Genomic DNA, 72,089 nt, shown 5'->3' on the forward strand with positions numbered 1-72,089 from the left:
TATATCATTTTACCTATCATTTTGTTGTTTCTTTTTGGCTAAAGTTACAAAATTCTAAAATCTGGAAAGTAATCTTTAGTTTCCCCTTGCAATAAACATTTCAACTTCAGCTTACAATGGCTTTTTTGGCACTTTACTAATGTAGAAATGCATAAATGTTTAATTTTGTTTCCACTTGAGTCTGCAATTATTATTTTGATCATACTGCTTAGATAGCAATGATTGCAGTGATATATTACAAACATTTTGCTCTCTGAGCAGATAATAAAATGGGATAGAATATTATGATAATGGCTATCCAAGCATCTACAAAAAAAAATTGAAGATTAAAATCAAAATAGCCAAGTTCTGTATAAGGTATAATTTAACTGAATAACTCACATTTTGGAAAGTAAGTTTTCAATGAATTGATACTTACATGTTTTAAATATAAGTTGAATGATTAGTGACCATTGTAAAGTTTCAGTGTGCTTGCTCATGTGTAGTACAAAATATCTGTTTATTTTTCACAGAAAAGGTATCATTGTTTTATTAGTTGCTTATCAACGTAAATAGGAGATCATAAATTGTAAGAACTGCTAACAGATTCTTTTCCTTTCACTTCTTTTTCCAGCTCACTGTTTTTGTTATGGATTTAATGGAATTATTTTAGCTAATCATCAGTCATGACAAAATATCTCACAAGTTACAAACATTACTGTAGAAAAAAAAATGATTTTGTTGAAGATTTTTGTCTTGCACTCTTCAGGACAATTTACAAGAAATACTAATGTAAAGGTAAAACAAATTTATACTGTATGAGAGGAGAATACTGATTGGTTGGCAAGTTGACTCTGATGAGTAAAAACAAGGACTGGAGGTGCTGGAAACCAGATTCTAGATTAGAGTGGTGCTGGAAAAGCACAGCAGTTCTGGCAGCATCCAAGGAGCAGGAAAATCGACGTTTCAGGCAAAAGCCCTTCATCAGGATTAGAGGCAGAGTGCCTGCAGGGTGGAGAGATGAGTAGAAGCATTACCATGTAGAATGCCCCATTCAGCTAATGACTGACAGGTAATTGCCAAGTTATGTTTATATTTTAAACTAGGCAGCTTTAAGAAAACATGGCCCTGAGAAGTGAAAGACAGAATGACTGTCACCATTCAAATGAGTTGAAATAGATGCAGTATATGCACATGTTCTCCCTTCCTGCAAAGATCTTGCTCTTGTGTGTAGTCATATATGTAACTTCCAAATCATGCAAGAGCACCATGATGTGAGTCCAACTGCAGTATATTAATTACAGTGCCAAATATTTAAGCCGTATGTCCCAATTATGGTAGATTTTATCAAACTGCATAACCCGACAGCTGTTTGCAAGGTAACTGCCCATACATGTAAAAGTGAAAACACAGTGTCCAACATTACATGTGATTTTGCAAGTAGAACAAAATAAATAATCCTGAGTCTGCAAAGAATTGATAGAGGTGTTCACAATGTGTTGCATTTGCATGTATTGGAAGCTACATATATTAATACAGAGGCCCTGTTCTTCGGAAACTGAAATAACATGTACACACAATAATGAAACAACTTAAGAAAATAGATAACAACTATTCTCTGGTTCATTTCTCTGGTGATGCCTTCACCAATAAGAGTTCAATTTTCCTGGTTGAAAATTTAAATAAAGCTTGACAGTTGACTTGAACTCTTGACTTGTTACCCAGCTGGTGCTTTCTGCATGCCTTTCTCCTCTCCTTCTCAGAATCCACTTGCTCATCAGTTACCACTTTCTATCATACAATATTCCTATCATTTTCCCTTTACATTGGTATTTCTTGCAAACTGCTCTTATGAGTGTAAGATGAAATGCGTTGATAAAATGAGTATTTTCTTAACAATATTCAAGTTCTGTTCCACGAAACAACTTTCTGATAGCTTCATTGCTCTTAGAAGAGTGACAATGGCAAAACTTTACATGGACATCCTTCACCATTCCAATGAGAAAAGGCCTAGCACTCTTAACCTATCCTCGTACGACCTATTCTCCATTCCAGGCAACATCCTGGTAAATCTTCTCTGCACCCTCTCCAAAGCTTCCACATCTTTCCTAAAGTGAGGCGACCAGAACTGCACACAGTACTCCAAATGTGGCCTAACCAAGGTCCTGTACAGATGCAACATCACTTCACGATGCTTGAATTCAATCCCTCTGCTAATAAATGCTAAACTTTAGATGGACATAGGTCGTCCGAGGATAGGTTAAGAGTGCTAGGCCTTTTCTCATTGGAATGGCGAAGGATGAGGGGTGACTTGATAGAGGTTTATAAGATGATCAGAGGAATAGATAGAGTCGACAGTCAGACACCTTTTCCCCAGGTACAACAGAGTGTTACAAGGGGACATAAATTTAAGGTGAAGGGTGGAAGATATGGGGGGATGTCAGGGGTAGGTTCTTTACCCAGAGAGTGGTGGGGGCATGGAATGCGCTGCCTGTGGGAGTGGCAGAGTCAGAATCATTGGTGACCTTTAAGCGGCAATTGGATAGGTACATGAATGGGTGCTTAAGCTAGGACAAATGTTCGGCACAACATCGTGGGCTGAAGGGCCTGTTCTGTACTGTATTGTTCTATGTTCTATGTTTGACATCTGAGGTACGTTGTATTTGAAACTAAACTACAGCAAGAACTGACTCACTTCTATTGGACTCTATTGCTCTTCACTTGAAGCTGCTATTCTGTAGCACATGCACTTTAGATGAGAGTAATGCAGTTGATGTGGTGTATATGGAATTCAGTAAAATGTTTGATAAGATTTCCCACAGTAGGCTATTGCACAAAATATGGAGGCATGGGATTGAGTTGCTTTAGTGATTTGGATCAGAAATTGGCTAGCTAAAAGAAGACAGAGAGTGGTGGTTGATGGGAAATGTTCATCCTGGAGTTCAGTTACTAGTGGGGTATCACAAGGATCTGCTTTGGGTCCACTGTTGTTTGTCATTTATATAAATGACCTGGATGAGGGCATAGAAGGATGGGTTAGTAAGTCTGCGGATAACACGAAGGTCGGTAGAATTGTGGATAGTGGCAAAGGATGTTGTAGGTTACAGAGGGACATAGATAAGCTGCAGAGCTGGCTGAGAGGTGGCAAATAGTAATTAATGTGGAAACGTGTGAGGTGATTCACTTTAGAAGGAATAACAAAAATGCAGATTACTAGGCTAATGGTAAGATTCTTGGTAGTGTAGATGAGCAGAGAGATCTCGATGTCCAGGTACATAGATCCTTGAAAGTTGCCACTCAGGTTGATAGGGTTGTTAAGAAGGTATATGGTGTGTTAGCTTTTATTGGTAGAGGGACTGAGTTTTGGAACCATGAGATCATGCTGCAGCTGTACAAAACTCTGGTGTGGCCACATTTCAGTATTGCGTACAGTTCTGGTCACCACATTGTAGGAAGGATGTGGAAAACTTGGAAAGGGTACAGAGGAAATTTACTAGGATGTTGCCTGGTATGGGGGGAAAATCTTACGAGGAAAGGCTGAGGGACTTGAGGCTATTTTCGTTAGAAAGTAGAAGGTTAAGAGGTGATTTAATTGAGACATATAAAATAATCAGAGGGTTAGATCGGGTGGATAGTGAAAGCCTTTTTAATCGGATGGCAATGGCTAGCACGAGGGGACATAGTTTTAAATTGAGGGATGATAGATATCGGACAGATATCAGAGGTAGTTTCTTTACTCAGAGAGTAGTAGAGCAATGGAATGCACTGCCTGCAACAGTAGTAGACTCGCCAACTTTAAAGGCATTTAAATCATCATTGAATAGGCATGTGGATGTGAATGGAATAGTGTATTTTAGATGGGCTTCAGATTGATTCCACAGGTTGGTGCAACATCAAGAGTCGAAGGGCCTGTACTGCGCTGTAATCTTCTATGTTCTATGAATTGAGAAATAGAATTTTTGATATTTTCTCAGCACTAATAGCTCAAGCAATAAATAGGTAGTCAGTAAAAGCAATGTTTGATGTGTAATTTTCTTTAGAATTTTAATTAAATGGCAGAAATAAATCTTGAGAATTGTAAATTAAATGTAGCTCATATATAAGAAAAAAACACACCTTTTGATGAATGCATTGACTGATCAACATCTGTTGCATGATAAAAGTCTTATCAGCTTTCCGGAAGGTAAATAAAATTGCAATCTGTATGGCTAGCTGAGGTTTGTCATATAAAGAGACTATACATTGAAAATTTACTTATCTCTACCAACAATCATTGCAAAGAATTGTTTGGTTTTGCAGATTATAAATTGACAAAGAAACAAGGGTTTACGTTTATATTGCTAAAGAACATATAGCAAATGTATATTCAAATTGTAAAGATGTTACAGACATAAATTCATATAACACAAGAGTCCAACTTTTACTCTGCATCAATTTTGTGTCAATTAGTTTTCCTACTTCATTCAAATACAGCTTTATGGAATTATAATTCCTGGACCTCATTATAATCTTATTGATAGCTTTCACTTCAAATTTGCTGACATGATTAGAAACCTGTACAATTCTGGGAAACTATTTATGATAAATCAGCCAGATGCTACAAGGAAATGCTACACTGAAAGTGAGGCTGTGCTAATTTTAGATTAGATTAGATTACTTACATTAGATTAGATTACTTACAGTGTGGAAACAGGCCCTTCGGCCCAACAAGTCCACACCGACCCGCCGAAGCGTAATCCACCCATACCCCTACATTTACCCCTTACCTAACACTATGGGCAATTTAGCATGGCCAATTCACCTGACCTGCACATCTTTGGACTGTGGGAGGAAACCGGAGCACCCGGAGGAAACCCACGCAGACACGGGGAGAACGTGCAAACTCCACACAGTCAGTCGCCTGAGGCGGGAATTGAACCCGGCTCTCTGACGCTGCGAGGCAGCAGTGCTAACCACTGTACCACCGTGCCACCCACAAATTTGCAGCTTCTAAGCTATGAAAAATGAATTTTCTATGAAATGCAATACAGCCATGCTACCAGGCTTTCAAAGCACACCTAAGTTGGTGAACACTGTACATCTGCTTCAGGGAAATAATTCAGAAATCCTGAGTTTCATTGTTCTGTGTTTGATTATTTGAGTCTGGTAACAGATCCATTCCCACAGTGCTTGATTGGTTGTGTCTGGGTATGAACTCAGAGATAAATAGCCACCACACTAGATGCTGAGTTGTAAGAAAAAATGTGGACGTTTTGTGTTGGCAGAGATATTGCAAAACTCTTGTAGATAAGTTTGTTGTACACTTAGAAATTAGTGTCATTTCTCCATTGCTCTGAGATATATAGAATATACAACAGAGGCAGTGCAGGAAGTGCTTCAAAGAAAACAAAATGAGGAAAGTGAAAAACATATGCAGAGAAAAGTTAGCTTTGCTGACTCGGGTCAATTCTTTTCTTCCATTTCCTCTAAAAGACAAAGGACAACCTGTCCAGCTAATTGTCCAAATTTTAGCTTTTAGTGAAATAATCCAGGCTGTTTAAATTCCCTAAATTGATTTCAGAAGCTTAAGTAGTGATTATCCATGCTGCATAAAGAGCTATGTGTTATTTTTCTGGACAACATGGCACTTAGTTATCAATGGAAACCTGTATTAAAAGAAATAACATTATTTCCGCATGAAATATGGTCAAATGGATAAAAAAAATCTGTTATTTTCATTTGCTTCTAGTTCGAGTTCAACTTATTTCCAACCATTCTACTAATTAATTTCCTCAGGGTGTTCTCCTGTTAAACTCTACTGGCAACTCAGGGTATACTATTTGAAAAGTTTTCTGCAATAAGGCAGTCAATTGGGGTGTTAAGGAATTCCTTCATGATGGTAAGGTATAGAACAGAGAGAAATTTTTAGAGTATATTCAAACAGTTTGATACATATGATGTTTATTGTTCATTTGGCAAAACAGCATTATGTTGCTGATTGGACCAGATAGGTTTGTTGCTGGAAAATTTGGAACCAGGAGAATATGGGACAAACCATTTAGAACTGAGAAGAGGAAGAATTTCTTCACTCAGACTGTGGTGAATCTTTGGAATTGTCCATCTCAGAGGACTGTGAAACCTCAGCCAATGATTATATTCAAGATAGAGATTACTAGATGCTGAGATCTTAATAACATCAAGTGATACATTATAAGTGTGCAAACGTGGCTTTGAGGTAAAGGATCAGGCATGAACTAGGATGATCGAGCGGGCTTGAAGGGCTGAATAGCCAGTTCCTTCTCCTGTGTTCTTACACATTGAGCTTAACAAGAAGGAGATCTCTCTATCCCTAATTACTTGCCAGGGAGAATTATATTCCATGATGCATTGTGAAACTTTGCACTTAAGTTGCTTGTTTTCTTTTTAATATTTATTCTGAGTGCTTGGGGCAGAAACTATCTATTGTTTATGAACTTACATGAACACAAGAAAGAATGTAAAACAAAACTATAACAATAGAAAAAAAGTGAAAGATTCTCTAGAACACCGCTATTGAAAATGGGTTTTACATAAAAATCTCTTGAATTTAAAATTGGAAATCTTTAGGACTTAAGTCCAAAATTAGCTTTCTGCTATCATGTCAATGCACTTCTAAACTGGTTTTGGCTGGTGGTAAAAATGTAAAGAAAATTTACATGTTTTGTGTGTTCTAGCCTGAGTCTCTGAGAAAAGGGAAAACAGTATTGATGGAATCTAACCATGCCACCTGGAATTTTTAATATTATATTTACATCACCAAACTGTAATGTCATACTACATCAGAATTTTTTGATATGGTTGAAGATTTTTGTGATTATCATAACAGGACAAATTAAAATGCCAATTGTGAGGAATTTTCTTTTAGAACAGCCTATTTCCTGCATCAGGCTTTGAAAGATTAAACATGTTTCAGATGCTTGCTAAACTTCACAGCAAACCAACATGACCTGGCCTGCCATCAGGACACTTGCAGCATTTTTGTCATATTTATCTTTCCCAGACCATTCAAATCTGTAAATTTGTTGCCAACTTTCTGTTAATTATGCATGTCATTTATCAGTGTTTCACAGTGATTTCTTTTTCCCAGAAGTATTAGCACATCAGTATTCGAATAAAATTGATAACTTTTACCACCTGAGGCACTTTTAATGATGCTACCTCAAATGCTTTTTTTAAACATTTGTGCAAATTTGTGCAGTTCTGTATGTGTCAATAATAAAATTCTATACACACACAGTGGCATTTGCATTTGCTTAAGTTATTAAAAGATTCATATCTCTAAAAGTCAAAAGTTTGTGCACGTGTGCAGAAAATGTGAAATGTGAGAACCCATGTTAGCTCCATTCAATTATTCAGTAGCAGTCAGGGGATTAGCATCCACATGACTTTTTTTTAATTAATCAGCAAGACAAGAAAGATACTATTACAGATCAACTTCAATTATCCAAAGGACACGGGTAGGGAGTATTTTGTTTGGTTAATGGAACGCTGGAGAATCAAATGCCGGGTATCATAGTTAGCCAAGTGTCGGAACCTTGCGATCTTGTTCGGATAATCCAAAATTCGGTTAATCGAATGCCGGATAATTAAGGTTCCTCTGTATTAGTTCAATCATTCTTATGTTAATATTAGCCATATTCTGCTTCACCATGTATTACCTTCTAATAAGATTCGATCATGATTTGTGACAATTGTGACTTTGAGAAGGAACTATTTTGGCTTCAAATACTAAATTATAGTACAATAGAAGTTCTGGAATATACAAAACAAAATAAAATTGGCATTTCCTGCAAGTGGTGTGTTCTTCGTCTCCTAGGAAATTACCACTGTCTTGAATACTAATGTCCCCTTCATACATATTTTAAATCCACCATCCAGAAGTGATGAAGTATTGGATATTTGTGTATTGTAATTTACAGGACATATGTCCTGTGTATTATGGTTTATATTCAAGACCAGACAGACCTGTCTGTTTCAAACAGTTACAGCACTGTCATGTGATATTCTGGTATAAGGATACCCATCTCACCTTCAGCCCTCTCTTTAAAAAATATGAACACGAGCTGCTCCTGTCCAAATATAGAAAACACAAGTTTTTAAATGGTGCTGAAAGGATAACCCCAACCTCTTAATCTGATTCTTGGCTGAAAAAACTAATACCAAGAAAACATATCTGAAATATCAGAAAGATCGGCTTGTTCACACCTCTCGCTTAGTTCCACCATCTTGCCACTTAAATAAAGTTCATTGACAAAGAAATAAAAGTGGGATATTATCAATGCTTCTTTCTTGTTGATAATGTCATCTACACAAGAGCACATCTGCAATTTTTAAAGATTCCTCGCTTCCTACCCATTCTGCTCCAGGCTCCTTTCATTCAAATCTACTCCACTTTCCTCTACTTTCTCACTTTTTGATCCCTCACCCACCCATGAAAGAGGTGAGTGGGGGGCATGTGGATATCCCTGAGTTTTGGGAAAGGGAGTGAGGGGAAAGGAAGTGAGACTCAAGGTAATGGGAGAAGAGATGAGTGTGAAGTTTTGGCACACAAATCTTTGAAAGAGGAGAAGGAGAATCAGTGGGATTGAAGCTCTGGGCTTGGTGGAGTTGGAGAAAGAGTGTGCCCAGGCCTAGGTTGAGGTGTAAGCTAAGTCAGTCAGATACAATCTGATATGTCTTTAGAAGGCATGTGGAAGGGATAGCCTGGGGTTAGGCCCAGTCAGTGGGTTTAGACCCAGTCAGTGGATCTTGACACAGAAAGTCAAAATCAGCCTCCCATACCAGCCCAGGAGACTGGCTATGGACAGGTGTCAAATATTGATGATTGGAGTCTGTACCTCTGCAGTGTGAAGTCTTGATTTGTTGTGGTCAGTCCTGTGGCTCCACAGCAACCACTCTGGAGGATAGGGCTAACATGGTAGAGGAGATCTCCAGTCACCAGTCAGGGATTTGGGCAATTCTGGTTGGTGCTGTCCAGTTAGTGTGGGCTCAAGAGTGTGGGCCACATCAGTCCATATTGGCCTAACTGCAAAAATCAAGGGTAGAGGGGTCTAGGAAGGAACTAGGGCTGTTTATAGGCTAAGATCAGGAAACACAAAATCCAAACTGTTTAAGTCTGTGATATTATAGTAAATGATTTAAATACACTTTAAGATGTCTGTCTCAACAAGAATCCAACTAACTGTTGTATACGTTAGCTGCATAATCACCTTGTACACAAGATCTTTAGGATTCTTTCTATTGGTAAGAGGACTGTAATTGCAAACTTTTAACATAAAATATGCAAGAACAATTCTGAAATTCTAACCAATAAATTTAAGCACCTGATTAGACAGGATTTTCAATCAATAGAGTTGACTTAGGAATGCTTTAAAAATTGAGGTTGTGTCCTGATTATGGAATTCACAGTTCCTTAATGCTTCTCTGGGCTCTCAACCAAGCCTTTTATATTCTTGGCTGAAGTCCCAGAGAACTATTGCTCTCCTGAAACACCTGAGCCCCAGCTTAGTTGAATGCTCTCACTGGCTGTGGATCTCCATCCATTTTGGAATGTTTGATTTACAGGATTATACTCTTTAAGTGCCTTGCTTTTATAGCCACTGAAACTTTAATGTGATTGACACTTTTATTTGACTGCAGCAAAGACTTAAAGACATAATGTAAAGTTATAGAATTTTTTTAAAGCTTTTCTTTACATTTCGAACTTATACCCTTGGGTTCATTACTTCCAAACTGTGTGTAGTGGGTGAATAAACATGGGCATACCATACCTTGGGGACATGATAGGTAATAGAGGGTGATTTGATTACATCATCAGGTTCAGTAAATGGGCCATGGGAAGGGTATGGGTGTGAGAGGATGTGAGGGGTGAGGGCTGTAGGGCCTTTCATTTCTTTTACAGCTCAGATAAACTCCCACAGCACAGAGACAGGCCTTTAAGCAATCCATCTCGTCAGTCAGTAGCCTCTATGTCTGCATCCAGACTTTCTCCAGGTTCTCTGGCATGACTTCAGCTGGCACCCATCCCTCCCAGCGATGAAAATGCTGCCTCCAGAGGTGATAGTTTCTGAAGCTGGGGTGTAAATCCAATTCTCATAACCCACTTCAAGGATTAAAAGCTGGCTGATTATCTTTTCACGGAGCATTGACTTCATCACAGGCCTACAGTTCAAGAGCTTTTAAAATCTTGTTTCAATTATGATTTTTTTTTAAAATTGTATGGATGTTTTTGAGAGCTTACAATATTACAGAGAATCACAAAGAATGTACATTACAGAAAAAAGATTATTTTCCTGTCAGAAAATACAAGTTTTTACACTCTGAATAAATACTGTCCAGTTTACTTCACCCTACTAACATATTTCATTCACCTTCATGTATTCATCTAGCTTCCTGTTCAATGAAGCTGTGCTCTTTGGCTCAAGAATTTATTTGGTAGCAAGTTCTTTTTTTAAATTCATTTACAGAATGTGAGCTTTGTTGGTTAGGCCAGTATTTTTTGTCCATTCATAATTAAGAATCAACTACATTGCTGAGAGTCTGGAGCTACATGTAGGTCAGACCAGGTAAGGATGGCAGTTCCCTTCTCTAAGGGGTATTAGCAAACCAGTTGGGTTTTTCCTGACAATCAGCAATGGATTCATGGTCATTGATAATACCTTAATTTCAGATTCTTTTATTGAATTCAATTTCCACAATCTGACAGTGGGATTTGAACCTGGGTTCCCAGAACATTAGCTGAGTTTCTAGATTAATAGTGTAGTGATAATACCACTAGGCCACTGCCTGGCTACTTTCGCTAGTCTGACTAATCAATGTCATCCTGAATTCCTTATTAGATTTATTTGTTACTATTCTATATTTATGGTTCCTGGTTTTATACTCACACAGAAGTAGAAACATTTTATGTCTACCTTATCAAATAATTTCATAATTTTAAAGACCAATGTCAGGTCACTTGCCAACAGTATTCCCAGCAGAAAGAGCTGCTCAGACAAAGCGTAGCACCAGCCTGGTTTGCCATTCCTGATGATGGGCATAATAGTCAACATTAAAATATCTGCTTGGGCAATCAGGGAGTCAGCGTATCCAGATTTCCCATGAACTTGTTCCTTTAAAACACCTTCAGCCAAGTAGTCCCGAGCTAGAGCTTTGAGTAATAATGTAAATACTCACATGGTCATGAGTGCTATGACTTTTCATTTGACTTCATCAGGGAGGTCATACAGTTCACATTAGCTCAAAATAGCTACAGATGCAATCATTACAAGAACATAATTGGAACTGAATGATGCAGTTTATTAACATTTTATGATGAATGAAATGACATACATTAAAAAAGAAATTCAATTCTGTTTAATATCTACACTTAAAAAAACTCAATATCCTTTTTTCAACCAGAACCACTTATTTTGAGCAACTGCAACAATCAGAGCAGGCTGGTTATGTTTATAAAAAACCCCTGACATCCACCTATATATTTGCACACAGTGACATAAGTAATCAGGGCTTAAAACATGTACCCAGGATTAAGCACCAAGAAAAGTTGGGCATAATTTTACTGTACATATAAATTCTCATTTTTATGCTCACAGGATTTCTGTCCCTGAATACATCTCAGCTCATTATAGTGGCACCGCCTCAGGGTAAAGAATTTCCTGCAATTACTCTGTTTGAAATGTTACAAAATTAAGCCTAGAATTTTGGGTGCACCTGGAAATGGAAGTTAATTGTCCAGTGTATTTTTTTCCTGCTCTTTCAGTGATTTTTAAAGATGTATCCTCACTCAGACCTATTATTTATTTTCTTCTTCTATCAATACATTTTATGGGTATGCAGATGAGCCACAATAATAATTGAAAAACTTTTACGATTGCATATCCTTTAACATGTTGTTCTGATGTCAATGGATAGAGGCTTGAAACCTAAAGGTAAAACCTTCCCAGACTCTGAAAGATGTAGTCTGTGGTGAGAAATTTGGGAGGGAAAATATACCACTAGACTTGCTTTGTTTCCTTAATGTGCCTGGGGAAGTGTTTAAAGTGGGCAGATAAAGGCTCAGGTAGATGAGTTGCGATCGGACTTGGGGAAGTGCAAACCCTCTGGGATTGATGGGGAGGGCTACCAGGAAGAAGATATTTATAATTAGGTGTTCACTAAGAGAAAGATCCTGAGTATAAGACTCTGTGTTTGAGGAGCTGCTGTTGCCTGCCATTGTGTAGGCAATGAAGAGTGCAATGAAGCTGAAGATGAATGTGACCACACCTAGAGAGGGTTGGTGGGGGAAGAGGGAAAGAGCTTTGATTTCCAGCTATATGAGACCTTTCAAAGGGCAACATCATTACACAGACACCCATATACCAAAGCTGAAAACTGCCAGCAACTCATATGTGCTTTTTGAAGCTTAGGCACTACCCTACCTTGCTCCAAGCATTCCAAATCCTTGCTCCAAGCATTCCTGATCATACCTTGCAAGATAACAAATGGATGTCATTCATACCTGTGATTAATAGTTTGTCTACCTGTAAATATGGAGTGCCAAAGTAGCAATCACTTGCCATTTACCAGTAGGAGCTGCTCACTTCACATTTTAGACATTGCGTAGTGTGAAAATGTTTAGTCTCTGTACCTGAAGTATTGTAGACAGAGATGCACACAGAACTGATGGTGAGAATGGAATATATATTTCCAGAAATGGAACTCATTTACAGTGAAGGACACTTATGTGTCCTCACAATGTCTTGTTCCATCTTTCCCTCCCACTTTGTCTCAGTACAATCCTGGGTACTGCAGCTGAGGCAGATTGAGGCTGCATTACAGTGGAGCCTGTTGGCCATGGAGGTTTGGACAAGTAGCCCCAGGAATGTTTTATCGAGAGGCCCAGACATGCTCAGAAGCAGGAGCATCCTTCTTAGTTTGAACTCCAGAGGTCTGAGGGTGACAGGTTGGGTGGAATTGGACGACACCTCTGGAGTGTCCTGTGAGGAGAATTCTCAGGGGCGTTATATGTGGTTCCTCTTTCTGCTGTGTGCCTACTGGCACCACAATGTCTCCTTGTGAAGAAGTGACACATGGAGTGAGGTCAAGGTCCCTAAGCTTTAAATTACCTTGCAAGGCTCAAGCAATGGAATGCAGGTCTATGAACGCGTGCAGTGGATTCTGAGACTGCTGGACCTGGCTCTCCATGGCAGTCACTAATCTGTCCATTGATGCAGCTGGACACTCCCATGTCTGAGGCAGCAGGGTGCTAGCCAAGTTGCTGCAAAGTCCCCTGCAGCCTTAGTGTCAGGTTTCCCAGTATCTCCTGCCTGCTGCTCATGTGTCTGATTGTGCATTATTCTGAACTCCCTGATTGCTGACACCACAGAATGCTCTCCTTCCTGGGATTTAGCAGGTAGCTAGTTTTACGTAGTCCACTGAGCTAGGGTATTTCTCCTTCAGCCAACTGTGGATTGCTCACCAACAAGTTCTCCCAAATCTAATCCAGATAAAGTACTCACTGAGATGTTAGTATCTGGGTTCGCGGATGGTTTAAGAAGCAACATTGCCAGTGTCTTCCTCTGAGGTCTCGTGCTCTCTTCCTCAGAGCTGGAGGAAGTCATGTCTTGCAGGGTGGCCTTTTTGATCAAGGTCACCATGCACACCCTGGTTGTGCCTGCAGGAGACAAAGGAAGGAAAGTGTCACATCCAGGTGTGTGAAAATGAGGTATTAGGTTAGATTCCCTACAGTGTGGCAACAGGCCCTTCGGCCCAACAGGCCCACACTGACCCTCCGAAGAGTAACCCACCTAAACGCATTTTCCCTCTGACTAATGCACTTAATTAACAATTTAAGCATGGCCAATTCACCTAACCTGCACATCTTTGGACTGTGAGAGGAAACCGTAGCACCCGGAGGAAACCCACACAGTAACGGGGAGAATGTGCAAACTTGTATTTTCTCAATAAATTCAGTTAAAAATTACACAACCCCAGGTTATGTTCCAACAGGTTTATTTGTAAGTAAAAGATTTGTAACTATAAGCCCTTTCATTGTGGGTGGCACAGTGGCTCGCTGGTTAGCATGGCTGCCCCACAGTGCCAGGGATCTGAGTTCAATTTCAGCCTCCGGCGACTGTCTCTGTGGAGTCTGCATGTTCTCCCCGTGTCTGCATGAGATTCCTCTGGGTGCTCCTGTTTCCTCCCACAATCCAAAAATGCGCAAGTTAGGTGAATTGGCCATGCTAAATTGCCTATACTGTTTACGGATGTGTCGGTTAAGTGTATTAGTCAGGAGTAAACGTGGGGAAGGGATATGGGTGGGGTACTCCTAGTAGGATCAGTGTGGACTTATTGGACAAAAGGGCCTGGTTCCACACTGTAGGGATTATAAAGTGTTTTGGAGCACTGCTCTTTTGTCAGGTGACTAGTGGGGCAGGATCATAAGACAAGAATTTATAGTTAAAGATCAAAGTGTCATACAACTAATGTGATGTATTGAATAAAACTAGACTGCTGTTAAGTCTTTAATCACTTAGAATGGGAATGCAAGTTACAACTGATTAATATGTAAATCTTAGAATTTCCTTCAAGTCAAAGTCCCTAGATAACTGATGGTTTTATCAATTTATATTAAAAAGTGACATCTCAGCACAGATGATGCATTAAAGGTGTGAGTTTAGAGTCTGTCTGTATCCCACCCTTGACTCAGACTGGTTCTATTTCCATTGTCGGAATTTATAAAATGTCACATCGACTGACTGTCTACAGATTGCATGCTTTTTGACCGAAATAGAATGTATCTGCAAATACAAATCTGCAAATGCAAAATGCACATTTGACTTGCTGAGAGAAACCAACAAAAGTAATATTGGAGAATCACACAGAAATAAATCACTTTAAATTAACAATGCGATTATATTAGGCCATTTATTTAATAATATATTGTGGTTAAGAATGCGTTTGACCACCCGACCAAGGACATCTGCAAATGGTGTATATTTAAATTAATCTTGTTAAAGTAAACTGGAGAGCATAGACTATAAATGGCAAAGAAAGTGGTCATGGGTTAAATCTGTTTGTAGATGTACGACACAGAATTTAAACAAATAATTCAAAGAAAACAACAAGTACTGACAATTTGGTTGTAGTAGTGGCTAATTGAAAGATGATTGGAAACAGTTTTTGTAACTATTATAACTTATTTTAATGTATCCTTTGGGTACAACAAAAATGGTGAAAACTGCTTTTTGTATTTTCACTACGTATCCATTAGCTTTCACATTGAACTGATGGCCAATGCAAAATGAAATGGGTGCCAGTAATAAAAAGCTGCAGCACAAGACACATTTCAATTCCTTCAACAACCCCAAGCAAAACACATTTTCACAGAATACTGAAAAATGCATCTGAACAGGATTATAAGATTGCTTGAAAATTACAGGGAAGAAAGATATTTCTGTCCCTATTAATCCATCCATCCAAACCATCACTATTCTCCCTGAAATGAGGTAATTAATTAACTGCTTCATCCCTAATTTCAGAGTTTTCTTGCCAAAACTTTGGGCAGATAGATTGTTCAAGATTCCCTTGTCTCCTTCTTCTACACTCACAATTTAAGTTAAAATAACATTTCTGTTTTACATTTTTCACATCATTTAGCATTTTACACCTCTCAGATGTCTCCTTCCCAGTCTGAGTCCTGAGTCTCTTTGGTTTTTTTGCCATAACTCAGTCTCCAATCCCAAGCTTCAGCCTTATGGAACTTGTCTGCACTGCCTTTCGGTCATAAATTTTTCCCTTGTGAATCAACTAAACCAAAACACAGCATTGAACCTACAATCTGATGATAACATGTTATAGTTTAATCATATCTCTGATTTATATTCTATTATTTTGGCTATATAGTTCAATTTTTATTGCCATTTTCACTGCTACGTTGCACTTGTGACATTTATTTCACAACAAGAATGCTAAGAATCCAAGGTCCCGTTTTTCTTCAACCGCTGTTATTTCAACACTATTCATGAAGTATGTGTGTTGACCATTTTTACTTCCAATGTGTAGTTAGTTGCGTTACTTGCATTAAATTTCGTCTGCCTTGATCTGAGCACATACTTAATATAAATCGCTCTGTTATTTCTGATCTGCTTCCTCCAATTTCACCGCCATCCCCAGTTTTATACTGTCAGCAAATCTACCACTTTGCTTCCAGTTTTAAGTTCATTTCAATCTTGATATTTGTTTGATTGGAATTCCACATGGAAAGTAAGGATCATCTATTCGCTGTTTTATTTTGTTTGATTAATCTGTTATTTTATTCAAACACTTGGAACAGTTACCTCACACTACATGCGTTAACTTCGCTGTTTAGAGTCTTGATGCAGCCAGCACATCCCATCAACCTGAGGGAATACTGCTGGCCGCGAACTCCTGATGGTGTCTAGACGCAGAAACTATTCCATTTGGCATAAGATGCTCAAGAAAACAAAAAGTATTTTCAGACATAAATTACATACATTGACAGCATTTGAAACTTGTCCTATGAAAGCCTCAGAGACTGTATGAGTAATTGTTGTGCAAGGGCCAAATCTCATACTGCTTATAATTTTTGTGCACTAATAGCAGTTTTCAAATGCAGAGGAAAAGATAGATATTATGCAAATTTGCTCATTTTTAAGTCATAAAATGAACTCATTAGATGAGTTAGCTTCTGTAATGCCTCATATTAAATATATGAATTAAGAATAAGACACAAGCCATGGAAAGGAATGTTTTCCTGTGGACTTTTTAATTCTACCATCAGGCTCAAACGTGGTCAGAAGCCCACACTGTGTGGAAAACAATCATTCCTAGTGATCTTTCCACATGATGGCCAATTAATGGCCAAGGGGACATCCCAGACTGCTACAATGTGACTCACATTTCAACCAGAACCACGGTGGGAACAGAACATTGGCCTCATTAAGATGAGCATTAGATACTTGACTCTCTGGCAGAGTTTTACAGTATAACCGAGAAATGATATCCTACATCATTGTCACTGTCTTCTTCGTAACTAGACGCAAAAAACTGGGGTATGGATTTGATGTGGATGAAATGGGGAATGACAGCCATCTTCTAAGAATGAAGATAAAAATGTGGATCAGGACATTGATAGTTGGCCATTCAAGCCAACATGACAGAACAATGCAGTGCGGAGCCCTGAAAACCTGAAAGGACCTAAAAAGAACTTGCTTCCAGGATGAATGAACATTGTCTAATTGTTTCAGATCCTATTGGTAATTTGGCATGCAACTCCTGTTTAGTGACAAGGAATTGTGTAGTTAAGTTCCTCACAACAGACTGCTGGTTGAAAGAAATCCTAGGAAATCTTGTTTTAACCCTTCCATCATCAGCCATATTTAAGTGTTTCTATGTGACTGAAGGCTGTTGAATTGCCCTGAAATCCTTGAGCATCCTGTTGGACAGAATTGCAACTATGAGAGAGACAGAGTATGTGTGAGAGATGGAGCTTTGTGCAGCTTCTCTAGGTAGAACAATGCGAGATGAGGTGGTGTGGATGTGTGAACTGTTTGTTTTACATCTCCTAGCATTTACCCTCTCTTGAAACACTGATACATAGAATAAATCTTTCCCTCCAGAGATGTGTGGATTCTGCAAGTTGTCTCACATGGTGAGTGCAAATGTGTGCAGGCTAAGTAATAGCAGAATCCAAATAACATTGCATTTAGCTTCAGTGTTGATCATATTAAGATACAACACTTTGGCTGTTGTCCTCAATGTCACAGTTCAAGGATTCCTGATATTTTAGGATATCTTCAGTCAGAATCAGTTGTTTATGATGGATGAGCAGTGCTTTGCCATTACAACTTTGCTCATCCTTGTGATGTCAGAAGAGGCTGCTGGGTGTGACTTCACCAAGTAAGACAACAAAAACTACATCAGAGGATATTTAACAGTACAAATCAACATATGCATTTGCAAAAGTTAAAGTTTAAATTGAAAAAAGGTTTTGAAGTGTGCCACTTATATGCTTACAGCACTTTATTTTTTTCATTTCCCTTCCCCAGATCAAAGTGCAGTGCCAACATTCTATAGTTGGCCATGTTAGCCAGTAAACTTGGCCAGTTGTCCCATGGTGGTTATAGTCTGTTGGTGCAGATCTGCTGGGAATCTCCTGCTCAGATGCAGGTTCACCTTCAAACTGCTACAGGCTTTGGGATACACACAGGGAGAAGATGAGGGTGCTGGAAACTTATGGAGTAACCTAAGAGAAAGCTCCTAGGGAATTGTCTATTGATCCTCCTCTCTTTAGATCCCTGTAGGCACCACTCTTTCTCTCTGAGGGAAAGGCAAACCTGGAGTGAGGTCAAGGTCCTTTATCACCATCTGACCTTGTTGTTAATACTAACCATCTTTGGCTGCATACATATAATACAGTCATTGACTGTTTTGGATCTGAGTCTCCATGGCAGTCACCATGCTGTCAATGAAAACAGTCAGCTGTTTGCATGTCAGAGCCAGCACAGGACTGATAATGTTGGTGGACCCTTTCATCCTTCAATCCAGCTTACTATGCCTCCAACCTGCTTGATATTTCTCTGCTTACCTCTGATGTTTGTCCTAGTCCATTAATGGCCAAGAACAGGAACCTATCTTCTGTCTGGGGCTGAGCAACTGTCTGGTCTCTGGCAGTCCTCTTGAGTGTCTGAGAGTTGGGGCATTTCTTCCTCATTCAGCTGCAGAGATCTGTCTATGATGTGCTCACCAAATACGCAGTCAAATCTAATCCAGAAAGAGTACTCACTGAGGTGATAGTCTCTCATTGATAGAAGGTTTGAGTGAAAGCTTGTCAGTGCATTCTTTGGGATTGTGCGTTTCCTCAGAGACTGAGGTAAAGATGAGAGTCTCGAGCACCTCTTTGTGGATGCTCACTGGGAGTCACTAATGCCTGCATAAGAGAAGGAAGTGAATTAGCAGTGGAAGACGCATAAAAGCTTATCTAGATTAAGAATAAATGCACACTGATGTTAATGGGAGAGGAGCGCAACACAGCTCAAAGGATTGATTGTTCGCTAATGTTATTCCAATCCCACAGAAGTGGTCTGCTCTTCTTCGGCCATCCCAATGATTTTCTCCTCAGAGTGAAGACCCTAATATTCAGCAACTTCTCCTTTGATGTCTTGGTTTAGCTATAGCTAGATTTCCAATGAGGCAAAAGAAGGGATTGAGTATGATGGAAATGGATAAAACAGCAGTTAGGAGCAGGAGTGGTGGTGAAATATCCCCAGCAATTGAGCATTGAGTACAGAGGGCAGGAGGAGTTCATAGTTTAGAAGGACAGGTGGGTGAGAGAAGCTGAGTGGATGTGTTGCATGAAATAGAGTCAAGATTAGAGTGGTGTTGGAAATGCACAGCAGGTCAGGCAGCATTCGAGGAGCAGGAAAAATTGATGTTTCGGGCAAAAGGCCTTCATCAGGAATAAGGCTTTTGCCATGTTGCACGAAATAGTTTTCCTTGGTGAAGCTGTATGGCAATGGCAGCATTAGTTTGTGTGCTGGGCCTGTGAGTGTGAGGAAACAAGAAAAAGATGGTAGGATTTACCATTGGAGAGTGCAGAAGAACAAACACCTTCATTCTACACTGCTAGCTGTCCTTTTCCATCCAGGAAACAAAGCTGACCCACGCTGCAATCTATGTCCAGCGCAGCTGAATCTGGTGGCATGACCCTCTGTGATGGCCCACTGGGAATGGGATTGTCCTCCTTACACCCAGACATTCAGGGCCGTGTCTGTGAAGTGGGCAACTAACTTGCTTTTCTTCTGATCCATGTCTTCAGTGAGAACAGTTAAGCACCACAATGTGAGGTGTCCGCTTTGGCTTTCTGCATCTGAAGTGATGTGCAGTTAGCATCAGAGGTGTGTACACTGACTTGTCTCGCCAGTACCCTGAGAGCAATTTAATTCCCAAAAAAGGGGCCCAAACTCTGCTGTGTTATTACTGAGGTGTAGAGCAGAATATCGCATCAGAAAAGTCACTCCAGGCCATATGGACCCAGTGCCATGAAAGTGACTCAGCGTAACACATTAACTGTAAATGGGAAAATTACTTGCACTGGTTTTGTTCAGTTTGTTTCGATTACTAAAACATTAAGCTATGGGCATAGTTTTTATTTTTTTTTTCTGGCTCTGAATCATTTAGTAAGCAGTCAAACACTTTTGCCTGTCTTGAAACAGAACATTGTTTTCTGATTCCTATCGACTTAGCTCACACTTCAAGTTTGCTTATTCCTGATTGCAGTTTATCAAAACTATTGAAATTGGAACAATAAATTTCAAACAATACAGCATTTCAAAAATAATTTTTATTTTATATATTGATTTTTAGTATCATGTTGAAACCTTTTGAAAGAAGGTACTGAGAGACAACCCTAGCTTGAACTGAATACAGATGTATAGTCAATTGTTCAACATTATTGACACATATCAATTTCTTCTTCAACTTTCCTTTGCAGAGTATTGTTCTTCATAATGTTGTTACGCTCAACTGTATGTCAACGATCAATAAATCATGTCACTATGCTTATTTTGTTAAGAGCAGTGATTTTTAAATTTATCCAACATACATTTGTTTGTTAAAGTATTGATGCTGACTTATCAGCAATATTAATTAGGGCCGTTGTATAGTCGTGGGAATCAGTACGGGTGCCTGTGGGGCCCCAGGAGGAGGAGACTGGGGTAAAAAGAATCTGGGGACGGGAGGTGTGATGAGCGAGATAGAATAAAGTAGTGAGATATTATTTAATTTAAGTTATTTGAATTTAGTTTAAGTTAGTATTAAGTTAAGTAGATATGTTTATTCTGGTAGAAAGGTAGCTCGTTCATTAACAATAGTACTGTGTTATGGCTTTGTTGTACTGCTTTTGTTTTCTGTTTTGATGGTGTTATTCTTTTTATTGTATATAAATGTTTTGTAAAAGATTTAAGAAGGTTTTTAATAAAATTATTATTTTTTAAATTTGTATGTTTGCATTCAAATGCACATTTCAAAAGTATGTAAGTAAATTAAGTATTTATTGTATTTATACCAGTAACTATTCCAGATACAAAAATTGCTGGAGCTACAAAATCTAGAGGTTCTTTAAATAGTTTACGAATCACACTTCTGAAAGGTATAGAGAGCGATTTTAATCGATGTACACATGCAGAAAGCTGGCAGTATTGGATTAAATATCCAATAGTTGTATCTTTAATTTTCATTTTTTAAAAATATTTGCTTCCAGGATGAAACAGAAGTTCTTAAACAGGGCAAACTATTGTGCTCAAATCAATTGTGTAGCTCATGTGCTGCTCCTTCAAACACTTTGGTCACAAGGATCCTTGTACTCAATATTTAGAACTGACAGGCATTCCTGATGAAGGGCTCTGGCCTGAAACATCGGCTCTCCTGCTCCTCGGATGCTGCCTGACCTGCTGCTTTTCCAACACCACACTCTCAATTCAGAATTGACATTCCACTGGTAGTCTTCAATGAAAGAAGAAGTTAGTGTGGAGCATCAGCAAAGTAATTTCACAGTTTTCACTGAGTATTGGTCATAAGAGACGTACAAATTATGAAGTTTACTAACATTTTGATGCATACTGTTTTGAGAAACAATGGGGTCTGGACAATTGTAGGCATGATGTGAAAATTGCACTCCTAAAGCACTTCACTGTTTCTTAACATTTCCAGAATGTAATCTGACTACCAAAGAGATTGGGAAGCCAAGAACTCCCACATTTCCAGTTAACTGCTAGTTGAATTCATTGATGAAATTATTAGCATGTTTGAGGTTTGCACTGTTCAACCAGGAGGCATGGGACTCCATAGTGTCTGGAACATGTCAGGGTGCAGCTGTTGCAAACACAACAGGGACCTTTGAGGGCTAATGGATATACTAGTCAATATATCTCAGGAACAGTGAATAATGCACAATTTCTCAACCAGTAGCACAGAGTTCCTGCAACTGAGGCTGAGAGGTTTGTACTAATGAGCAGAGACTGGGGGGAATCTTTGAAAGGGATATGAGGCAGCTGCCATTACTTTGGCAGTACTGGTGGCAGAGGAAGCTGCAGTGAACATACAATTGATAGTTTGATGGAGATGAAATAGGAACAGGTGGTTCTGACAGTACAGAGAATACCAACTTGACCAGAAATGATTGACATCATTCTGCACTTAACTGAGTTTAATCTCACTCGTTTCTGATAATCTTTCTTTAAGAGCATTCATTCACTCTAGTAGTGATCTATTGAAATGAATGATCATGAAATGAAATCACAGTGTCCCAAATATATTAATTGCAAATAATTACTTTTCCTTAAAATGCTCAACCGTGATCAATTAAATAATTGGAAATCAACTGAAAAGACAGTAACCTGAAGCAAGTGAGCTCAGCTTTAAAGTGATCAGGAGAACGATAATCTTAGAGAGAAATTTTTTTCTAAGTCCTAGCTGCATATCATAATTATTTAAGATAAAAAGGAAGAACTCTGAAAAATCTCTGATTTTTTTTCTAAGTCCCAGTTGCAAGTATGATCATTTATGGGAGATGATTATTGCATAATTCATTATCTTGTTACTAGTGTTAGATATATTGATTATTGTAAATAAAATAATTAGCTATTACAAAGTAATAGAGCATTTTTATCGTTATATTATTATAGCACTGACCATTTCTTTCCCCAGTTCTCTCTTCAAGCTTGCTCTCCTTCCTCCACACACTCCTCTCCTTACAGCTGACTCTCATCCTGTTACTTCCTTCCCATCTAACTCAAGCTCATTTTAACCATCCCTCCATTCCACTCTGTTCTTTCCCATCATCTGCATCCTTCAATCCCCTATCTGGGACATTTCACACTTCCCTCTCCTTCCTGCTTACATCTCCATCCTTCTCTCTTCCCATTGCTTTACACCTCAAACAATCCTTCTGCTCCTTTGCTTCTTGTTCTCCACGCTTCACCAACCCATTTTTTCTTTCCGCTCCAGTTCTGCATTGTGGATTTAGGCCCAAGCGCACAATTCTATATATTTCCCAGAGGCCTGAAGGGGTTAGCCTCAGGTTTGGGTGCTCTCAGTACCTGGCATTACAAGAAAGGAGATCAGTGGAGAATTAGAAAGGCAAAGTTGTTATTTTGAGACATTCATCAGAGCATAAAACATTTATTTCAACTTTTTTTATTCAAAATACATTTTTACGTTTGTCTCATCTTGCCTCTTTAGGGGCAAACCATGCTGGGTGTCCAGCTTACTGAGACAGTGGCCTGGATGTTGAACAGGATACAGTCTGTCCTATAGAGATGACTGCCAGCAGCCTTGTGAGTTCCTCCAGATTGTGGGTGATGAGAATTGCAGTTGGCAAGGTTCTTCTTTGTCACCTATGCTCACATTGGTCCCACTATGGTCAGGTACTCCAGAACAGCGGAGAAGTAGGTGGGAGCATTAGGAAAATAGCATCAGAATTTTGACACAACAATTATAAAGAAACAACAATTTAATTTAAGCCAAAATGCTCTTGCAAGTGATGGCTTCCCAAATATCTACTACCCTTGTTTTTCTAGGCAGTAGAGTTTTTTGGTTTGGTCAGTGATGTCTTAGGAGCCTTGGTGAGTTACTAGTTTTCAAATTTCATTGTATATGTTCAACTATAATTCCACTGTACTTTTATTTCTGCGATGTTGCCACATTTACGTTATCGACAGAATTTATCATCCCTTCCCCCCACTTCAACTCCTCTTGCAGATCATCCCTGTTTTATTCTATAGGTTTGGAGTCTGTGCCAGAGTGGGTACACCACATAGAGGCTGCAGAGTGATCAGAAGGAAGGAGGACAAACCGGATGAAAGAGAATGGTTGATGGAAACTGGTGGGAGCACTTTTTGGAAAATAGGTAGTAGGATTTGTGTATTTTTGTTTGTATCATAACATGTAGGAAGCTGCATTTGATGCCTGTATGTGTGAATACACAAAGTTAACAAGCTGTGATCACTTTTGAATGCTTGACTGCTCAAGCATGATCATCTGCAAGCTGGACTCATTCCAATTACAAGTTCCAAATTACACCATTTAACATCCATTGGTGCCTGCTGCAGCTTCTTGCACTTTACAGCGTGACTGAACACTATGTTTTTTTTCCCTGAAAAGGGAGGAACAGATTCAGTAGAGACATCCTCCTCGCCATGAGGAGACCAGAGAATGACAGCGAGGAGCCAGAATGGCGTACTGTCCATGAGTAAGGTACTTTCAAATGACAGAGTGCCAATGTCATGAGAGATTGCATTCTCCAGGAAGATGATATTAAACACTTACGCCTGGCCCAAAATGAGGTGATGACTCACTATCCCCATGGCTCTCCAACCTACAGTCATGATAGTATGACATTGAAGTATGACATTTGTGTCCAGCTCATTCTAGAGAACAACCTTGGGACTGTGTGGAATATTATACTTGGCAGCTCATCATACCATCGGGCACTTCACAAATGACTTGTACTTGAGGATGTGTGACTATATCCATTTGGGCCAGCATTGGCACAAAGGTGCTAGGTTTTCCACCATCACCAAATTCCTTCAGGTTGTTAGCCAAGGGCTGCTCTTACATAAAAACAGAAGCTTGTGAACTCAAGTAACCTGAACCCAAGCAACTGTCATGTGCTGGCTTGAACAGGTTCAGCTCAGAGGAATGATAGAAAGTGTAAATCCTTATTTGGCAGAAGAGTAATGAACTTATTTGAATGGTGCCTTGGAGTGAGCCAATAATGAAAAGATCCAATCTCCTGTTCCCTGGATGCTGCCTGACCTGCTGTGCTGTTCCAGCAATAAAGTTTCAACTTTGATCTCCAGCATCTGCAGACCTCACTTTCTCCTCAAAGATCCAGGCTCGTCAGAGGAGCTAAGAAACAACAAGGAAAAGCACCACAGTTCGGGAAGATAAGGATAAAAATGAAGGATTTTAGAAGTGTCAGCAGCAAAACCTTGGGAGGTCAACATTCATGCAAGTTGAAGACTCCATGCTCGGAAGCATGGAAATTACATCGAAGACCTTGGAGAGATCTCCTGGGCAGCATGAGCTCTTATTCCAGGTAATAGCTTTTAAATTCTTTGACTGTTCAGGGAGTGTCAGAGAAACCTAATGGGTGTGCACATGCATTTTAGCCTTGTATGAATTGCATGCCTGCCGTTAACCTTTTCTTAATCAAACAGTGTGAATTATATATCTGTTTTAACTGTACTAATAAAGTTAGAGGTTAGTTGGTACTGATTGGACTCATTTCCTCTTTGTGCTAAGCCAATAACTTGCCAAGCGTGGTAACCAGGCAGCGAGGTCCAAAGGGTCATCAACTGTACCCATGTAGCCTGCATAGCTAACCAGGCAAATTCCTGGTCAAAGAAAGTTTCCACTCAATGAAGGTCCAGTTGATCAGTGACTAAAAGAAAGTGTATCTTTCAGCTGTCAGCTCAGTCCCATACAGCTTTATGATTCCTTCATCCTGCAGGAGTCCAAGTGCTGCACCTCTTCAGGTCACCATTCATATTCTGTGGATGGCTGCTGGGGACAGGCTGAGAAGGTGCCCATCTGACACCCAACCAAGAATACATTGCTCATTGAGCAGATCACTGCTATCTTGAAGATATACTTCACCGTTTGGATCATGTCTTCTGGTATGAATCAGACGGAGTGTCTCATTTTGGATGTTTGCTATATCTTGCACAAAATGGCAATACAAAGTGGACTACAGCATGATGAAGTGGAGGGCCTGGAAGAAAAATGCCTCTTCCAAACATGACCAAGGTAACATGCTAGTCCACAAATTACTTGATTGACTGCATTCAATTTTAAATTTACCATGGCGGCATTTGAACTCATGACCTCTATATTTCAAGTTCAGTGCACAACTACTAAAGTACCACACATGAGCAAAGCATTTGTTATTTTATTGCGGCTTGTATTTTCGTCATTTGGCAGAAGAGATGTTGAATTGGTAGTGATAGCTCAAGACAAGACAAAGATCTTTTGTTCGAATTTGAGAAGCTCAAAATAGGAAGAGCTAACGAGGCTTGCCTTTAGAATTGATATAAAATGTGGAAAAGTTAGCTTTTATTTTTTCAGCTTATTGAGTGTTTTCTTTGCTTAAAACTACTATAAGTCATGAAAATAGCTCAGTCACTTCTTCACACGAGCAAACAAAATAACAGAAGTCAAGTGTTTCTGTGAATTTGGAGACAAGTTGGCTCTGGTGAACTGGAAGGTGAAGGTCAGAGAGACACACTGTCCTTGGAAATTAAGTGAATATCACAGGGGGGAACTGCATCTGGGAGCTGGGAAAGTTAGTGTTCGGGTGAAGAGAGAATGGAATGAAGGAAAGAGAATGTGTATCGAGGTGGACTTTGGAGAATTTATTTCATCCTCAGATTTAAAACTTATGAATTGTGACATTACAAACTACTTCACTATTTTTGAAATAAACCGTCTCTAACAACGTGTGTAAAAGTGAGTTGGAGAGAGATTGCATTTGGATGTCTTCATGGTTTAAAATGCCCCATGTGATAACCTCAAAAGAAACTTTGCATTATTATTTGGAGCATTGGGCTAGGAATCCAAAACCTTTCAGAAACTCCCCAGAAATGATTTTGAGCTATTAATACTCTTTAGGATCAGAATTCATACAATGAATTCTACAGAAACCATACAGCACTTTTTCCCCCCAGGACAGGGGTTTCACTGGTAGAGTCAGCATTTATTATCCATTCCTAACATTTGGGTCTTTTTGACTTGCTGCAATCCTTGTGGTATTGGTACACCCACACTTCCCTTCGGGATGGAATTTCAGGACAGTGACAGTGAGGAACATCCAATCAGTTAAAAGTCATTTGTCATTTGGGGTGGGGGAGGGGAGCAGGTAGGACAAGCTGTTAATAAGGCATAAAGTCTTTTAGTTTTCATGATTACAGATATAAAGTACAAGAGCATGCAGGTGTGCTGAACTTCAGAACAGATGCTGCCAGACTTGCTGAGTTTCTCCAGCAATTATTGTTTTTGTTTCAGATTTCCAGCATCCAAAGTTCTCTGTTTTTTTATATCTTATAATTGTCTGTCATTTATTTTTAATCTGACCAATTAACCAGTTTTATTAATCAAAAGAAATGTGATAGATGTGAGCATTAAAAAAAAGTTCTGGGCAGGGGATTAAACAGAGAAGATCCTAACACCACTCCTCACTCCCATTGTAATGAGTAATTCATCTGCTTAATGTCCTGAAACATCATGGAACACAAAGTAGGTGACTAGTTTAACCTTAGAAGTTTTACCTCAGAAGTTTGGCCTCCATTGACCACAGAAAGCCCCTCAATGAATTAGGCATATCTGACATTCAGAAACATATCTGCCTCAGATGCTCCAGGTTGATCCAAGTCTTTGTGACTCTCAGGTCCTAACATTTTAATTGAGGAAAGTATCACTGGATATGTTGTTGGCTCTACAATGGGATTGCTCAAAGACTCCTCTTGTTTGCTTGTGATGGGCTGCTCACATAATGCTCCCCTTTTTCAGCTAGGTTTAGACCCAACCAAGGTAATTATGTCTGGGTTGGTAGAAATGTATAGCAGAATGGTGTGATGATGTAGGCTAAATGAAATCCTCGAGGAGAAAGTGAGGACTGCAGATGCTGGAGATCAGAGTCGAGAGTGGGACTGTGCTGGGAAAGCACAGCAGATCAGACAGCATCCAAGGAGCAGGAGAATCGACGTTTCGGGCATAAGCTCTTCATCAGGAATAAATCAAACATCGATTCTCATGCTTCTCGGATGCATGTATTACTCATTACGATGGGGGTGAGGCGTGGTCTTAGGGTTTTCTCTTTTTAATCCCCTGCTCAACACAACTTTTTTTTTAATCTCACACATATCACATTTCTTTTGATTCGGAGATGCTGGTGTTGGACTGGGGTGTACAAAGTTAAAAATCACACAACACCAGGCTATAGTCCAACAGGTTTAATTGGAAGCACACTAGTGCTTTTTGTGTGATTTTTCACATTTCTTTTGGTTAATTAAACTGCATCAGATTAAAAATAAATGACAAACAGTTATAAGGTATAATAAAGCAAAGAAACTTTGGATGCTGGAAATCTGAAACAAAAACACCTTCACGGCCCTGTATGAAATCCTTGCTTGCTGAGGACACTGGATAGAGCCGAGCTGGGACACCCTCATCCTCCTCCTTGGTAAGGACATTAGAAACACTGTAAATTCATGATGAGAATGTGGGCTGCCACCACATATGCGGTGAGCTGTCTTTACCTGCAGGATGAGGAATGAATGATGTTTAAATAGGCTGTCCTCCCTCACCTCTTCCAACATAACATTGACATGAGCAGGGATGTCCTTCAGTGATTCTCCATTCTCAGTTTCTAGCCATTTGTTAAGCTTCCTAACCTTTTAGAGATTCAACTAGTCACTTAATTTGGCAACGTAAGGGAACAATGGGCCCTTTGTCTGCTCAGATCATGTGAATGCTGCTGCATACTGAATGTAAATGTCAATTGGATGTTGCTTACCCCTCACCTTTCCAGATATTATCAGCTCATTGACTTTTTTTTACAACACTGGACTCACGTGTCAGTGGACAATCTCTTCTGCTGATCTATGTAGCGACCTCCATTCACACTTCTTTGGTCTCTGTGAGTGGATTTCTTTTGCTGGACGCCAGGAACAATATCTCTTTGCCTGTCAGACATTGCCTTAGTTAATGCCACCAGAGAAGCACCAAAAACCTTGTAGCTACCCATGGATGCCAGCATATTCAAATGCTGGCTGTTGGGTTACTTTCTTCTCCCATCACCTCAGTGAAAGACATGTCCTGGGTGGTTTTCTCCTGCATTTTCAAAGGTTTCTTAATTCATATGTGCGCCCCCCACCCCCTACTCAGGCCTTACCTCATGTTGCTATGTGAGCATAAAGTTCACTCCTTAGGTAATCAGCACATTGTATTTAAAGAGGAGAAAGTGAGGACTGCAGATGCTGGAGATCAGAGCTGAAAATGTGTTGCTGGAAAGACAGGCCACCTACTTGCGGAACGTTTCAGAGAACACCTCTGGGACATCCGGACCAAGCAACCCAACCACCCCGTAGCCCAACACTTTAACTCCCCCTCCCACTCCACCAAGGACATGCAGGTCCTTGGACTCCTCCATCGCCAGACCATGGCAACACGACGGTTGGAGGAAGAGCGCCTCATCTTCTGCCTGGGAACCCGCCAACCACAAGGGATGAACTCCGATTTCTCCAGTTTCCTCACTTTTTCCAGCAACACATTTTCAACACTGTATTTAAAGTCAGCAACAGGACACAGGGTAGAACTTTGTAAATGTTCTGGGCGTCTGGGTCCTGGCCGTGGATTGTAACTTGATGTTGATGTAATCTTCCTTAAAATTTTGAAGCAAATTTTGAAATAAAATGAAATTAAATTTTGCTTTTATGTCACCTTTTCATGAATGCAATGACTACATCTTGAGTTCACTGATGGAGGCATATCTGTTGCACGGGAAATTTATTCTTATCAGTTTTTTTTTGAAGGCAGATAGTTGCTACCTGCACAACGCACTGAAATTTGTTTTATGACAGGACAACATTCAACCTTTGTTATCTATTTCATAAATCATTGTGAAGAATGCTTTATATTTATAGACAAAGTGGAAAGAATTCAGATTTGGATTACTGAAGAAATTACAGCAACATTTTTCAAATTGTTTTGAATTCAAGTCTGCATCTACTGCACAGTCATAAGGGTCACATAGGGAACTTTTTTTTGACAGCTTGATAATTGGCAAAGTGAAATTAGTTTTCTGCAAACCTACTGACAGGATCAATCAGCTGGTTTTTTACACAGAAGTAAAATTTTAATTCAATTGCAGTAAATGTGTATGTATTAAGATTTCTGATTCACTCAAGTCCCATGTTGAACAGGTACACAGTGTTTCCCAAGTGTATGATTTGGCTGAATTTTAACAACTAATCAAAAAAAAACAGGATAGGTTGGGGTTGATTTAACAATGTAAAAATCTAATCTGCAACTTTACCATACACTAACCCATCGATTTCTGGATTAAATGGAGATGAGACAAAAAGATTGGCCCTCAGCAAGTGAGATGTCAAATTAAATAATTTAATGAAAACAATTTCTAAGAAACTAATTAGAAGAAGGAATGGGCCTTTAGGACCTGCATGTTTACTCTCTCATTTGTTAATATGGATTGGAATATGGATTCCACTCTACTTTCACGTCTCCCAGCTCCCCCACCCCCGACCCACTGTAAACTAGCAAGCATCTAACTAAATAAAAACAAAAAATTGTGGATGCTGGAAATCAGAAACAAAAACAGAAATTGCTGAAGCAACTCAGCAGATCTGCAGCATCTGTGGAGAGATGTCAGAGTTAGCGTTTCAGGTCGAGTGATCCTTCTTCAGACTTACCCCATTGGAGTTTCATTCTTCACATTTTAAATCCACTGAAGATCCCAAGTACCTTTGTGATGTACAAGGCTGTATTCTGAAGAAGGATCACTGTACCTGCAATGTTAACTCTGCGTTGTCTCCACAGATGTTGCTGGTTTCTCCAGCAATTTCTGTTTTGTATCTATCTAACTCAACCTTCAATATGTTTGCTGACCCAATCTCCATTGATTTACGAGGAAGCAACTCTCACGTCCTCACAACCCTGAATGAAAGATCTCTCATCTCTGAACTAAATAGGAGACCTCTTATTTTTAAACTATGTCCCTTAATTCTGGTCTCATACATAGTAAGAAACATCCATCCTGTCCAGTCCATTCAATAATTCAATCAGATCACCTTGTACCTTTTTCAAACATCTAAAAGCTAGACCTGTTCAATCTTTCCACATAAGATCATCGCTTCAAACCAAAAATCAATCAAATGAACCTTCTCTGAACTACTTCTAATAAAACTCTATCTTCAAACAAGAAGGCCAAAAATGCACACAGTACTCCCAATGTAGTTTCACTAAGGCCCAGCATAGAGCAAAATATTTTATTTAAATATCCCACTCGCCTTGAAATAAATGACAACATTTCATTTGCTTCCTGAGCTTCACATTAACGTTTTGAGACCAGCCTCTGATTTGACCTGTTTGTCAAACCTTAGAAAACCTGAAGCTGGAGAAAGGTTAAGACAGCAATGCCTTTAGGAAAAGAGGAATAGGGCACTTACTGCAAGCTGACCAGGGTCCCCACTAATTTAAATCCCATGCAAAAATTACCCAGTCGGAGATCAGGTGGGCACCCCTTTCTACCCACTGGAATTTGAGAACTCAGATTAGCACCTTCCACGGAATTAAGGATCACATCTAATTGGTCATGCAGCCTACTCCAGATTCCTCCTTATCTGACTTAAAGGCTAACCTGCCAATCATGTTGGCATCTTTTTGGGAACCTGCCAAAACCTAAACATGCTAGGAAACTTCTATCTCCAAACTCCATGGCACCCACCTAAAGAATCCACCTCCATTAACGTTTAGTTCATTACAGCAAGAGTGAAGTGCAAACAATATTTAAGAGCATGGCACAGGCACAGTCCCAACAGTACAAGCCTGCTCACATGGATAATTAGGATCAGGAGTAGGCAATTAAACATCTCAGGCTTTCAATTAAACATTGGATGATCTCTGTCCTACTCCATTTACCAATTGTTTCTTAATATTCTTGAATATGACAAAAATCTATTGATCTCTGTTCTGACATTTTCAATTGACCCACCCTCGGTGGTTTTATTGGGGAAACAGTTTCACATTTATGCCAACCTTTTTGTACAAAGAAATGCTTTTTAAAATCACTCTTGAATGCTTCAGCTCTAATTTTATGGTTAAGTTGCACTTTTCTGCCACAGGAAATAATTTCCCTCTATCTACACTACAAAATACTTTAATGATTGTAAATGATCAGTTAAATTGTCTTTTAACATACTGTATTCAAAGAAATTCATTTCAACCTGACTTCATAATGTAACTCCTTAGCATCAGTATTGCATTTGTATACCTGCTTCAAGATTAAATGAGATAAAGCCAAAGAGTTTAAATCAGTGCTTGCTATGTCTTTCAACAATTATTGTAGTTTAGTCGGTGCAGTGCATACATCAACAAACAGGCCATGAAGATATGTTTTATATTTGTTCATGAGATATTTATGTTGCTGACTAGGTCAGTATTTGTTTCCCTTCTTAATTGCCTTGAGAAAGTGGTAGTAGTCAGCCTTCTTGAACCGCTGCACTCCATGTGGTATAGATATACACAGAGTGCTATTAGGAGAGAGTTTGACCCAGTGATGGTGAAGGAATGGTAATATTGATCCAAGTCAGGATGATGCATGGCTTAGAGGGGAACATACAGCTGGTATTCTCATGCATCTGCTGTCTTTGGAGGTTAAAAATCGAGAACAACTTAAAGACATCCTAAATATTTCAGCCTGTGGCTGCAAGCGGTGTGTCATTTTGTGCTATGCCTCATAGTCAATATGGCAGTTGACCTTTAATAGACACAATATGCCACGATATCTTTACGAGACATTTCATGATATAATTACCATATCACAGCATGTAATCTAAGAGCATAAATGTCTCATAAGCATTTTACATCAGATCACTAAAAATATGACATGCTCCAAGAAATATGTTGTTCTGTATACAGCCTAATAGCTTAATATTAGCCCAGACATTGATGTCCATGTATGGAATAGCCAGTTGTAATAAATATCTTTGGATTCTTCAGTACTTTGATATCCATACCTATTTTCATATGCTGTGAGTAATAATGTAAGCTTTGCTATATTAGGTAAAATACATTCCCTAGGCAACCCCATATCATGGTCAGCAGCAATGGCCATTTTAAAAGAAAATGACTCAATGTCTTTATGGCAGACTTTTGAATAACTAACTGAAAATTAACTGAACACCAGCTTTGTACAGATAGCTGGGTGCAGATAGCTATACAGATCTTTAGATAGGGCATTGACTAACCAAAGACAATGGTTCTGAGGAAGGGTCACTAGACCTGAAACATTAGCTCTGCTTTCTGTCCACAGATGCTGCCAGACCTGCTGAGATTTCCCAGCAATTTCTGATTTATTTCTGATTTCCAGCATCGATAATTCTTTTTTTTTCAAATGACAAACTTCATTTTTTTAAATTTAAAACTGTTTCAAGATACAATAAATATCTAATAGTCCCTTTACTTCAAACCAAAAAAGCTGAATTTATGAATACAAAGAAAGGTACAAAGTTAGTACAGATACATAGCATTCTGCCTCTCTTTTTCTCTCTTTAAAAAGGCCCAAGAGCCTGCTGGCGTGATTTTTTAAAAGATGACAGTTAAATGGTCCTGACAGCACGTCTCTAAAATGCAATTTAGAAAATAAATGAACAGCAACTTTCTACATTTAGGAAGTTTATCTATGTCAGACCTTGGTTAATATTTTCTACCTTAAAATCAGCACACATGTCGAAGGAAGTCAGTGTGATGCCATCACTTCTTGTTGTGAATGCTACTACAGGCAGAAATTGGCAACTACAAACATTAAACTACAAGCCCGTGCTTCTTCGATCTTTAGTTAGAAAATCACCCAGATGATTAAAGAAGCAGCAACATAAAAAGGAAACCAAAAACTGGAAAGGTGAGAGGAGAGAAAAACAAAACCAATAAAAGAAATAAACAAATGCTGCACTGCACTCTCCTTCCAAAATAAAACCAAAGACTTGCAAAGAGAAATGAGAGGTGAACATGTAAATATAGATTGGGCATGCAATAAACTGTTGCTGCATTATGACATGTAAACAATGCATGTAGTTCCATTTTACACACCAAGTGGCAGAGGATACCAAGAAAAAGCATTACAAAAACTTGCTACTCATCAAGAAGAGGAGGCTATGCAAAATTAATACACTCAGTACTATGAATAATTAGAATTATCTACAAAATATTTGAAAGGTTTTTGAAGATTAGATCATGATAAAAATAATATTCAGTAAAACAAGACTGCAACTCAAGTCATGCAAAAAGCAACCCAAGAGACTATTGTCCAGACAGGAAAATACTGCAGGGATAAAGTGAGGACTGCAGATGCTGGAAATCAGAGCTTAAAAATGTGTTGCTGGAAAGGCGCAGCAGGTCAGACAGCATCAAAGGAACAGGAGAAAAGCCTTTCCTTAAGAAGGGCTTATGCCTGAAAGTTTAATTCTCCTGTTCCTTTGATGCTGCCTGACCTGCTGCGCTTTTCCAGCAACACATTTTTAAGGAAGATACTGCAGCAAAGGCTTGAATGTGACTTTTCCAATGAAGAACAAACAGAAAGCCAATGAATTCATTGCAAACACGAAAATTAAAGCCTTTTGGAAGGAACTCCTTGGCAAGAAAATGGGTCTTACCAGCAATGTGTCACTTATGAATAGAGGCAAGTACAAAGCCATAGCGATAACTGCGTGCTTTAGGTATAGCCAATTCTATTGCTACCATCAGCAACTCATATCAAGCCAACAGAATCTATAACAGATGCAGTTTGTAGCACTTACCCAAAAGCTATCCAGCTTTTCTTAATGTAAATAAAGCATCTGGCACCAAAGGATATTGAATATGCATCTGCAGGAAGTTTGCTTCCAAAGGCCAAACCAGACTCCAGATCAAGACATAGTGACTCACAAGTTGGTACAACATCATAATATCATAGAAAGGCAAATTTCACAAGCTGAGCAAGAGCCATAATCCAGGATTCATGAATGCATGTGAGGCATTCCAAATGTATCAATTTCAGCAACAGAGGGAAACTGTTCATCCACATGATGTTACATCCCTTCCTTGCACTAAACTAGCAATAGACCCATTCACAGTGCATGGGGAAGTTTAACTCCTTGTGACAGATTACTTTTCTAAATCTTCACTATTCAAAAACTTAGCTGACACAATTAGAGCAATTTTAAGTTCATTCAGTATCCCAGAACAGACCGTGTAAGCCACTAGAAAGCTATTGACTTACCTGTGTGAAGACTGAACCATTTCTCATCATCGCCCATTATTCATTCTCAAAACGTTTTGCAGAATGTGTGGTATGTAATATCAAATGAGCAATCATAAAGTATTGAGCAACAAAATCATATTTTTTGCATTGACTGCTACATTTTTGTACAACATAAATGGACAGGGATATCATCTATAGCACAAAGTATGGTCAGAAGGCAGATGTGAATGATCTTGTCTAACCATCAGCTATCTAATGATTCTAAAACATAGAACATGCAAGTCCATGATAGAAGAAAGATAAGGAGAATGGGGCTGTTGGTGAATGGGGAGATGAGGTTAAGATTATGTGTATCACATATTAAATACTTAATTGCATGGTCATCTTCATAGAGCCCAAGCAGAAAGTTATAGCATTCCTCTATTTTCTTACTTGATTTCTTCCTCCTCCAACATCTCTTCTGATCGGCCCTCAATACAATCAGACTGTGCAGCTTGCAGCACCATACCTGTATTTTGGTACCTATTCAGCTGAGGACTGTAGTATTCTTTAGGTGCAGCCCAGAAAGAAGGGTTGTTTGAGGACACCAATAGTGGTAGCATAGCTTGCTGTGCCACTGTGTATGAGTTCTGGACTGAGCATGAGCCTTGTCATGAGTGAATAATCCTTGCCGCCAAATAATCAGCCTTTCATTTGCCATGCTGGTTCAATTAGAGATAGAGCAGGGAATTGCTTCAGAATAAAGTGACAGTGATGGTAGCTCTATTCTACATGATGCACTGAAAACTGAAGAAATGAAATATCTTTTGGTTGATGTGCTCTCACTTCATATGGTTTCCTACTGAGAGTTTGTCTCCCTACCATTCCTCCTCTCTCTTATCATAGCTTGTAATTCCTTTTAACCCATTTCTAAATTCTCATCTGTGAATCCTGTTCAATTTCTGGAGGAAGCTATGTCAGATTCCTTATCTGGAGCATATATTGGGTTACACCGAAAACGTCAACTTCTCCACCTCCTGATGCTGCCTGGCTTGCTGTGTTCTTTCAGTGTCCTGCCTGTTTACTCCATTTATCTGGAAGCAACTTATTTGATCAGATGCATTTAAATGATCAAAAAGCAACAACAACAAAAAATCTGCAACACCAGTCAGAGCTACTCTTTGCAGACTAGTTAAGTTTTGCCATGGATAGAAAATTTCCAAAACAAAATGTATACTTACATCAGAGCAACTAGTCAATGAACCATTGAAATTGGTTGGTGGTCAGGTTAGAGCAGAGGTTCTATAATCTGTCAAACATGTTTAGCTTTGGTGTTAAGACATGGGATTGGCTAGAATGTGGAGTTTGCAAATGTTAGCATGAGGGTTAAACCAAAGTTCTACACAAAATAATACCATGGGACTGAATTTTAACAAAAAAACCTGGCTAAGTGCTAAATTTGTGGAATTTCATGAAGTGTAATTAATTATCTCAAGTAAAACTCTGCTGCTCACCTCATTATATATGCACCACATCTCTACAGCACCACGGCATGCACCCAGCAGCATGGAAAATAATTCACCACTGCTGGAACCTCCCAGGATTTCTGCCATTGGCTTCATATATAAACCACAGGAATAAAGCTGGTGAGGCAAGCCCTCTTTAGTAGACAAAGTTCTAACAGTGAAACCTAGAGGTTCAGGTACATAATTCGTTGAAGTTTGCATCACATATAGATAAGATAGTTAAGAAGGCATTTGGCACACTTGCCTTTATTGCTCAGACCTTTGAATATGGGAGTTGGGATGTTATGTTGAGGTTGTACAGGAGATTGGTGAGGCCTCTTCTGGAATAACTGGTCACCCTATTATAGGAAGGATATTATTAAATTGGAGATGGTACAGAAGAGATTTACCAGAATGTTGCAGAGAATGGAGAATTTGAGTTATACAGAGAGGCTGGATAGGCTGGGACTTTTTCACTGGAAAATAGGAGGTTGAGAGGTCACCTTATAGAGGTTTATAAAATAATGAGAGGTATTGATAAAGTGATGGCAGGTGTATTTTCCCTAGAATGGGAGATTTCAAGACTAGGGTGCCTATTTTTAAGGTGAGAGGAAAAAAGTTTCAAAAACATATGAGAGGCAATTTTTTTTTTACACAGAGAGAGGTTCGTGTGGGGAATGAACTTCCAGAGGAAGTAGTGAATGTGGCTACAGTTACAATGTTTCATAAAAACATTTAGATAAGTACATGAATAAGAAATGTTTGGAGGGGTCTGGGCCAGGCTCAGGCAAGTGGGACTAGTTTACTTTGGGATTGTGGTGAGCATGGACTGGTTGGACCGAAGGGTCTGTTTCTGTGCTGTGTGACTCTATGACAAGTACATACCCTTTCCACAGCTCCCGGGACCTTGTGTTCATATCACAGTATAGGTGACCACCATTGCACTATATACTCACACACACAGGCACTCCTACACACACATGCACTCCTGCACACACACACAAACATATACAGGCCTTCCTATACACACACACAGAGACACTCCTACACACAGACACTCTCACACACTCCTACAGACATACACACTCCCATACTCACATATGCACCCTCTCACAGATGTAGACCCCTTTACAATCACACACACACATACGCACTCTCTCTCACAGACACTCAAACCCCCCACCCCAGACACACGCACAAACCCATATGCACACATACACATATACATTTGTGGGGTGAACTTGTACTTTGCTCAAAACTGCATGAATTCATGTAAAACTCTGTAAACTCATTTTTTTAGATTAGAATCAGTCTAAACAGTACGTCACAGACAACAGCACCCATGGGGCTTAACACCTTCAACACATTATCTGGGCTGACACCAATTGTTAAAGTTCACCTGAGAATGTAATTTTTAAAAAACGTTTTGTGATCTACATATGAAAGAAGTGAAACTAACACGGTATTCTAACAGATGAGAGACTTAACAAACAACCAAGGTATTTTTCAATGTATAATTTCAGTTACATCACACTGTAGACTTTTGTTATAAATTCTGTGTCTTAAAATTGTATACTCCACAACCACCTGATGAAGGAGCGGCACTCTGAAAGCTACTGCTTCCAATTAAACCTGTTGGACTGTAACCTGGTGTTGTGTGATTTTTAACTTTATACACCCCAGTCCAAAACCGGCATCTTTAAATCATGCCTGGGTTGCAGCAGCCACAGAGGGGACAATAGTTTTGTCTTGTGCCTGAATCCACCTGGGACCGTTCCCATGAGCCCTTGTGGTCAATATCAGAAACAAAGCAGCTTCTCAGTAATGTGATCACTCAGCAGTCACAGTACATGCAAATGACATAGAAATAGCACCCTCAAAACACCATGGAGGTCTCCAACAAGGGATGCAATAGGAAGCCTCAGAGAGGACCTTTCACATCATTGACCTGATTCAGATGGATGCTGCTCAAAACATTTGACCAACATATAATAGGAGATTTCAGATGTGATTGGAAGAATGAGAAATTCTGCTCCCCCATCCCTCTCACCTCCATAATACCCAAGAAAGGCATCATTGCATATATATGTGCACACTTTACAGCCTAAGGTGCAGGTTGTGCAGGTTATAAAATCTTAGAAGGTGATTGTCTATTGTAGACTTGGGTAAAACCTTATAGCTACCCTGGCCTTACTTCTGCTTCTCAGTCTTTACAAGAAGTCATTTGTAATGACTAATAAGATGATTAAGATTGCTTCTGTTCAGGATTTTCAGTTGAGACAGTTAGGCAATGCTTGAGCATGAGGGTTACATTCAGAACTTTCTGATAACAGATGTCTTTGACTTAAATTGTGTGTTCTTGTTCACATTTGGAAAGACCCTCACAATATTCACAAATAAAGTTCACTCCATCGCAGATGAAAAAATTTACCCTACCCACTCCCCTTTTGGTGGTAGGTATTTTTACCTCTGATTGTACACTTGCAATTTGGATGAGGACAGAAGCCAACACAGGGACCAACTCATGGAATGAATCTCTTCATCTCGATGACCTTCTCAAACTTCATGCTTCTTTCTGTTTTACCCTCCCTTTGAAAATCAGCTTTGATTTTCCCCATGTTCCCATCAAACTCTTTTATTTAGCCCTGCATACAGCTTAATTATGACAAACATAATTATGCACTTACTTCTATTGAAGCCAGGGGTGGTGGGGATGATTGTCAATGAACTCCCACTTTCATTGTCCCCCTGCCCTTCCAGGCCAAGTTGTCTTCTACCCTTATATATTGAGTTGACTCCTGTACAACTATTTGCCCCTCTGCAATCAAGCGTGCTTCCTTCATTATCCACGACTGATTTTGCTAACCTCTCCACTGCAGCAGTGGCCCATGATACTCCCTCATTACATTCAGTGAACAGATGCCCTGATTTACTTGGAAGGACAGCCCCAATTGATGAGTGGCAAGACCCTTGACTAATCTCTATGCAGCTCCCTCACTGACTTACCATTAATGCCTGGACTAGTTGCTCTGGACCTGCAGGAACTGACTGCAGGCTACTCCCTGAAATGTAAGGATACAGAGTCTCTGATCATAACCACCCAGATTCCTAACCATGTCCAAGCCCATGAACTGGATGATGTCTTTGACTGCCTGTGAAGGACATCCTGACTATGATATTTCCCCGGAACCTGACTGAGACTACTCGTTCTGGACTTTGAGCCATGGCTATTTGGTATATGCAAATTTAGTGAGGTTGCTGTGTGAGCTGCCAGCACATTGAGATAACATAGTGCCAAACAATAACATGTAACATCCTGTGACTGATTACTGCTAGCAAACACGACAAGCTGCTTGGCTTGGTGTCTTGGCAAAAGGCAAGGCAATACTGTGAGCCTGTAAGTTCTGCATGAGGTGATAAAGTGCAAAAAAAGGCAAGGCAAGAAAGCAAGAGAAGGCAGAGGTGTTGTGGGCATCTAAATAGAAGCAAAATGTGTAAATGCTAACAGAGCAAGCTAAGAGCCCTGGACTCTATTCTAATGCATGAGATGGCTGCCTGGCCCTGTGCCAGGTATCGGTGCACTCCATAATGCAATATTGAAGTTGGGAATTTTATAATAAATGAGTTGAAGAAATGCTTGATGATTTGGTGCACATGTCATGAAAATCTCCACAGACAAAATCTCCAGAATATATCATGAGATGTTGAAAAATGCTGAGCAAAATGGAGACCTGAGGAGCAAGTGGTGAGCTCGATCCACCAACTACCCACTCAGATTTGCATGTCAGGAATTGTTGCATTCTAGTTTTGCTTCACTAGCAGGTAAAATAGCAAAGTACATATGAATGTGGTAAGATTAGTACATGCAAATAAGTCTCTCACCACTCACTAGTGAGCTTTTTGTCTTGCAGTTAAAATTTTGGATGAGATATTTGGTCATTTTTCTATTTTTGCAGTGCTTTGTTAACCGATTCACCATTATTTGGGAGTAGAGTCATTGTGTCCATAATCTACTGTTCTGCATGCAACTGATTGGTTATTAGACACATGCAGACAAGGCCCTTTAACTAATATGTAATCCTGTACATTTCCTGTCAGAAACCAAATTTCGTATTTCAAAATATAGCTATTTCAATACAGTTCAGCTGCCAAGCTGTATGATGTGGGAGCTGGCTGATCCCATTGTGAACAGCAGTGACCACATCTGCAATAAGTGTTGGTTGCTGGAAGAACTCTGGCCCAGAGTTGATGATCTGGAATCTGAGTTTCAAACACTGTGGTACATCCGGGATGGGGAGAGTTACCTGAACCCTTTGTTTCAGGAGGCAGTCACACCTGGTAGATTAAGTAGATTTGGTGGCACGGTGGCACAGTGGCTAGCACTGCTGCCTCACAGCGCCTGAGACCCGGGTTCAATTCCCGCCTCAGGCGACTGACTGTGTGGAGTTTGCACGTTCTCCCCGTGTCTGCGTGGGTTTCCTCCGGGTGCTCCGGTTTCCTCCCACAGTCCAAAAGATGTGCAGGGTCAGGTGAATTGGCCATGCTAAATTGCCCGTAGTGTTAGGTAAGGGGTAAATGTAGGGGTATGGGTGGGTTTCGCTTCGGCGGGTCGGTGTGGACTTGTTGGGCCGAAGGGCCTGTTTCCACACTGTAATGTAATCTAAAAAAAATCCAAGTAATTCAAATTCAGTTAGTGATCAGGGACAACATGGTGTGACTGCAAGTGAGGCAGGTGGGGGGATCTTGAGGTCAGGAGTAGAGAAGCCTCAGCTTTTGACCTTACCCAACAGGTATGAGATGCTTGCTTCCTGTCTGGATGAGGAAAAGGGCTGCTCGGAGGATGACCCAACTGACCATGGCACCATGGCGCAGAAGACCATTCAAGAGGGTGGTGCAAAAAGCCAAGTGTAGTTATAGGGGATTCTATAATTGGGGTGACAGATAGCATTGTTTGCAAGCCGGATCAGGAGTCCCACAGAGTGTGTTGCCTACCCTGTGCGAGGGTGCAGGACATCTCTGACTGGCTTGAAAAGATATTGGAGTGGGAGAGGGAGGATCCAGTTGTTGTGGTCAACGTTGGGGCTAACAACATTGGCAAGGGTAGGATGAAGGACATGTTTGGGGATTATCGAGCATTGGGAAGGAAATTAAGGATCAGGTCTTCAAGGGTCATAATCTCTGGATTACTGCCCGAGCCACGTACAAATTGGTTTAAGAACAAGAAAGTTAGAGAACTAAACATGTGGCTAAGGGACTGGTGTGGGAAAGAGGGATTCCATTTCATAGGGAATTGGCATCAGTTTTGGAACCAGGGGATCTGTACCAATGAGACAGTCACCACCTGAACCGATCTGGAACCAGTGTTCTAGCAAAAAGGATAAATAGGGTGGTCACTCGGACTTTACACTTGTGAGTTGCGGGGAAGGGAAAGGGAAAGCAACAGGAAGTATGGTGATAAACGAAAAGGTAAGCTGCAGGTTAGCGTGTATGCAGGAGGGTTTAAGTTCAAGGCAGATTACGAAAGAAGCAAAAATGAAGGATAACTCAGGAGAAATTAGAGATGTTGTGAATCATGACAGTAAGAATGCTAGCATAAAGGCACTTTCCTTGAATGCTCATAGCATTTGTAACAAGGTTAATAAGCGACCTGTGTGAGCGATTATGATTTGGTAGCCACCACGGAGACATGGTTGCAGAATGGTCATGATTGTAAATTAAATATCCAGGGATACCAGACTATTCGGAAGGACAGACAGGAATGCAAGGGAAGTGGTGTGGCTCTGATATTCAAAGACGATATCAGGATGGTGCTGAGAGATGATATAGGTTCTATGGAGCATGAGGTTGAATCCATTTGGGTGGAAATGAGGAATTCCAAGAAGCAAAAGTCACTGATAGGTGTAGTCTATAGGCCACCAAATCATAACATCACCTTGGGGTGGGCAATAAACAAGGAAATAACTAATGCCTGCAAAAATGGTATGGCTATTATCATGGGGGATTTTAATCTGCATGTCGATTGGTCAAACCAGCTCTGTCAGGGTAGCCTTGAGGAGGAGTTCGTGATTTTTTTTTTGAACAGCATGTAATGGGACCAACGAGGGAGCAAGATATCCTAGATCTGGTCCTATGTAGTGAATCAGGAATAATTGATAACCTCATAGTCAGGGATCCTCTTGGAAGGAGTGATCACAGTATAGTTGAATTTAAAATAGAGCTGAATAGTGTGAAGGTAAAATCCAATACCAGGGTCCTGTGCTTGAATAAGGAGAACTATGATAGAATGAGGGAGGACCTGGCTAAAGTAGACAGGAAACAGATACTTTATGGTGTGACAGTTGATGAGCAGTGGAGGACCTTCATGAAATTTTTCAAAGTGCTCAGAAAAAGTATATTCTGGTGAGAAGGAAGGACTGTAAGAGGAGGGGGTAACCTGCCATAGGTGTCTAAGGAAATAAGGGAGGTTATCAAAGTGAAGGAGAAGGCATACAAACTGGTCAAAAACAACAGGAATCTAGAATATTCAGAAAACTTTAAAGTCACCAGAAAGCCACAAAAAGAGCTATAATGAAAAGTAAGATAGAGTATGAGAAAAAAATAGCACAAAATATAAAGACAGATAGTAAAAGTTTCTATAAATATATAAAATGAAGAAGAGTGGCTAAAGTAAATGTTGGTCCTTTAGAGGATGAGAAGGGGCTGTTAGTTATGGGATATGATAAAATAGCTGAGGCATTGAACAGTTACTTTACATCAGTCTTCACAGTGGAGGACACTAATAACATGCCAGTAAGTGACAAAGAGACGCAGGTAGGTGAGGACCTGGAAACAATTATTATTATGGAAGAGCTGGTGTTGGGTAAGCTAATGGAGCTAAGAATAGGTAAGTCTCCTGGCCCTGATGGAATGCAACCCAGGGTACTAAAAGAGATGGCGGCAAAAATAGCAGGTGGACTGGCAGTAATTTTCCAAAATTCGCTGGACTCTGGAACAGTCCTAGTAGATTGGAAAATAGCAAATATGATGCCATTGTTTAAAAAGCGAAGTAGACAAAAGATGGGGAACTATAGATCAGTAACCTTAACCTCTGCGGTGGGGAAGATGCTTGAGTCTGTTATCAACGAAGAAATAACAAGGCATCTCAAAAGAAACTGTCCCAGTGTGCAGACACAGCATGGGTTCATGAAGGGCAGGTCATGCTTCTCAAATCTTTTGGAATTCTCGCAAGAAATTTCAAGCAAGGGGGACAATGGGGACTCAGTGGATATGGCTTCCCTAGATTTCTAAAAGGCCTTTGACAAGATGCCGCACATGAGGCTGCTGCATAAGATAAGGATGCACGGTGTTAGGGGTAGAGTATTAACATGGATAGAGAATTGGTTGACTGACAAGAATCAAAGACTGGGGATAACTGAGTGCTATTCTGGCTGGCAATCAGTGACTGGTGGTGTGTCTCAGGGATTGGTGTTGGGACACAATTATTTAAAATTTATATAGATCATTTGGAGTTGGGGACCATGTGTATGGTGTCAAAATTTGCTGATGACACTAAAATGAATGGCAGACCAAAATGTGCAGAGGACTGTGAAATTTTGCAGAGGAATATAGATACATTGAGTGAGTGGACTAAGGTCTGGCAGATGGAATACAATGTAAATAAATGCAATGTCATACATTTTGGTAGGAGTATCAGCAAAATAGATTATAACTTGAATGGTAAAAAGTTGCAGCATGCTGATTAGCAGAGGGAACTGAATGCCCTTGTGCATGAATCACAGAAGGTTAGTGTGCAGGTAGGACAAGTAATTAGGAAGTTAAATGGAACTTTGTCCTTCATTGCTAAAGGAATTAAGTTTAAAAGCAGAGTGGTAATGTTACAGTTGTACAAGTTGCTGGTGAGGCCAGACCTGAAGTACTGTGTGCAGATTTGGTCTCCTTACTTAAGAAAGGGTGTACTGGCACTGGAGGGGGTGCAGAGGAGCTTCACTGGGTTGATTCCGAAGTTGAGAGGGTTCGCTAATGAGGAGAGACTGAGTAGATTGGGATTATATTCATTGGAATTCAGAAGAATGAGGTTGGATCTTATAGAATCATATAAAATTATGAAGGGAATTGACAAAATAGAAATAGATAGGATGTTTCCACTGGCAGGTGAAACTAGGGCAAAATTAGAGGAAGCAGGTTTAGAACAGAACTGAGAAGGAACTTCCTCACCCAGTGTGTTGTTAATCTATGAAATTCCTTGCTCAGGGAAGTAGTTGACACAACTTCAGTAATCGTCTTTAAAACTAAAGTGGATACGTTTTTTTAAAAAATAAAGTCATTAAGGGATATAGTGAAAATGCGGGTAAATGGAGCTGAGTCCATAAAAAGATTAGCCATGATCTTATTGAGTGGAGGAGCAGATGGCCTACTCCTGCTCCTAGTTCTTATGTTTTTAAGTTCTTATGTAAAATGAAATCAGTAGTTAACTATCTACTTTGTTGCATGAAGAAACTTTTCTATTTGGCTGCAAAAATTGGTGGGGAGAAATGTGTGAATTTATGTAGAAAATTACCGGAATATTTTTTTTTCTTTCTGATTTTATTTACTTAAAGTTTGTTGGCATTTTAGTCACCCTAAAATCATCATTTGAGAACATTGAAACAGTGAGGTTAATTTTTGAATTTTCAAGGCATTCATCTCTTAGTCTGACATCCATCCCTTTTCATTTATTGAAACTGTAATTGCACTTCTATGCCACTGACAATATATTTGCAGAGATGTTTTCTCAACTCAGCATAGGAACAGTGGAGAATACTGGTGTTATTTGCTCATAACAATGAAGCTTAATGTGGATAAGTGTATGGTTATCTATTTTAGTCAGAGGAATAGAAAAACAACTGATTATCTAAATGGTGCGAAATTTCAGAGTGCTTCACTGCAGAGGGATTTGGGTGTCCTCATGTTTAAGTCACAGAAAGCAAGTATGCGGGAACAACTGTTATTAAGGAAAGCAAATGGAATCTTGGCATTTAGAGCTAAAGTAATAGACTGTAAAAGTGAGGAAGTATTGCTGCGGCATTACAAGGCATTGGTAAGAGCCTGCCTGGAATACTGCATACAATTATGGTCTCCTTACTTGAAGAGGGATGTAGTTTTATTGGAGGCAGTTCAGAGGAGGTCCATTTGATTGATTCCAGGGATGAGAAGTTTATCTTATGAAGAGAGATTCTGCAATTTAGGCCTTTACTCTCTGGAGTTTAGAAGACTAAAAGGAGATCTAATTGAGGCATATGAGATGCTAAAAGGGATTGACAAATTGAACGTAGGAAGAATGCTTCCTCATGTGGAACAACCGAAAATGAGAGTTTATATTTGTAAGATGAGAATTAGGATATTTAAAACAGATCTAAGGAGAAATTACTTCTTTCAAAGGGTCACAGATATGTGGAATTTACTATGCTAGACAGCAATAAATTAAACAAGGAGATAGAAAGATTGTTAATTAGTAACGTGTTGAAGGGCTGTGGTGAGCAGGTAGGAAAATGGAATTGCGGGCAAGATGAGATCAAATGGCAGAACAGGATGGAAGAGCTGAATTATTGACTCTTGCTCCTAGTTCTTATGTTCTTTATGTTGCAAATCTGCTTACTATTACAAACCAAAAGTGATCCCAGTTGTATGTCATATAAAATGTCATGTTGCTTAAGTAAGCAAAATAATGTTTAGAAAACAATGTAACTGTTTAGGAGACATCACAGGAGTGGTAAGGAAGCCATAGGTTGAAACTCCATCGATTGACAGAAAATGTGGTTTAGGTCAACACATTTCCAAAAGCATGCAAACAGAGGATTCATGCAAATGATCATTGAAATTCCAATTTAACTTAATCATAAAATGATAAAGAGACATTTCAGTGGAAGATGTAAATGAACGTGAATTCTGGTCTAGTGTTAAACTCATACCTGGCACAAATCTTATTTCCCAGCTGCTTATTTTGATCTTTATTCATACTAATGAGGCTTTTCAAGGTAGCTATTGGAAGTGATGAAAAACTAGCTATTCACCTACTTAGGTCATTAATTTAATTTATCTTTTCATGGCATATACCTTGTGTAAGTTAAACATTCAAGCACATTGACAGGAGGTTTTAAAAAAAGTTTCAGCTTGATGATTTAGTTTCCATGTCTGCAATACTAGTAAGTATTGCTGAATGTTCTTTTTGTTATTGCTATGCAAAAAAATGAAATTCTTCCATATCCTACTGAATAAAGTAGACGTCCTTGTAGTATGGAATTTATGAGAGGCAGCGTAATATATAAAGAGATGTTTTCTCAACTCAGCTTAGGAACGGTGGAAAATTATGTATGTTATCTATTTATAATGAAATGTTATAACCATGCTAACTAAAGGTGAACCTACTTACAAGTTATACAAAATGTCATATTGCTTAAGCCAGTACGATAGACAGCTACTTTGACAGCTCCTGTGACAGAGTATGTATGTAAGGTAATTGTGAGATTAGGGTGTAAAGTCAGAAAGGTAGCAAGTGGATTGCATGTCACTGTGCCAGGTGGGTGGGGTGGCATGGCACAATGTGGAAAAGGCACCAGATAAGTGATTGAGAGTTTAAGGGAGTTTGAGGAGAGTGGGGGATATGTGGTCTGGTGGAAGCAAAAGACAGGTTATGACTGGCAAGAAAAGAATAGGTGTCAGATGCAGAGTGAAGATGGGATTGTTGGGTCCTAAGAGAAGTAGGATGTCAGATCTCATTAGTTGGGGGGCTTTGACAGGTTTGGATGTGTGGAAGACAGGAGTGTCAGGTACCTGAGGCAGATGGAGATGTTAGACCCAGAGGTGGAAGGGGGGCTTTCAGGGTAGTTGTGCAGGGAGATGTTGTTGGACCTGCTTTGGCCTAAGAGGAGTGGGTGACAATGGATCCTGCCATATGTCATGGGGGAGTGTGTAATTGGTACCTGGCAAAGAGGGTTTGTTGATTTCCATGGGTTCAAAGGACATGTTGTGTCCAGGGCAGAGGAGGCTGTTGGGTTCAGCAGAATTTGTGATGTGGATGTTGGGTTGCAGGGCGTTAGAGATTTTTTTTAAAATCAGGGCAGGAGGGGTTTGAGTTATGAGGGAGATGTTGGGTTCCAAGTGGAGTGTGGGTGATGGTGTCAGGTCTGATTGAAAATGGTTAGTGTCAGGGTCTAGGGGTGCAAGAAGGTGTAATTGGAAGAGAGGAATGGTCTTTTGAGGAGTCAGTCTCATGCTGGAGTTAGCTGTGACCGTTAATAGTCTAATTTTTCCTAGGTAATGACTAAATGAATTGTTGTGCTACTGTCAAAATTCTCTGAATAAATGGACACTTTCATAAAGTTCCAGGCAGTGGAGAGTTATCCATCTAAATCTTCAATTTCCCTGGTAATTCCCTCAAGACTGCCATGTCTGGGATTGTTCAGGGTCCTGATGTACAAAGACCTGTCTGCACTGCAGAAACAACTTCCTGACCGTTGGAAAACCAGACCCAATACGCTATTTATGGTCCAGGAGGATATGGGTTTCAACATGAAACCCAAAATTGTGCAGAAACACAAAGGGATGGAGAATAGGAATGTTTTGTTGTAGCTTCACAGGGCTAAAGCATTCTGTGTAGCTTTGGTCTCCTTACTCCAGGACATATCTCCTTTGGAGGCAATTCAGAATATGTTCAGAAAAGATTGGTTCCTGGGATTGCCATTTGAGGAGAGATAAAGCAAGTTGGACCTATACCATTGGAGTTTTGAAACGGGAAAAGGTTATCTTATTTAAACATGCAAGATTCTGAGGGAGCATGATAGGGGAGAAGATAACAAAATGCTTCCCATTGAGGGAGAATCTAGAACTAGGCTGCGTAGTTTCCAAAATAAGGGGTCAACCATTTAAAATGGAGATAAGGAGGAATTCCTTCACTCAGATGGTTATAAATCTTTGGAATTCTCTGCCCCACCTAAGAGATCAGCTTTAAGGGAGTCAAAGATATAGAGAAACAGGCAAAAAATTAGAGTTGATCTGCAATTTGTTCTTACTTAAAAGATTTGACCTACTCCTGCTCCCTATTCTTCTGTTCTTATGTAGTTTTCCAGAATGAGTGCAAACCCTGGCTGTATCTCATTACTAATTGCAAAACACTCTTGGTGCATATATTCAATTAATATTAGTAAAAAGTAATATTAGTCAAGGGAAAATCAGTAGTTGCCAGGCTGTCAAAAATCTATTTTGTTCTTTAATTGAGGTTTAAGATTTCAGTGATCATCAGTAAAAAAATGGTATCCTCAGGCAATCTGCTGAACATCTGAATGCCTCACTGAATCAGAGTTCTCCAGTGGTTCTCTCTGATGGTCAAAGTAGATGTGTGATTATGATGGTGTGAATTCAACAGTCTTGGTCTCACCATTGAGTTCATTGGGGGAAGAGCTATAACAATTGAATGTTGAACATTTTGGCAAAGGTCCATAGTGCTATAGAAAAATAAATACAAGATAGGGTAAGTTGCATGCAGCATCATAAGTCACTCACAACATATTTTCTTGGGCACATCATAACAATAACTACACATTGATGGGCCTTTACAGGAAAATTTACTGGAAAACCAGAACAAAATTTATATACAGGTTGTTCTGCTATAGCACGTGTTTCGTTCATGTGAATTCATTACAACATGATTGACGAACTGGGGACATTGTCTCTAAAGCCTGAACTTTTAAAGTGAGTATTAGTTATAAAGTGATTCTGACCCCATTAGCTTAAATGATGCTGCTTTACATGACTTTCTTATAACATGAGGTTGCACAAGCACATAATTACTGCGTTATAGCAGAACTGACTGTATATGCTCCAAAAATGGTAGAGACATGTGGTGGATTTATCAACTATTTAAATATTGCAAGAGGGATCACCCACATTCCTGACATGCCTTAATTTCACTGAACAATGATAAGAATGAGGGTAACGAGTCCACACTTTGCACTCCTAAACTGGTCACTTCATCCCAGGGCTACAGTCAACTAAATTTGGGAAGTATCACTAAACCAAAGACTAGCATCTGGACAAGACAAAAAGTGATATAAGAAATAATAAACATAACTGGGCAGGAAGGGATGGAGAATATATATCTGTGAGTAATCAATGGGTAAGATTAGTGATGCAAAAATAATGAAAGGACAAAATATACAGTGCAAATAGAAATAATATAGCCATTGCAGAGATATAGCTCCAGGATGGCATTAATTGGGAGCTGAATATTGAAGCATCCGTGGCATTTAGGAAGGACAGGAAAAGGTGGATAATTAATGTTGTCATCAAGAGCAAGATGGTCTAACTTCGTGAAGCCAGGAAATAGACAAATTTGGGGAAAGATGAGAAATCATTTGTAGGAGTGTTATGCAGGCTACATGAAAGTAGCCATGCAGTGGAATAGAATATAAAATCAGAAATAATGTCAGCTTGTCAGAACTGGTACAACAATAATTACCCTCTAGGTATCAGTGAACATAATATTATTTGAAATTTACATTCATTTTGAGGGTGAGGTGAATGGGTCTAATTCTAGTATTTTAATCTTTAAAATGGCATTTATCAACACTTAAAAGAAAAGCAACTAAAAATAAACTGGCAAATTAGATTAAGGGCTATGTCAGTTGAGATAAGTTGACAGACATTTATTGGATATTTCAGAATACACAGGATTTATATGATCTGATGTAAAGAAAACATCAAGAGATGGACCACCATTCATTGTTAACTAAAAATTTGTAGATAATATCAAAATTTAATATGAATATATATGATTGTTAGCAGGTCAGAAAACTGGCCAGAATATAATAGAAACACAGTAAATATTGACTAAATATAACAATGGAAAATTAGAGTATTCGGAAACAATAGCTAGAAGTAAATGAACAGATTATAAGAATTCTTACAGATATTTAATTAATACTATGATTCCAGCTGGTAGTCTTACTGGACAAGTCAGATACCAGATCAAAACCTGGCTTGATAGAGTTTTCAAAAATTTAACTTGGTCTTTCACTGAAATAGAAGTAGACAACATTGCAGATTTGGTTTTAACAATAAAACAGAAGTGTATTATACAAAAACAAAGGCGATAAAGTAGAATAAATCAAGTGATTTACATGACATGACTTGAAAGATTTTGAAACACATGGTAAAAATTCAATCCCATCTATCACTGTCAATATCTATCAAATCTGTAGATTTAACTTAACTGTTTCTCTCAATTTTCTGTCTTGAGAGTTTATTAGCCTCTACCTTGAATGATTCCATAACTAAACATAGTCTTCTCAATTTTGAATAATCAGTTTAGGGTTCTAAGCATTTACTTCTAGAGTGGGGTTCAAACTAAAATCCTGAACTTATTTTCTATTAATTCAAAGCTATCATCTTTCTTCAGGAGAAAACAAAAAGTTTCACATATCTAACTTGTACCAGGATTTTTCTGAAGTGACCAACAAGAGATTTGCAAGCTATGGGTATTTTCCCCCACTCAAAAGAAAACCCTGATCATTCCCAATGGAAAGCATGCTTATCCACTCTTTAATATTTACTCTGTCTGCACATCGATCTTTTAAAACATAAAAAAATCCAATTTTGGTCCAAGAATTCCCTGTCTCATATCAGGTTAATGGTGAAGTCCTGACTCTAGAAATGTTGACATTTTAATCATTAAAGCCCCTCATACACACTTGTCAGAACTTGTTATTAAAGTCATTTTTGCAAGGCACTTAGGTAAGTTCAAGATAATCAGGCAGAGTCAGTATGGTTTTATGGAAAGATGATAATGTTTAAACAATTTATTGGACTTCTTTGAGGAGTAATCTGCAGTAGAGAAAGGGGAACCAGCGATGACATTATACTTATGTTTTCAGAAGACATTGGATAAGGTACAATATCAAAGGTTATATTGGAAAATAAAACCTTGTGGTGTAGGGAATAACATATTGGCATGTATAGAAGATTGGCTAACAAACAGGAAACACTGAATAACTATATAAATAGGTCATTTTCTGTTTAGTTAGATGTAATCAACAGTGTACCAAAGGGTTAGTACTAAGGACTCAACTGTTTACATTTTATCTGACTGACTTTGATGACATGACTGATGGTACAGTTGCTAAGTTTGCTGATAACACAAAGGTAGGTAGGAAAGTGAGTTATTAAAACAACATAACAAATCTACAAAGGGATATAGGTAGATTTAGAAAGTAGGTATGCATCAGGCAAATGGAGTATAATGTGCAAATGTGTGAAATCGTCCATTTTGGCAGGAAAAATTAAACAAATTAAAATATTTATGATGATAAATGGCAAAACTCTGAAATGCAGAGTGTTCTGGGTGCCCTGGTGCTTGAGTCATAAAGGGTAGTACGCAGGTACAGCAAGTGATTAGGAAACCTAACATAATGTTCTCATGTTTTGCAGAGGGCGTTAATCTCAAGAGTAGGGGAGTTATGTTTCAGTGTGTGGGGCATTTGTGACATCATAATTGGAGTGCTGTGTCCAGAATTGGTCCCCTTGATTAAGGCGGACATAAATATGTTGAAAACAGATCAAGGAAAGTTTATCAAACCAATACCCATAATGGGTGGGTGGGTGGTCTTATGAGGATAGTTCAGACAAGTTAGGTTTGTGTTAGCTAAACTATAAAGGAGTTAGAGGTGGAATGTAAAGTACAGCAAACTGTTTATTAATGGGCACTGATAGGACCAGGAGTGTGCCAGTTGATCAAGTATTCCGGTTGATCAAGATATCCATGTAACCAATGTTAAAAGACACATTAAGTAATAGAAATATCAAGTAAGGGGTATACACACCAACGTTATGCTATGTTTACAGGATAAATCACTTAAATTATAATGCAACCTGACCTTAAACAAAACCTACCAGCGGAGAACATTCTCACTCAAATCCTCAGGTGTCTATTTGGACATGGCAGAGTTTGCGGTAATACAGTAAACTCCTGGTATTTCAGGTAAATATTTTTTACTGCTTTATCAGGTTCATAAGGTGCCACTTAAAACAGCATTTCCTGTAATCAGATCAGGTGTGATCTTACTGAATGGTTTGCGGGGGAGGGGGGTTCAGTAGCCCACTTCTATACCTAATTCATATGATTATATGAATGCGAAGGTTTGGACATAATAGAGGAGGTACTAATGTAAAATCATATGTGCTAAAATGTGGCAGGCATTTACTGCTTATTTTATATTTTAGCATAATGACGAGAGAAGGGTCATATTTTGGCCCTGAGTTCAGAATACAATAGATTTATACTAAAACGATAAAAGTAGAAGCCCCACTATTTAATTACTACATAATTATAACCCTTACTTACAGCTTTTTACAAATGTCAGCTTCTCTTAACATTGTTCAGCAATAGTGGGGCCAAGATTGTTCTTTCGAAAATCTAAAATGTTTCATCCATGCTATAAATAACTACGAATGACAAAACTAAGATCCTGGTTTGTAATTTGCTTTGAACGCTCTCTGCAAACTGTATAATTTTCCAAAATTCTTGTAACATTTCACCTGGCAGAGACAAAGTACCTCTGGCTGTTGATAAAGACTAGTTGTGGGGTTACACAATCCTTTCCAAAGTCACTCAGTGCCTGTTTACTGTAACCTTGCTGTCAGTTAGTGAAGCTAAGTAGGATTTCTTTTGCTATAAATACTTTTACTCCACTTTCAGTAGTCAGGACTATTTTAACCACTGATGATTCAGCTGGAGTTCAGTTTGCCTAAAGTATAAAAGAACATTAATTCAAACAAAGCAGCTGCTTTTTAGTGGGATTTAGATAAGCTCTTTAGTATTCATAGCTTTCATGTCGATTTCTACTTTCATTTTTAACCTCACCACTATCTTCTGCAGATACAGATTACAAATAAGTACTTTTTCAAAACCTGTTGAACTTTTAAAGTAGATATACGTGGTTCTGTAGTGAATAGTACCAGATTCCTAACGTAATTCTGAATTCAAATAGTCAGAAGAAATCGCAGCTTTCAGTATGTATTGGGAACGAAAGACCTTGCAATGTGAAACAGAAGTGAACAAGTCATTAGGCAAAGAAAAATGATAGCAAATGTAAATCAAATTGGGCATTGTGATATCTAAAAGTGTACTTCAGTCCATGAATAAATGTTTGATAAAAGGGTGCAGCAATTCCTCAGTTGTGTTTAACCAAACCTAACTAAGCAGATAAACGAATCACAAAGCCCTGACTTTCAAACTTAGCCTAGAGCACCTCCTGCTGCTGTGAAGGTGCTGTTGGCTTTTCAACGTAGCTACTGCCAAAGTACGTTTCAAAGCTATTCATGCCAGTTACAAATAAATTTTACTGCACTCCAGGTTGATTTTGCAAACCCTGGGAAATTGGGCAGTCAGCTGGTGGAATGTGACTGTCAAAAAGTTTGCTTGTCCATGAAGAAGGCCTGAGCCTCATGAGCATCAAGCTGAGGGGCTGCAGCCTAAAGGTCTACCCTTCTGGATCTGACTTCATCGACATGAAAAAATAAGAGGCTGAGATTCTCCTGGCAATTCCACAAAGATAAATTGCAAATGCCATGGCTAGGGCTATCTTCAGCTGAGCAGCTGGTGAGCAGAGTGTGCACGACTGTTGATCTATCCAGCATGTTCTAAAAAATGGCAATCACTGTGCTGAAAGAATCCAACATAATCTTATTAAAAGAATCTAATGCCCAACCCAAGAAGGCATGATTAACTGCCAAGAAGCAGACTGTGAGGGATAAGTTCAGTCACATCATTGTCACACACTAATAGAATAAAACTGTTTCTAGACATTGTCACCTTACTTTTGTTGAAGCTACTCCATTATGTTTTGTTAAAAGGTAATTATAACAGCATTTCAGAATATGTTTTGTTTTTAAATTTTACCAGAGGGTTTACATTCCTGTTACTGAAATACTGCTGGACAAAAACACAGAAACTGCATAAAAATCCTTTACTTCCTGATTTATAATCATTCAAGAAAGGAAACAGTTGGGGAATTTTTATACATAATGGTACCTTATCAGATTATTGAAATATAATAAATAGTTAGTCATAAACAAAAGACCCTAAACATTTAGTTATAAATCTATGGTCTGCATGTTGAAGATTCAGCAATCTTTCTCCAAACATTATTTAATGGAAGTTAATTCACTTTCTAATTACAAATGAAATCCACAAAACACCACTCAAGGTTGTCAAACCGAAGCATGTTGTAAGGGGAAAAGAAACCATAATAGAATTTCAAGTTAGATGGTGTATTCTATAAATCTGCTCTAGTTGCATTCAGAGTCTGAACTTTAACATATAAAATGACTACACCTTTTCTTGAATTACACTGAAAGCAAATTTGAAAGAAAATAAAAAATAAAAGGTCAAACAGCCTTGTTACCTGACTTAAAATTAATTGCATATATGGGAAAGAGATATATTTTGTAAACTTTATGGATCAATAATGAAAGAATACAAATTTGTGTGTTATGACTGCCATGTTTGGTACTATTAATTATTCTGTACTACAAACAGCAATTAGATGTTACACTAATAGCCAGAGTGCATCATCACTGATGTCATATCACATGGAATTGAGAGCTGAGGGAAGAAAGTTTTAATGAAGTCCTACTGGATTATATCACTTTGATAGAGTAAACAGTTAATAAAAGTTTGATTTTCTGCCCTCATCTTCGTAAGTATTCAAATCCTGGCCATAATAACTTTGCATTCCATCTCACTTTTCAGATAGACCTCCATTTGGATAGTTAGAGTTATGATTTGAAATAGATGTGAGGCCATCCATTTATGAAAATGAGGGTGAAAGGGCATCAACATCATCTTTGTTCTAGCTGTCTGATCACCATCAGTTCTTATTTCTGGGCACCAGTCATTGGTACTACTTGTTAAAAGATTACCATTTATAGTGATAATTAAAGAGATCTTTAGCTGCAGTCAGAAAAAAATGGATATAGGGTTGGGAGACATCTTTTGGCAGTTACTTGTCAGTTTTAGATCTTAAAGGATTTTTAAGTATAATGCATTTATTGGTGTAGTTCTTAGCCGCATGTCACTTGGCAATTCAAAGTCCTTCTCCTTTTTATTCCTACAACTTGTACTCCTTCATACTGAGACACTGCCTTAGGCACGTCACAATTAGCTATTCTTCCCCACTCAACTGCATTTCCAACTCCTGATTGTCAAACAGCCAACTTAAAAACGTGATTTGCATTGACACCTTTCCAACACTCTTATAATTAGTATCCAAAGAATATTTTCAATTGAAATCTTATATTTTTAACTAGTAATTTTAAACCATGGTTGACGTTAGTAAGTTTCAGCAGGAATTTTTGTGTATATCAATATCATTGTGCTAAAATATTATTCATAACCAGGAGTCATTGGCTTGTTAGTGATAAATCAAATGAACTACCCCAATAATCTGCAATCCTGTGAACTCTCAAAAACTTACAGAATAACGATTGTTTGCAATTAAGTGCATCTTATGAACATTGGAAACAAGTGTAAAAACTGAGTCTGAGATATACTTTTTCAAAACCACTTCAGAGCATCATGTTAGGCCAACCTTTCTGATTAGCAGTAGTATAGTTTTGATGGCTGTTTGTCACAGGAAAAAAAAAGCGCTCTTAGATGCCAGCATCTTTTCAGGGTAGACCACTGATGCTGGTTGCTCACTGGAGCCGCCATCTCAGAAAGTTGGACATTTTTCCATGCAGCCCAGGAGGAACTAAATTACTTATTCTCTTTCAACCACTAACTACTGTATTCTAATAAGTAAGGTATATGCTCCAGAACATCTCATTATATTAATATGAGTCAATGGATGAAAATGCAGTTGTATACCTGTATAAATTGGTCAGAAGTTGGGATGTCAACTTGCTTGGGTGGTGCCGCTGGTGAGGTTTGGTCAGGACAGATTGAGGTGAGTTGAGACATTGAGAAAGGTCAGGGGTTCATAGGAGTGTCAAGAGTCCAGGGGGGTGTCTGCGCCAGTAATACAGTTGTATATATATATTCTCAGAACTGGTTTTAAACTGTCTTATGTTTCCTGCATAACTATTGAATAAGTCAGAAACTTCAGAAGGGCCAAGCTCTAACTCAGAGTTGAAGACTTTCTGGGATATTCTGGATGCAGAGTAATTGTCAATCAGAAGTTCAATGTTTCTGGGTAATTCCTGTATAGCCATTAGATTGGGACTTCCAAAAAGACTCATTACAGATTTCATGGGGTGACAGTCTCTAACCAATGTAGAGCAGAAGATTCAAATGTTTGTTAATAAAAGATAAAGCCAAAATTATTCAGGTTGTCAATCAATTGTGATCCAAATATGCTAAATATCATGTTCAGTTACGGAATATTGCAATAAGACTTTATTTTAAAATAATTATGTTGTTTTAAAGCCTTATTTTATAGGGTTCTGTAGTTTAGAAATTATAGGAATTTAAATATTTGTTTTCCTACTGGCATTGACCTAATGCACTATTATGAATAAACACATAAAGGAAAACTGCATACTCTTTATAAGCTAGGGATAAGAGACTTTGACCCATGTAGCAGCTGGTTCACTTTGGAAGTCCATTGTTGCAATAGCAACAGCACAGCAGACAGTGCTCACTGCAGTACCTCTGTGACTGCATCTGTGAAATCCACTGATTCCAATTATGTACTAATAAATGATGTTTTCATCACATTTTGCTGAATTAAAATTTTCAATAGAAAGGCTGGAAATCTTCTGAACTGAATTTTCAAAATTCTTTATATTATATTTGTAAGAAAATTTTAAAATAGGAATCATTGGATTACTTTCATTGTAACATTAATGAAACAAGTGAATTCCAGGTGGAACTGGTTTCTCAATTAAGACAGGACCTGGACTATTGTCTTACCCCATTTCCCTTTATTGATTTGTAGATCTATTTAAACAGCAAACATAACCATCATGTGGCAAGCATGACAAGAGTACGTGTTTTTATTTTAAAATCTGATACTTTACTAATTAGTTGTTTAACAGTGTCACGTAACGCAGTTATAATAATTACATTCTATTTTGTTTATCAGGAAATTTAAAAAAAACAATGATTAGATTGATGTTTCATAAATTAATGCTTTGTAAACCTTATCCCATTAACCTGTACATTATCTTTCATTAACATACAAATAATTAAATGGCCATATTATGATATGAGGCAAATAATGGCTTGCATTTGCTTATTAGCAAATTAAATTTTCTAGTTTTCCCCACAATATCAGAAAAATTATCTCTTCACTAATTTCACTCCAAAGCTTAGCTATCAGGCATTACAAGCAAATAATGACCATTTTTGCCTCCTACCATTCTGAAGTTATTTGACAATGGTGCTGTGCACTGAACTGGCTGTGATAAATTGAAGAATTGTCACTGGAATCCCCTGGAGTAATACGCTCCTCTTGTGCCTACTGAATGAACATAAACAACTGAATGAACATTAACTATTGAAAGATATTTGAAGCTTTCAAAATGTGTGTTGTTTTATTATTCAGCAGCAAAAATGCTTTCTTTACATTTGTCAGCTTGAATATTAATAACAAAATGACAACAATGTACAAATTCATGAGAAATCTCCTTTTGGCAACTTTCACTATCTAACTAAAAAATTAATCTCATTACAGTTTTTATCTTTCTTCAATGCTGCTATTTCAATCCCCTGAGCTTGAAAATGGAAATTATGAGTGGCAGCAAAGAGTGAGATGTGTTGTGAAACCCTTCCATCTTTTATTATTGATGTTTCTGAATGAACTGAAAAGATTAATACCCTTAGGATTACATGGAAGAAATTGTAATATCAAACACATGATTATTGTTAAAAATCACATAACACCAGGTTATAGTCCAACAGGTTTAATTGGAAGCACACTAGCTTTCGGAGCGACGCTCCTTCATCAGGTGGTAGCACTACCACCTGATGAAGGAGCGTCGTTCCGAAAGCTAGTGCTTCCAAATAAACCTGTTGGACTATAACCTGGTGTTATGTGATTTTTAACTTTGTCCACCCCAGTCCAAAACCAGCACCTCCAAATTACGACCAACCTAATAGGTAACAACTGAGAAGCATTCTTTAGAGAACATTGCTTCAAGTGATTCTTGAAGCAATGTGGTGGGCGGCACGGTGGCACAGTGGTTAGCACTGCTGCCTCACGGCGCCAGAGACTCGGGTTCAATTCCCGCCTCAGGCAACTGACTGTGTGGAGTTTGCACGTTCTCCCCGTGTCTGCGTGGGTTTCCTCCGGGTGCTCCGGTTTCCTCCCACAGTCCAAAGATGTGCGGGTCAGGTGAATTGGCCATGCTAAATTGCCCGTAGTGTTAGGTAAGGGGTAAATGTACGGGGTATGGGTGGGTTGCGCTTCGGTGGGGCGGTGTGGACTTGTTGGGCCGAAGGGCCTGTTTCCACACTGTATGTAATCTAAAAAAATGGAATATAAGGCCTTTATACCCTCAGACTACATACGAGGATACTGCAATGATATTGTGAGCATTTCTCTTAAAGACACACTTACATACTGACCATGAGATGTATCTTGACAGACTGTCCATCATTTATAACATGCAGCAAAAATGTTACCAACAAGTAAAGAGAATTTTAACAGTTTGTTTTGAAAATAATGTGCAGGATTTAAAATTCAAAATGTTTAACGAATCATCACTACTGTACAGTGTTGCTATCTTTCTGATGAAAATATTGCTCTCTAATTGATAATTCATTTTTTTTTGAACAAGCAGATTGAAACAGAATGAATCATAGATGTACACCTTAAGATTTTTCACGTAAGTTAATAAGTTGGACATGGTCATAAGGTCTTCTTTCAAAGGTGCTTTTGAAATAAACAGTATAAAAGATGTCACATTGTTTTCCATTGACTTCTACTGTCTGATTGAAAACATTTCACATTGTGTGGCCTGCATGAAACCAGTGCACAATAATCTGTCTATGTTATAATGTCAAACAATGATCCATTGATTCCAAGGTCAAATTTAAATGTTAGAATCGGGATAGATGATGCTATCTCTGAGAAAAGGTCCATTGTAGTTGAATTTTGATTCAGTCCTTCAAATGAAAACATTGGAGATTTTCAAATTACAGCATTTCTCACTGATAAAATGCTAGCAATCTATCACATAAGTCCACTAGCTAACTGAAAACAATCAGCAGATTAATCCAATAAACCCTTAAAGTCACAAAATACTTTTCAAGTTCTGAAAATTATCTCTTTATACCTTTAAAAGTTTCTAACATGAAACATTGTAAACTTCATCAGCTAATTAAAACCTATGCAGGTAACAGTATTAAAATTGGCCAAACATTTCACTGCTTTATTTCACTACAGTTACCTTGTGTTTTCGTTTAAATAAGATCTCCGCTCTAGCCATTGAACAATAATCATGATTTGGAGATGCCGGTGTTGGACTGGGGTGGACAAAGTTAAAAATCACACAACACCAGGTTATAGTCCAACAGGTTTATTTGGAAGCACTAGCTTTCGGAGCACTGCTGAACCACCTGATGAAGGAGCAGCGCTCCAAAGGCTCGTGCTTCCAAATAAACCTGTTGAACTATAACCTGGGGTTGTGTGATTTTTAACTTATTAGATTGGTGTTAGTCCTGATACTTACATAGCCAAGGAATGTAATGTTTGTACATAATAGTTCATTATAATAAACATTAGTTGGGTTCTTCAGTACAATAATACCCCATGTTACGAGAGATAACATAAGCATTAATACAATAGGTAAACTATCCTATTGGAGGAAACTTTCTTTAAAACTAATTCCTTTATAACTGTTGATTCTAACAACCTAGTGTTGAATTTTCCCTACACTTTGGAGGCAGTAAGAGTGGGGTGCGGGGAAGGGTGTCATGTAAACTGGGGGAGTTATGTTGGAATTGTTTGCTGACACATTGTCAGTGCCAGGAAATTTCCCGGATAAAAGCTGGCAAATGGATCGTATGCCTGCTTCACTGAGGCAGATAGACAATTGCTCTCTTTAGGACCTCAATTTAGTGCAGTTTTGCATCTATGTTGGTACTTTGCTGGAGGTCACCAGCTTGATGATAGCCATCCTACAGGTTGTGTGCCTGAAATAGAAATAGTTGTGGAAATAAAGGCCAAACTCATGAACCAATAATCCTTGTGGATGGCTTTTCCTACAATTCCTGAGGGCATACCTGTTTGGCCATCTGAAAATTATCCTTGACAATAGGAGAAAGTGAGGACTGCAGATACTGGAGATCAGAGCTGAAAATGTGTTGCTGGAAAAGCACAGCAGGTCAGGCAGCATCCAAGGAGCTGGAGAATCGACGTTTCAGGCATGAGCCCTTCTTCAGGAAGGAAGAGAGCTTCTTCAAGGAAGGCATCCATGCAAGACGATTCGCAGCAGGTTAAAATCTTCTAGGAGAAAGTGAGGACTGCATTCCTGAAGAAGGGCTCATCCCCGAAATGTTGATTCTTCTGCTCCTTGGATGCTGCCTGACCTGCTGCGCTTTTCCAGCAACACAGTTTCATCCCTTAACAATGCCAACCACTCCCAACCTGGCTACTGAGGCTTCATTGCTATAGATTGAGCATGGGTGTCGGCCTCAATATATTTATGATTTGGAAGAGCCAGTGTTGGACTGGAGTGGACAAAGTTAAAAATCACACAACACCACGTTGTCATCCAACAGGTTTATTTGCAGGTGCTAGTTTTTGAAACACTGCTTCTTCATCAGTTGTGGGGCAGGACCATAAGACACAGAATTTAGCAAAAGGCTACAGTGTCATGTGGCTAAAATATATTAAACAAACTTAGATTAATCCTTTAGAATGGGTTTGCTAGTTTTGTTTCATTAACATGTAAATCCCAGGACTCCTTTTAAGTCATATTCTCAAGATAACTTCAGGTTTTCCAACAAAATGTGTCACCTCAGCTCAGACAATGCATTAAAGTTGTGAGGTTAAAGTCTATCTGTACTCCCATCTTGAGTCAAACTGGTTTTATTTCTAAAGTGGGATTTACAGAATCTTACATGGATTGGCTGTATGTTATACATTTTTGAGCAGAACAAAATATAATTCTGCAAGTACAGCTTCACCCCATAAACTTATAGGTGTGCGCATGCAAGAGAGACAGAGTGAATGTGTGTATGTGTGTGGGTGTGAGTGCATGTGAGAGAATGTGTGTGTAAGTTTGGTAAAGTATGTGTATGAGTGTGATGGGGTATAAATTTGTGAGAGGGTGCATGCGTGGGTGTGAGTGTGGGGGTTGTATGAGTGTGCATATGGGAGAGAACTTGTGTATGATAAAGGGTGTGTGTGTGTGTTGGTGCAGTGGGGTCATCTGTAGTGTGACATGAACCCAAGATGTCAGTTGAGGCCGCCCCCAAGGGTACCGAACTTGGCTTGGCTATCAGCCTCTGCTCGGCTACTTTGCGTGACAACCTGTCCCGAAGTCCACCTTGGAGGATGGTCACCCCGGAACACTGAAGTGTTCTCCAACTGGGAGGGAACACTTCTGTCTGGTGATTATTGTGTGGTTCTGGATGAGTGGTGCTGGAAGAGCACAGCAGTTCAGGCAGCACTAATCCAGAATCTGGTTTCCAACATCTGCAGTCATTGTTTTTACCTCGATTATTGTGCGGTGAGCATTTATCCCTTGTCTGCTTGGTCTCGAAATTGTACCATGCCTCGGGGCATCTTTGCCTGCAGTGTATGAGACAGATGACATTGGCCGAGTCACATGAGTATCTGCCACGTATGTGGTGGGAGGCATCCCACATTTAATGATTGTGAACGTGTAGACACTCTGACATGTCTTGCAGCGGGTGCCAGGACAGGATTGTACGGTGTTGTTGTCGATGTTGTCCTGAAGGCTGGACAATTTACTGTGAACAATGATCTGTTTAAGATTTGGCGGTTGTTTAAATGTGAGAAGTGGAGGCGTGGGAATGGTCTTGGCGAGATGCTATTCAGCTCCCGGGAAGTACTGGACAACGAAGGTTACCCTATCAGTTGCAACTTGTGTCTGTGTCCTGAGGAGGTCATTATGGTTTCTCACTATGGCATGTAGGAACTGGCAGTCGATGAGTTGAGCATCGTACCCTGTTCTTATGAGGGCATCCTTGAGCATCTTCAGGTGCCCGTCATGTTCCTCCTCATCTGAACAGATCCTGTGAATACACAGGGCTTGTCTGTATGGGATGGCTGTTTTAATATGTTTCAGGTGGAAGCTAGAGAAGTTTAGCATCGTGAGGTTATCCTGAGGTTTGCGTAGAGTGAGGTGCAGAGGTGTCCATCCTTCATGGAGATGCCTGTGTCCAAGAATGAGACAGATAGTAAAGAGTAGTCCATGGTGAGTTTGATGGTAGGATGAAACTCATTAATGTCACTGTGTAACTGTTTCCATTAATCCTCACCATGGGTCCAGAGGAAGAAAATGTCATCAATATTACTGGTGTATAGTGTCGGTTGGAGGTCCTTTGCAGAAAATAAGTCTTGTTTAAACCTATGCATGAAAATGTTGGCATATTGGGGTGCAAACTTGGTGCCCATGGCTGTTCCATGTGTCTGGATGAAGAACTGGTTGTCAAAGGTGAAGATATTGTGGTTGAGGATAAAGCGGATGAGTTGTGGGACGGTGCTCGGAGATTGGCAGTTGTTGGTATTGAGTACTGAGGCCGTTGCCGCAATACCATCATTGTGGGGGATGCTGATGTAGAGTGCGGAAATGTGCGGAAATTCCTAATGTGATGAGGAATGTTCTCGGTTCGACTGGTCCGTGGGTGCTGAGTTTCTGTAAGAAATCTGCAGTGCCGTGACAGAAGCTGGGGATCCCCTGTACAATGGGTTTCAAGATGCCTTCAACATAACCTGAGAGGTTCTCACACAGGGTCCCAATGTCTGATGTGATGGGATGTCCTGGTATATTGGCTTTGTGTATCTTCGGAAAGCAGTAGACATTGCCTATACGAGAAGTACATGGGATGAGGATGTGTCGGGAACTCTGAGGGACTGGATCAAAAGTCTTGATCAATGTTTTTAATTCATGGGAGTGCTCTATTAACTCAATACATTTAAGCTGGAAAGTATTTCAGGAGAGATAGATTGAAGTCAAAAATGTATTTCATGCATCAAAACTGACTGTTCATGTATCATTCTGAGGTGATACTCCTGAGGCAATTCTATTTCATTGATTAGCACAGATAATTCTAATTATAAATCAGTTTTATAATCGAATAGATAAGTGATTATTTTCTCATTTGAAAGTTCTAATCCTGTGAGATAGTTCCAAATACAGATGGCCAAAATAATATTAATTATATTATACATGGTGAAAATCCAGAAGGGAAATCAATCCAATTGGAATACCAATGGTAGCACATACTTAATCATAGATATAATTCTGCAGATATAATTCAGGTACGAAATAAGTTTTTCGAGCCTTTTTCAGTTCACTGGAGAGCGACAAAGCAGCTGCACTATTGACAAATGTTTTACCATTCTACTTGTCTGAAGTTGTGAATATTGCTCTGGGACAAGCTGACAGGTTTTGAGCTTAATCTGTTGTAAAATGCAAAGGCACTTATCTGAGAATGCGTTCAGTGGAATCACTTTAAATTACTTAGAAATAGGTTCCTGCTTTAGTCTTTCTAAATCCAAAATCGAGTTTGGTGCAGCAATGATATAACTGATTACTTAGTGACAGACAGGTACAATTTGTTTCCCATATATACCAATGTGTACTAGTGGAGTCATCTGTAATCTGATACTACGTGTACTACATTACCAGCAAGAAAAAGGATTGCAAGTCTCATTTAACATTAATTTGGCACTAATTTCAAAGGTCTCTGTCACTCTTTGTTCTATCTATAACTAATGTGTCTCTTATGCTGTTTGGAGTTATCATTTACTACTTCCTCTTTTCACTTTAGTATAGTGAAAGTATAATGCAAGTGTCAGGAGCAACAGAATGGAAATTCCTCCTATACTCATCTATTGCCTGTGATAGTTTCAGTGTGACAGACTGTGCTTTAGGTACAGCATTTACACAATGTGGCACTTGTGACATAAGTAAATTGAAAATCATTAAGTTTTTGATTTATTTCTTTCCTTCATTTGATGTTAATGTAACAGTAAGGACTTTTTAACATTCACTTATAATATTTCTGAAGTCCTAAATTTGTTGGTAAGTATTGGCATAGCAACAGAAAATGTGGGAAATATTTATCAGTCTGCAAAGTTTGTGGAGACAGAAACAAAGTCAGTGTTTCAGATCTGGGTGACCTGATAAAGGTTTATAAAGTCATGAGGGATATGGATAAGATAAATAAACAAGGTATTTTCTCCAGGGTGGGGGAGTCCAAAGTTAGAGGGCATAGGCTTAGGATGAGAGGAGAAAGATTTGGAAGGGACCTGAGGGGCACCTTTTCCATGCAGAGGGTGGTGCATGTATGGAATGAGCTGCCAGAGGAAGTAGTGGAGACAGATATAATTATAATATCTAAAAGGTATCTGGCTAGGTACATGAGTAAGAAGGGTTCAGAGGAATATGGGCCAAATGTTGGCAAATGAGATGAGATCAGTTTAGGATATCTGGTCAGCATGGATGAGTTGGACCGAAGGGTCTGTTTCCTCTATGACTCCATGACTACCAGTGGTAGATTCCTTGTTTTTGGAGGTGCTCAAAGAACTTCCCAGAAGAGAATGTAATGTCTCTGGTGGCATTCTTAACCATTGCACTACAAGGGATTGAAATGTTGGGGAGTTACGATACATCCTTGTTTTACACCATCAGTTAACACAAACACATTGGACCTCTTGCCACAGGAGCTAATATGTTCAAGCATACTACTCTACCGTAGATGCAAGGTTTTAATAAAACATGTTTGGACATCCTAGTTTGGAGAACAAATGTTAAAAAACAGGTCAACTTATATTATCACTTTGGGCTGAATCTTACATTTTTTTTAGTTAAAAAGCAGTTTCATGGAAGGTTTCTCTTCATAAGGCTGAGCAAGTTTTCTTATTACAACTTATCTAACTTGCCAAATGAACTGCTTACCCTCTTTGGTGATACCTCTCACATCTGATTCTGGCCTCATTCTCTTACTTACTCTGTACAGACTAACTTGCAATTGCTGGGATATCCCAGAATAGACCAGAACATCAGGGGTGAGGGGTGAGAGTCAAGGGTTGTTGTTGGAAAAAGAATCAGACTCTCCACTTTAGTATTCAGGACTGGGCACCTGAAGCTGAGGGGAAAGGGAAATGACAATTGTGAAGGTGGTGGGGTGTGCTGCAACAGCATCTGTAAGGAGGGGATATGGTAAAGCATGATAAGAAGGGGGTAATGCAGAAGAGGCCAGCATTTGGCCGATATCCCTTTAAACCCTTCTTATTCATGTATCCTTTCAGATGCCTTTTAAATGTAATAATACTAACCTCCACCACTTCCTAACATTAGATTACAGTGTGGAAACAGGCCCTTCGGCCCAACAAGTCCACACCGACCTGCCGAAGCACAACCCACCCAGACCCATTCCCCCACATTTACCCCTTCACCTAACACTAGGGGCAATTTAGCATGGCCAATTCACCTAACCTGCACATTTTTGGATTGTGGGAGGAAACCGGAGCACTCGGAGGAAACCCACGCAGACACGGGGAGAATGTGCAAACTCCACGCAGAGAGTCGCCTGAGGCGGGAATTGAACCCGTGTCTCTGGCGCAGTGAGGCTGCAGTGCTAACCACTGTGCCACTGCGCCACCCGTTCCTCTGGCAGCTCGTTCCAAACACGCACCACCCTCTGCATGAAAAAGGTGCCCCTCAGGTCCCTTGTAAATTTCTTTCTCCTATGTCCAGTCAGGCGCAGCCTGGCTTCAATGGAAGTCCTTGGCAGGGAATGACCACGCCTAGTGTGGTTGCTTCAAATGTGTGCTCTGGGGGCTGGCAGAAATGTGGACAGGTGTGCACTCATGAATCAGTTGGGTGTGGCTATGAGGCAGTGTGAAGCCTATGGGGTTTATGCAAAGAGCTACAAGAAAAGGATTTGGATCTTTGGGAGGGTGACTGTTACATTAAGGAAGAGGCTGCAAGCCTTTGGCTAAAGAGCTCACAGAGCATCCAGAGGATGCATCAGGCTCTCAGCATAGACCTTCATCTATGGAGCTTCATCTGTGGCCAGGACAGATGCCTGATACTGTCACAATGCTATTCAGCTACAGAGAGAGACAGAGAGACAGAGAGAGAGAGAGACTAACAACCAGATGTAAGGTAAAATCTGCGACATTTATACAAAAATGCAAAGTTAATTACAATGTATTAGCGCTCATGCCCTCAATAGGTCATCTTCTTCTCTCCATCCCACTAAGTCTCAGTATATTCGTTGGGACTAACCCTGCTCAGTGGTTGAGCCAGTCAGTCATGGAGGTTTGGTCAGGTGACCATGGCAGCTCTTTTGTTTGGATAGGTCAGACATGGCAAGAGTCTTTTTGACAGTGGTATGTTGACCCCTCCTCCCAATGTTAACTTTGGAAGACTTACAGTGGACTCAAAACCTTAACACTGTTTTTTTGACTCTCCACACAAACTGCCAGTACTGTTGAGTTTCTCCAGCAATTTCAGATTTTATTTTAGTAACACTGATCTTGGTTTACCTTTGGCAAGGCACAGTCTAAGCTGGCCTTGGTAGAATTCACTGTAAAATAGTGATCAGAAACAGGTTGCCTCTCAGCCTGGGTTTTCCTCCGAAGCCAGCCCACTTTGTTGATAGGTTAATGTGGAGTTCTGAGGACAGGGAAGTGTGGATGCATGACCAGCTCAGACATGCTCACCTCATCCATCCATTGAACAACTCATGCTATTCACATTCCAACTCACCCATTCATTCAACCCCATTCATTCATGCACATGTACTCGCTCACTTAGCCCAACCCACACACTCCCCAGCCTCACTCTCTCACCCACACTCAGTCACTCAATCAATTGTGAAACTCTTTTGTGCAGGTTCATAGCTCCTAGAAAGTGGAGTTGCAGGCAGATAGGACAGTGAAGAAGGCGTTTGGTACACTTTCTTTTATTGGTCAGAGTATTGAATACAGGGATTAGGATGTCATTTTGCGGCTGTACAGGACATTGGTTAGGCCGCTGTTGGAATATTGCGTGCAATTCTGGTCTTCTTCCTATCGGAATGATGTTGTGAAACTTGAAATGGTTCAGAAAAGATTTTCAAGGATTTTGCCAGGGTTGGAGGATTTGAGCTAAAGGGAGAGGCTAAACAGGGAGAGATTGTTTTCCCTGGAGCGTCGGAGGATGAGGAGTGACCTTATAGAGGTTTACAATATTATGAGGGGCATGGATAGGATAAATAGACAAAGTCTTTTTCCTGGTGTGGGGGAATCCAGAGCTGGAGAGCATAGGTTTAGGGTGAGAGGGGAAAGATATAAAAGGGACCTTAGGGGCAACTTTTTCACGCAGAGAGTGGTACGTATATGGAATGATCTGCCGGAGGAAGTGTTGGAGACTGGTACAATTGCAACATTTAAAAGGCATCTGGATGGGTATATAAATAGGATGGGTTTGGAGGGATATGGACTGGGTGCTGGCAGGTGGGACTAGATTGGGTTCGGGATATCTGGTCGGCATAGACGAGTTGGACCGAAGGGTCTGTTTCCATGCTGTACATCTCTATGACTCTATACTCTATGACATGAATTGGGAAATCAAATTGTGCAGTGTAGCGGCTTCAAGCCTTTAGTTTTGAAATTTTTTGGTGGTAAAGAGGCATATACCTGTTCTGAATCACATGCTACAGATCACCATATTGGATTGGGATTCTCTGTGGACATCTAAGACATACTCTGTTTGCCAGTCAATATGAACAGGTACATTCCCTACATGATTGCTTTCAGAGGTGTTCATTTTTTGGGGGGGTCTTTGTTCCCAATGTCTTAGGTATTTGTTTTAAATAATGTACATTGGGGCAGAGTGCCAAATACTACAATTAAAAGAAATCTGCTCTTGTGATTATTTGAACTGTCGTGACTTAAGTTTCTAGAGAGATCATTTTTTGGATCATTAGGCAGGAAGACCGGTAGCTCAAGTTAACATATGTTTTTGTTTAATTTCAGGTTTTATTCTTTAATTGATGTCAATTTGTAGTCTCCAGTTCTCTGAATCCACATGAAAATGAAACACATAGCAATTCCTTCCATATCACAGATGTATGAGTGCTCTCCATTTTTGCTGATTCAGCATGAATAAATATTGTTAAACAATACATAAATATTAATCCTTTTGGAAAGCTGATCAGGGTGCCAAAGTTAATAACTTAAGAACAAAAATAAAGGGCCTAAATATTAATTAATCAGTCAATGACAATGTCAGCAATACTCTGCTGTCTTAGTTACAAAGTTATGGTTTAAGTCCCACTCCAAAGGATTCAGAACAAAATTTAAACTGTTACTCCAGTTAGGTATTCAATGACAGATAATAGATGTTCTATATTTCAGATGAATCATAATCTGAGACTCCACCTATCTTCTTAACAGATGCAAAAGATCCTATGCCATTATTTGGAAGAAGAACATGGCAGTTATACTGAGTGGCTTAGTGAGGATTAATCCTCAATCAAATTCACTAAAATGGATTATCTGTTCATTATCACATGACATTTGTGGGAGCTTTTTCTGCAAAATGGCTTTCATGTTCATACCTTTCAAGTGTGACAATAGCTGGAATGTTCCATTATGGATTCTAAGTACTGCATCAGGCACGTTAGAGGTTGTTAGTGACACTCAGGTCTGAGGTGCGTTTTCTCATGTGATGCTGTGGTTTTCAGCTCATCACTTTATACCTACCAGTTGTTTGTAAGTTGACTGATATATTTTATGGAGCAGTAAGGCAGAAGAGTCCCACAACAAACTAGAACCTTCCAGTATTGAAGGTTCAGATGTCAGATTTAAAGGGTACCTCAAAATCGCTGAATAGCTGGACACCCACATTCAGCCCCTGGAGATGTTCACAACATGCAGAAACAGTACACCACTTCAGCAAGATCTCATTAGATTGTCTGTCTGCTTCAGGCTACCCTTGAAAGAAGGGAGGCTGTCTTCCCTAGTGACAGCAGTAGGAAGCAGTAGGCAGTGTGGAGCAAGCACTTCTGGCCCACACAAGAGGACTCAGTTCAAGTACAGAAAGAGGATGCATAATTGCCTAGGCACCACCACAGTAAGTGATGATGTTGTACTCTCAATACAAGCTGACACTCATCAGTCTAACTGTGCCAATGCATGCGTGCGCGCGCATGCACAAACACACACACACAGACAGACAGACACACACACATACACACACCTCACAGGCATTTTGCCTGCAAGCCTCAGTACCTCATGGATGATGTGCGCTAAAACGTTGACAGTCATGTCACACTGTCAGTGCTGCAGCTTTTCACAAGTAGTGCACATCCAAGTCATTTATTGGATTGGGCTCAGGAGCTGGCATGGTTATACATTCTCAAAGTACTCAAATACCTATCGCAATCACACTCAATCCTTATTTTTGTGTTTGCAGGACAGCAGGAGAGTGAGGCCGCTGAACAGAGGAAAGTTGCTGGATATATGAATTTTCATGCCATACAAAGAGCAGACTTTAGAGTCGGTAGGGGAGGCCTGTGACCATTTCTGTGCTGATAGTGAGATAAGAATGTCACAAGAAACCAGTGAGGAAACGTGTACTCTGCTGTTCACAGATATACAGGCAGTGTCAAATATTTGTCTCAATAAGAGACCGTATTGTTCAGCAATTAATTCTTCCTTTTCCCCACTACAGTTACCAGCATCCACTAGAGATAAAGCATAAGGCATCACCAACGTTGAAGATCATGTCCCTGAAACCTAAGAGCGCACACTAGCACTGGCACAGATTCACCTGCACCTCCACCAGCACAGAGACATGCAACTCTGTCGGCCCTCTATCTACAATAGACTCACAATCTGGTTAGTTTATCACTGAATCGAGTCCACAGCTGACAAATGAGCAATTAGAAGACTGCTGAAGAACAGGCACCCACAAGCCCCATACGCCTCTGCACTCAGCCATAACAGGCACATACGTACAGAGACAGACAGGGCACCATCAGGTCGTGCTGCCAGAACCCCTCTTGACATTACAGCAAAAGACAGGAGGAGACTGTTCAAGTTCTGAATGCTGTCATTTCTCCGGCATGCGAGCATTCAGCTGCCTCCAAGGAAAAGTTGCCAGCCTTCTTTAATACCAAGATCCAGTAGATCACTTGATGGCTGCCAGATTTGTGCTGAACCTGTACTCCATCACTATAGCCATAGATGCTCAGCATCAAAGGCAAGGCACAGACTCAGAAATGTAGAAACTAGGAATAAAATTAGGCCATTAAGTCCTTAGAGGTTACTCTGCCATTCAATATGATCATGGTTAGTCCTCTATCTCAATGCCATATGCCCAGTTTTGACCCATACTCCATGATTCATTTAAAATCTAACAGGTATCTAGCCGTTTCTTGAATATATTCAGTGAGTTCTGTGGTAGAGAATACATAGGTTCTCTACTCTTTGAGTGAGGTAATTTGTAGAATGACACCTAGATCCCTTTCTACATCCATACTTCCCAAGATTTCACTATTTAAATAATAGTATATCTTCCTGTTTTTCACGCCAAAGTGTATAACTTCACATTTAGTCACATTGTATTGCACATGCCATGTGTTTGCCCACTCACTTAACTTGTCCAAATCACCTTGAAGCCTTCTTGGATCCTCCTCAATACTCACAACATTCTCCAGTTTTGTGTTATCTACAAAGTTGGAAATATTTGTGCTTGGTTTCTCATCCAGGTACGAGCTGAAAATGTGTTGCTGGAAAAGCGCAGCTGGTCAGGCAGCATCCAAGGAGCAGGAGAATCGACGTTTCGGGCATGAGCCCTTCTTCACTTTCTCCTCATCCAGGTAATTTGTAAATTGTAAATAGCTGGGGCCAGGAAGGCAATGAGGCACCTTAAGCTCTTTCCAGGTGGCATGTCTTCATCTCAAAGTGTTAGGAGTGTGCCAAGTGTCACCACAGGCAGGAGAAGTATTAGTCAGATGCCCAGATACATCATCTCAGCACTTTCCAAAGGTGTTCCTGCCTCTCAATGTCTCCTCTACCAATGATCCATTGCTGGCAGCAGATCAGAGTGAGCAAAGTGTATGGAGTCAGTGCTCATTGGCTGTGCTACTGAAAGCACATCAGTGCACTTTTCCATGGACAATAAATATCTTTCTTTCAGAATTGTTGCAGGGAAGCTTTTGTAAACTTGGCTTAGCATGACAGACCTGCCAACATGCCTACCCCCATTATTCCCTATCCTTCCCCTTGACTGGATAGAGCTTTCAGAATTTGAGAAGGTTACCCTGCATCAGTGCTGTCCCTTGTGGATATCATCTAATTCCATTACTCCAAAGGTGCATCCATTTTTTCAGACATCATGAGATTGCA

The sequence above is a fragment of the Chiloscyllium plagiosum genome, chromosome 13, assembly GCF_004010195.1.
Source record: "Chiloscyllium plagiosum isolate BGI_BamShark_2017 chromosome 13, ASM401019v2, whole genome shotgun sequence".
NCBI lineage: Eukaryota > Metazoa > Chordata > Chondrichthyes > Orectolobiformes > Hemiscylliidae > Chiloscyllium > Chiloscyllium plagiosum.